Source organism: Podarcis vaucheri, assembly GCF_965113315.1.
Source record: "Podarcis vaucheri genome assembly, chromosome: 11".
Taxonomy (NCBI): domain Eukaryota; kingdom Metazoa; phylum Chordata; class Lepidosauria; order Squamata; family Lacertidae; genus Podarcis; species Podarcis vaucheri.
The window spans coordinates 58973200-59043935 of NC_138749.1; the positions used below are offsets into that span (position 1 = coordinate 58973200).

Here is a 70736-nt window from a genome sequence, read left to right on the forward strand (position 1 = left end):
GACGGAGGGGCAGTTTCCTCCACTGCTTTATATCACAAAACATTATGTTTCAGAGAGCCAGTATCTCTAGCTCCTATTGAAATCTGTCTTCATCCTCATACAGCCTCGTTCCATACATGTGGGGTGACTAGATACCAAAGAGGACAGCTCTTTTGCTCTTCTACTTTTCCATTTTAAACGCAGGCCTTACTTAAAGTGTAACCTTTGTTGTTGTTTTTTTAAATGATATTTATTGAGACAGAAGAATTTTTTTAAAAAATACACAAAAAGACAACATTACAAAAAAGAAAAAAAGAAAAATATAAGAAAAAAACAAAAATAAAACCATCCTTTTCAAATTCTCCAATTTCCATTACCTTCTTTCCACGACCTCCTCCTCCTCCCATCTCTTGTATCTTGATTAATAATTGTCACAGCAAATCCTTTTCAAAGTTCGTAATATTCTATCATTACTTTACCTTACTCTATTATCATCCTATCTTATAAAAATCCTTGATGCTTAAAACTTAAATCCATGATTCATAATATTTAATCATTACATTACCTTACTCTATTCTCGTTTTATCTTATGAAAATAATCTTAGAGGTTAAAACTTAAATCTTTTTTACCAACTTCTCATAGCCATTACCTTTTACCATACAGTATTCTTTAAACATTTTTAAACAAAGTGTAACCTTTGAGGGTAACCTTTGATATAAAGTGTATCCTTTTGATATAAAGAGTAACCTTTGATATAAGCAAAGGAGTGCCCTTAATAGTTCTGTGCCTTAACAGCTGTGAAGAAGAGGGAATTCACTTATATACGCCTACTGAAATTCCCTCCCTGACAGGAGTCTTGTCCTCTTTCCTTCCTTCCTGTTTCCACCCAATCTACTCTTAAGCATTCCAATGGAAATCAAACACCAATAAGTGTTGTGCCTCAGGACTTTTCATCGCTCAGGGTAGTGTTCTGAACACATCAGCATCAAATGTAAGTTATGTGAGCAAGAGAGCAAATATAGTGTTGGAATCTAACATTCCTTAAATATTTCCAGTATTCTGCTGCTGGTTCAGAAAACTTTCCTAGCAAAAATTGATTGATTATAACCAGGGCTTTTTCCCAGCTGGAACTCACTGGAACTCAGTTCTGGCAGCTCTGGTGGATACCTTTGTCATTATATGAGAACAAGGGAAGCCTTTGTGGGGAGTTCCGGTACCTCTTTTCTAGGAAAAATAGCACTGATAGCCACTACAGAGAGTGAAGAAGCAGAGAGTCAAAGTTAATCTAGGTCTGTATTTCTAGTATTGAAGGGAACAGCTAAAGGCAATGGTTTCTCTTTTAGTTCAGCTATAGCCTGGCTAATTTTTTAAAATATTAAGTGCATGATTTAATAAATAATCAACAATCAACTAAATCTGCATATATTTGCAAATGAATGAATGAGTTATAAGCACAGCATAGTAGATATCATTTTAGAAGGGGCATTACCTACGGTGTGACAGAAAGAAAATCCGCTTTCTAAGTTGGCCACACACACCTACAATTTTTATGTTATATTAAACAATACAGTACATTTTTAAAATCTCATGTTTGATGCATTGGAAATCATAATTTTAGTCAGTTATAAATGGCCATACTTCCACTTAGGTGTCTCCCTTCTATGTGTTTGCATGTGGTGGCAAAATCCCACCTTTTGGCATTTCAATCATAAAGTCTAATTTGTGTACCCACACCCCCCATCTGTGAGGCTTAAATAGCTTTAAAGTTGTGGTATTTACAAGCATGAGGCTTAAAGCACCTCTCCCTCTCTTTCATGTTAATACTGTATAATTGTTCAGAAGAGAAGGGGGGAGAATGCAAATGAGCATTCAACATAGATTTTACCTTCAAGAACCCATCAAAAACTGTTTTAATCTCAGGCAGGACAATATAGCTAGCAGCACTGTGCACAGGTTTACAGCCTTGGATAATAGTGTACTAGTCAGTATCTCAAGCCTTCTCACACATGCTCTGACAGCAGACCTAAAGGAAAAGCCAGCTATAAACACACCTTGAGTAGTGATTATGTTTTGGAAGCAATTTTGACAATTATTTCCAAGGTGACATGGTCACATCTAAGTCCTTTTAATCAGTCCATAGATGAGGTTAAGAGTCATTCATATATGCTAGTTTGGCCTAGTTTCTGCTTGGGTGTGGTGCTATGTCGCAAAGACCTTTATTTTGAAGAGATTACTGTGCTACTTCTACTTTAATATGTAGATGAAGAGGCTGTAAATCATTTTTTAAAAAAATCAGAAGGCCATCAGGCAATCCTATTAAAAACAGCAACAACTAGTAAAGCTGGAATACTGGACTTCGTCTTCTCTATGGTCCTTCTATACATGCCATGTTTGTAGTTTTTGCCATTTGTTGAACACAACCAAGCAACATTACTGAAGCTCATGCCTTCCTTCCACGGGAATTACAGTTCCCCCTGAACATAAATCACAACGATGAGTGATGATGAAATACAATTTCATCCCATCCAGAAAATTTAGAATTCTGTGACTTGCCATCACACGACTGGCACAGCACCTACTGATTATTCTCCCCTTCCCACCCCTTTAGCCAACTGTGGCCAGTATTCAACAATATTTCAACAATATTTAAAGCACAGATACATTTCCTGCGCAAGTTGACAATAAATGTGGAGCAAAGAGCAAAGCCATGTGCCCTGCCACCCTCATACCCACCTACCCCTGATGCCCTGGTATTCGAAGTAACAGCTGTAAAGCGAAGATATACATAGCTGTCAACTTTCAGATTTGAAAATAAGGGATCAGCAGCCTCACCTGTCCCGGGGACAGTCTATGGGATAGGAGCGGAAAGCAGCGGGAAACGGCGCTGGAATAAGGGAATTTCCCGCAAAAAAAAGGGAAGGTTGACAGCTATGCACACATATTCTGCTGAAAGTATGGATACTAAGGCAGGGAATGGTTTAAATATGTGTATGTGCCCGATAGCATGAGATGCCATTAAATAAGCAGGGAGGATGAATGCCTTCTACCCATCAAGAGAGTCATCCAGAGAAACCCACAAGGAAAGGCCGAGCAGGAAGAAATCTGTCCGCCCCCCTCGTCCTTCTGTATCTTTTTCTACTACCACCTTATTTGTGCACCAGGCAGCTTTGTGAGGGCTTGTAACCCCCTCAAAAAGCAGAAATCTATTCAACGAATAATAATACAGTGGTGCCCCGCAAGACGAATGCCTCGCAAGACGGAAAACTCGCTAGACGAAAGAGTTTTCCGTTTTGGAGGTGCTTCGCAAAACGAATCTCCTATGGGCTTGCTTCGCAAGACGACAATGTCTTGCGAGTTCCTGCGGGTTTCCCCCCCTTTTTTCTAAGCCGCTAAACCGTTTATCAGCTGATCCGATAAGCCGCTAAAAGCCGCTAATAGCGCTAATAGGCTAATCCGTCAATGGGCTTGCTTTGCAAGACAAAAAAAACGCTAGACAAAGAGAATCACAGAACGGATTCTTTTCGTCTTGCGAGGCACCAGTGTATGCGGTTTTTTAAATTTTCATGTTGTAAGCCGCCTTGAGGGACACGGGTGGGCAAGGACTTGCCGATCAGAAGGTGGGCGGTTCGAATCCCCGCGACGGGGTGAGCTCCTGTTGCTCTGTCCCTGCTCCTGCCAACCTAGCAGGTCGAAAGCACATCAAAGTGCAAGTAGATAAATAGGTACCGCTCTGGCGGGAAGGTAAACGGCATTTCCGTGCGCTGCTCTGGTTCGCCAGAAGCGGCTTAGTCATGCTGGACACATGACCCAAAGCTGTACGCTAATGATCAGGGGTCCCTTTACCTTTAAGCCGCCTTGAGCATGCTTTTGGAAAGGTGGCATACAAATAAAATTACGTAGAATAATTCACAATAATTTTTATTATTTATACCCCGCCCCTGTGGCTAGGGCTGTACGTATGTGGTGTGTGGGTGTTTGTGTTTTGTCAGCGCGCCTTCGTGCCTTCTCCGCCGTCCTCCTCCGACGGCGAGGCTCCCCTCGACCAGCCGCGAAGGCCGGGAGAGGAGTCTCCCCTGCCTCTCGTGTCATGGCGCCCGCAGGCCGTGAGGTAAACACCGCGCGCCGGATGGCGCGAAGGCGGCGCGACGGGCGCTGCTGAGGGGCGGGGCAGAGGGAGGAGGAGGAGCTGGAGGGCGGAAGGACGAGGAACGAGGAGCGGCGGAGGAGGAGGAGGGGGGGGGGAAGGATCTCGGACGGTTTCGTGCGACGGGGGCTGCTGCTGCTGCTGCTGCGGGCGGCTTCCGCCTCGGTACAATGGAGCGGCGATAAGGCGGCGGCCGGGGCAGCGCGGGCGAGGAGGCGAAAGCGAGGAGGCTGCGGCCCGAAGGGCGGTTAGATCGGTTACCGAGTAAGTTCATCCTCATACCCGACCGGCCGCCGCCGCCTCTTTCTCTCCCCCCCCCCACCCGCAGTGAGGCACGGACTGGCTCCCGGGTGGGGACGGCGGAGCGCGCACCCGCCGCCGGTAGTTTCCCGGGGGTGCGAGGGAGACGGGCGGTCTGAGGGGAAGAAGGGGAAGGGGGGTCTTTGTGGGCCTGAAGGGCTCTTCCCCTCCCCCCCCCCAAGTGGCCCCAGTCACCTCAGCCTGGGCCAGGGGAAGGGAGCCCACGGCGACACCCACCCCCATCACCCCCGCCCGGTGCCTGAGGCGTTTTTCCCGTGTGGTGTTGTTTCACGGACTTAAAATCTGGCCGCAGAGAAAAAATAAAATAAAATCGATTGGGCTGTGTAGTCAAGGCTTTAATTGGAGAATAATACTCAAATGTGATCACCGCTCGCCTTAAGGAGACGTTGGGGAGGATGAAACTCCCGAGACCGGCCATCCATCCTTAAAGGGGCTCAGGGAGGTTTGCAGAAATCGGTTTGTTCACTGGAAAGGTAGCTCTTTTTCCTAAGAGATTTTACATCTGTTTGCGATAGGGACTGAAATGTTACCTGCACACACAATTTTTATAAAGTAATGTAGGCCTCAATGTACATTTGATTAAGTAATAGGCTTTATCTTCGTTCTGTCCTGCTGAAGCATTCATATGTGAAAGACAAAGCAGGGAAGTTTCAGAGGTGCTCTTTAGCCTTCTGTGTTAAAAAGCTCTGCCTATTGGCTTCTGCCTTAGTAATTACATATTTACTGAGCTACATGTATTTGATGGGTCCAGGGAACAACTCCCTTGTGAGAGGTGACTGTCGGAGTTTATTGTTGGTTGGACTCTTTCAAATATAACATGTGCTGTTCTTGCTGCTTGGCAGCTGTAACCACCAGCACTTTTAAAGGAAAAAGTGGATGGACTCAAGGTGAGGATGAAGAAGAAATATGGAAATTACAGTGGTGCCCCGCAAGACGAAAAACACGCTAGACGAAAGGGTTTTCCGTTTTTCGATGCGCTTCGCAAGACGAATTTCCCTATGGGCTTGCTTCGCAAGACGAAAACGTCTTGCAAGTCTTGCGATTTTTTTCGCTCCCCCCCCCTTTCTAAGCCGCTAATAGCCTTTTAGCCGCTAAGCCTTTAATAGCCGCTAAACCGCTAATAGCACTAAGCCGCTAATAGGGTTGCTTCGCAAGACGAAAAAACCACTAGACGAAGAGACTCGCGGAACGGATTATTTTCATCTTGCGAGGCACCACTGTATGTTTCCCTGACACTGTGCCTTTTTGTGTGACAATTAAAATAGTGGTCAGCTCCTACCCCAGACATGATTAGAAAACAGAAGGGTTGAGGATATCCTTATGATATTCTCTCATCTTCATGGAGATGTTAATGTACATAAAAAGAAGCTGAATGACCTATGGAAAGAGCTAGTGTCAGCCTTATAATGAAGTCCACAAAAGGACCTAGCCTGTAATTTTTGTTTTTCTGTTGTATTGGTCTCTAAAGAGGCTAGTAACTTATATTTCCATACTGGCCGTGGAGGGGAAGCCCCCTCATCTGCAGCCAAAATGGAAACACCGACAAGTAGGGTCTCAGCAGGCTAGTTTTTCCTGTCAAACACACTTGTGGAAGAGGAACAGAGTGATCTGTCACCTCACTGCTAGCCCTCTGTGTTTCCATGCTGGATGTGGAGGGATACATTTTTGTTCCTTTGCAGCTAGTACAGCAATCATCTCAGTTGGTAGATGGGCAGCAAGCAACCCAACCCTCCTTCACTAGCTTGCTCACTTGCAAGAGCCAGCAAGAAGCCCTGGCAACAAGGAAGTTTGTCACAAATACTTCTTGCCCAGGGATGAGTCAGACCCACACTGTGTATTCAAAACACTTAGACAGTCATGACTTCTCCCAGATAATCCTGGGGACTGTAGTGCTGAAAATTATTAGGAGTGCCCTCGCAGAGCTACAATTCCCAACAAACTACCTTTCCCAGGATTCTTTGGTGAAGCCATGACTTATGGTGCAATAGGATTGCTTTAAGGGTATCGTGTGGCTGTGACCTATGGTCCCTTCCCGTGTAAGGTTGTGGTGTGATGGTTTTGCACAAAGATTCACTGTCGTGTTCAAAGCAGCTAACTTGATATACCAGTTTAAGATGAAAGAGAAGTCCTGCTTTTTAAGGAAAATAACCTTGGCTTTTATGTGCACACTTATTGTAAGTTGCATGCACATTAAATTGCTTAGCAGGTGATAGTTTTCTTAAGAATGCATGGAGATAAAGTGCCCTCACTCTCAAGAATGATAGAACAGGCTGGACTTTAAATAAATCTCTTACAGTTTTGCTGCATGTATCGAGTTAATGCTTATGTCTGGTTGCTGCCTGCTTTTATTTTCACTTAATTCTCTTTCTATGTGGCATTTTATACAGTACACTTTGAATTCATGTTCCAAAGGTGCTATCTGTTGTTCTGTTAATTTTGGCTGCTTTCTGTAATCCTGTCAGACAGAGGGGTGGGGAATTTTGACAGCTATGGATGTATGTAATTCTCACAGCTACAAGCCATGCACACTCATCATAGGATGAGTTAAGACTGATGCCACTCCTTTTCTGCAACTTCTGCCTCTGTTAATACAAGAGCAAGAGGCAAGTCCTGTAATTTGAAGTTCAAAGTGCTAGCGCTGTGTAGTTGCCTCATCAGCTTCTTATTTGCTGTACTAGTCTTTGGAGTTCAGTGCTCTTTGTTGGGTGTAGCATATGTTTTCTAGGTCATTAGCAGAATGATAGAGGTTGAGGAATGTTGGTTGTGTACCCACCCACACCTTTCAGAGGAGCTCTTAAAGGCAATAGTCTTGCTGGAGCTGCTAATCCGCTGCAGTTTGTATAAATCTGCATATATTACAGTATTAGTTTGACTACCTTGGATGGTCACAATACTTGGCATAAACTTTATTCTGTGACACATTTCTCTTCTCTCTCATATTTCATGTTATATTTCAAAATCTGATAATTGGTTTGTGTAGGGGTAATATATTTTTGTTCTACCTCCACAGTCAGAGGCAGTATGACTCTGAATACTGGTTTTCTGGGAATCACAGCTGGGGAGAGTGCTCTTGTGCTCAAGTTCTCCCTTGCATGCTTTCTATAGACATTGGGGTGCCTACCGTGAGAACAGAGTGCCGGACTAGGTGGGCCTTTGGCCTGGGCTTCTCTTATGTGGGATAGCTCAGTTGGTAAAGCTTGAGACTCTTAATCTCAGGGTTGTGCCCCCCATTGAATAAAAGATTCCAGCATTGATCAGGGTTGGATGACTCTTTTAGTCCCTTCCAACTCTACAATTCTATGAATCTACGTTTACTAATACAGTGGACACTTGGGTTGTGAACGTGATCTGTGGGGATGCATGTTCGCAACCTGCAGCTTTCGCAACCCGCGTTTGCGTATGCGCGGCCACCGAAACCAGGAAGTAACCTGTTCCAGTACTAACAGGTTTCGGCGGTCCGCAACCAGAAAAAGTGCAACCTGAAGCGGCTGTAACCCAAGGTATGACTGTAAAAGCTTGGCTGGGTGAGAGAGAGTAGTTTGCCCAAGGTGCCCCAGTAAGCTCAGTGCAAATTTGACCCTAAGTCTCCCACATAGTCATAGTCACACTCACCCCTGCCCTCTTCATGGCATCCTACCTGTCCCGTTTTGAACATGTATTTCTTTCCCCATCCCACAGGGAAAGAGCGAACAGCTAATATGATGGGAGATGCCGCAAAACCGTGCTTTGCCAGACGTAATAAGGAGCGGGGGATTTTAAATGAGGAGGATTTCCAGAAGTGTGCTTTACGTCACGATTACCAAGCAATGGATGATTATGGAAATGGACACGGCAACAAGATGGACATAGGGATTGAGAAAAGAAAGGGAGCACTGGGTCACTATGGAACAAGTCCCCGAAAGGGAGCACACGGTGTTTCAAATCACCCAAATTCTTCTAAAAACACTGTTCACAATCAAGGGATGAGGATAAATGAAGCCTCAAAAGACCAAATTAAAAAGTGGGTGTCTGACAACCATCATGCTAATTTAGACAGTTGGAGAGAATACAGATCTACACCCCGGGTTCCTGTGGTTAACAGGACAAGGAAGGATTATTCTCATGAGTGCGAGAGCCAAGGAAACAGAAATGGAAGGAAGCAGCTCCAGAGAGACTTAACAAGTGACGATTTATCAGATAGGAAAGGAAATTCTGGTAATATAAACACCTTTAGATCATTTTCTTGTATTTTAAAATGTGTTCAAATATTTTGGGGTGACTGTAGTCTTAAGAATTGTCTTTAGGTATCTTCTAACCTTAGAAAATATAAAATCTACAATATTTCAAGATAGTGCTTTATTGCTAAGTTATGGCACAGTACCTGCTAGTCTAAAAAACAACCAAAGAATGACTGGGTTGATATCAATCCTATATCTTGCTTTAGCTATTGTGGGGTTTTCTTCGTAGCAATCATAGTTGTATCCTGTGTGAGGTAAGTGGCTAAAAGCTGTGTTGTTATCTGCCTTCCTAGTAACTATGAAACCTTCAAGAAAAGGTTGGGGGGAAATATTTCAGATTCATAAACAGTCATCCCAATATTTTAAGAATGGCATCTAAAATTTTAAACAGCAAAACATTAGGCCCTTAAATTTACGCAGTATTGCACAAATGCCCATGTGGCAGAATCAGTACTTGGGGACAAAATCTAATGGGCAGCTGTGTTGCACAATCCTTACTGAAATGGTGATGGTCATGCCCAGCTTACACAAGAGAACTTTGGGGTGTATTGTACCCTATATGGATTGAGTAAAACAAGCGTCTGAGATTTTTCCATCTTCTGCCACCTGCTGTAGCCAAATCAAATGTGCACTGGTGCCAGGGGCATATGGCTACTTCCAAAGCCCTGAGTGGGTGCGCTTAAGGGATAAAAATGTGCTTTTAAGTAAAAGCTTAAGGCATTGGTGGGAACCCTGCTTCCCTTCTGTTGCTGTTGGACCATGTCTTCCATCAGCTGCGTCTAGCATGGGCCTTGTAGTTCAACATCTGGAGGGCCACAGATTCCCCATCCCTATCGTAAAAACACTTGATTTCCTTTACTTCCACCTGCATTCATGGCTGTAAGTTAATGTAGCATGAGAACAGGATGCTTAGGATAATGCTGTTTTCTGTTTGGTGACACAAATATTAAGAGACACAAGCTTAAATTCAAAAAATTCACAGTTGGGTAATACCTTTAGTAGGATCAGCCAGAATGTTACAAAATAATAACAAGGTTTTGAGTTCTGCAGAACTCTTCAACAAGTAAGATATAAAGGAGTTGGTGGGGGAGGACAAACAACACACGCACACACACGCAAAAAGTAGGCCAGATGCTGTAGCCATAAGATGATTTTGTAGACTCCTTTCCAAGACGGTGGCTGAATAATTTTTTGCTAGATGCTACATAGATCAGGTTACACACCTAGGATTTTGGAATAACGAAGCATTGGCCGCCTCCCATTTTTTTAAACAAAAAGCCTAGCTTTTACCAAGATTAGACCCACACCTTAAGCAAAACATACAGGTGCCTGGTTGGGTGGAGAATTTTAAGGTGATCTCAATTTTTTATTGCAATTCAAATGACCAGGAGCTGTTTGGGAAACTTAGGAAAGAAAAACAAACCACTTTTAGATTGTTTGAGATATAAAGTAATATGGAAATGATTTAAGTAAAGAAAAAAATATCATATCAAGTTACCGTATTTTTTGCACCATAACACTTACTTTTTTCCTCCTAAAAAGTAAGGGGAAATATCTGTGCGTGTTATGGAGGGAATCTCTATGGGTGGCATGCCTACGGATTTTCCTCCTCTAAAAACTACGTGCGTGTTATGGTCGGGTGCGTGTTATAGAGCGAAAAATACGGTAACTCTTTTTCACCATTTTTTGACAGTGCTTATCTGCTATTGGGATTCAGTAGACCCCTTTAAAGTTGTATCTGAAAGTAAAGGTTATGGGTAATTTGACAACTATGTTTTACTTCAAGTAGTCCCACTGAAATTGAAGGATCTAATTTAGTTATGGCCATTAATTTCAGTGGGTCTACTCTGAGTAAAATTTAGTTCAATACTACCCTGAGATGGATTTCAACACTATTCTTCTTTAACAAAACAGGATGTGGTATCACATTTCAAAAGCGAAGACATAAACAAACTGTTGGTTCCTGCCTAAATGTTAATGAAAGGGAAAGCAAAATGATGCCTGTCTGAAATTCTGGACTCCTAGTAAATAATGGAAGTAATCCAGTCTACCTGATAGCCTAATAAGGAGGCCTGTCCTCCCTGCCTCCAAAGAATTTAGATGACAACCATTTTAGGTGCATCCAATTGATGTGCTATCACCAACATTTGGGTCCTTTTGGACCTGGAAAACAGCAGAACGAGGTGGTGGCCAGGTATGGAACCCCCATGCGAAATGATCACCACCTATATTACAAAAAAGAAATCAGTGCTGTGAGTCTGCACTATGTTAAGATAAAAGCCAATTTGGAGCAGAATTAACTTTTTGTGTGTGTGTTAAAATTGGCTCCTGGGGTCCAACTCCTGGGGTCCTTTATAAGTTTTGTGTGTGTATAGGACCGTACATACATTTTGTTCTCTCTCTCTCTCTCTGTATATATATATAGAGAGAGAGATGATATATATGATATCCACATACAAACATAAAAATCTATTACAGTGCTCTTGAAGTAGTATAAGCACATAAAAATGGAATTTTTGATATAGGCAAAATGCTAAGGTTTTCCTACCCTATTTTGAGAAGTTGCTTGGGGATGGGGTGGGCTCTCAATGAGCTTAGGCATTGATAGTTTCACTTTCCCATTTGTCCAGAAAGGTAAATTGGACCCATAAGTAAGTTAAACTTTTTATAAACTGAAAAACGGGTGGAATTAAACAACACAGGGCAACTGCCCCCATAATTGTTGAGGAGTACAAAGAGAGTGAAGTGGTTCACATGGCAAAAAAAAGGTTTGCAAATACAGTAAGCCCAGCAGCTTGCAAACATTTAACTTGTATGCATTCAGCTTTATGTGCTTGGCAAATAATTAAAAAAAAATAATTAAAAAGGGGTCGGGGGGAGGGGGAAACTGGCAGTCCCACCCATATGCAACTTTGGCTTTAAGTGCAAGTAACCCCTGTGGGAGGGACGCGGGTGGTGCTGTGGATTAAACCACAGATCCTAGGGCTTGCTGATCAGAAGGTCGGCAGTTTGAATCCCCACGACGGGCTGAGCTCCCGTTGCTCAGTCCCTGCTCCTGCCAGCCTAGCAGTTCGAAAGCACGTCAAAGTGCAAGTAGATAAATAGGTACTGCTCCAGCGGGAAGGTAAATGGCATTTCCGTGCGTGCTCTGGTTCGCCAGAAGCGTTTTAGTCATGCTGGCCACATGACGCGGAAGCTGTACACCGACTCCCTTGGTGAATAAAGTGAGATGAGCTCCGCAACCCCAAAGTCAGTCACGACTGGACCTAATGGTCAGGGGTCCCTTTACCTTTACCTTTACTAACCCCTGTGTACGTTGAGGGCTTACTGTATTTCAAACAGTTTCTGGGGTCCACAGCAACCCTAAAGGCATTAGAGTCCAAATAAAAAATCCGCTCCAATATGTTTCATCATTTTGTTGGTTCTGTTCACCTGTCAGTTATCTTAACATGGTTTGCCTTCTTATCACGTACTTCCACTTCTTTAATACGTACATTAAAAAGGTTTCCAAAACAGCATTTGTAGGAAGATAAAAATCAGTGATACTTTAAGACTGCAACCCTATGCACAGTAACAGCAAAGTTTTATACATGGCTAGTCAGAGGGCAAAGGGATTTTCTCCCAGGTAAGTGAGCAAAGGATAGAGTTGCAAGTGAAGTCTTCCTGGGTACAATGGGGGCACTGGATTGTACTGCACATCTTTTCATATTCTAGGTGCCTTATGTTATGTTGTGCCTTCCCTTGTTGGGTTGCAAACTCGAGAGTTTTTGCATCGCAACTGTAGATTCTATCTGAAGCTTGAATGGTTTCTCAACGATGGTTTGTTTAGGTGCGGAAATGCACTAAGGTCACAGTCGTTATTTGTGCCGTGCACTTACAGCAACTTTGTTCTAATAACTGTTCAAAAGAATCAAAGAAACATAGGAAGCCAAGAAGATCAAGACGGATAAGAAAAGAAGAAAATGATCAAGAGGAAGATATGGATGGGCCGGTTATAGATGAGTCTTTGCTGACAGCAAAAGAATTGCTAGGGCTTCAACAGGCTGAAGAACGACTTAAGCGAGACTTCATTTACAGGCTGAGGAAGGTAGCTATTTCTGCAATATATATATTCTTGTTTTGGGGTGAAATGTGCAAATATTGGTACTGAAGAATACCAGTTAGGAATATGCTTGGCAAATGAGAAGAGCAACAATGGTGGGAAAGAACTTGGGAAAGCAAGGAACATGTTTAACCACAGATTACTTTTATGTATTTGAAAATGCTTACAAGGGGATAGTGCTGCTTGTTCATTATGATGAGCAGCAATAATTTGGATGAACACCTGTAATTTATTACTTGGGTTTAATGAATCTTGCATTGGGCAGAGTAGACGTACTGTATTAATATTTGAAGGTTTTTTTAACATTCAGCAAAGTGGTCAATAGGTAGAAAATCTAAAGAGCAGAGACATAGCTGGAATGCTATATAAGTATTCTTATTCTTAGCATTTCTGTGATACACTGATGATGTGATGTAATTCATGTTAAACATCATAAGCCACAGTACTATCCTTAGAGTAAAAAAATGGAAAGGCTTACCCAGATCGTTCTTAAAAGTCACATCTCCGTATGGTTGCAGACACTTTCAGGAGGGTGTGTGTTGAGAGTCCATCCGTTAAGAGGTCTAATTCTCCCCTCTCTTCTCAAGGAAAGAATTCCTTTGAAGTGGTTAACTCTCATATCCATAAAGGTAAAGGTAAAGGTACCCCTGCCCGAACGGGCCAGTCTTGACAGACTGTGGGGTTTGTGCGCCCATCTCACATCTATTGGCCGGGGGCCAGCGCTGTCCGGGGACACTTCCGGGTCACGTGGCCAGCGTGACATCGCTGCTCTGGCGAGCCAGAGCCGCACACGGAACGCCGTTTACCTTCCCGCCGTTTACCTTTACCTTCATATCCATAGTCTCTTGTAAAAATTCCAATCACACAACAAAATCATTAACATAACTTAAATGTTGAGCTGATCCAGGAATATGAAATGTCTGGGTAATTTTTATTAATAAAATTCTCACTTGTCATCACAGATATTGAAGTAATCAATGTGCAGCTCAGATTTAGGCCCAAGGAATGAATATGTAAAAATCATTTCAAATCTGAATCAAAGGCACATTATTGGACCTTAAGCAATTTTTAGAGTCAGGGAGCTGCCTGATTTAATAGGTAGTACATAGATGTTTCAATATGAGTATCATGCCTGTGCAGGAAAGACCATGCTGTTAAGTGAACTGGAAATAAGGTCCGTTCAGCATGAATGGAGATACATATCATAGCTTTCCTATAGGACTGAAATGCTACTGCTCAGTGCTATTCAAATGATCCTAGATGTTTTCTGACAAATGGTTTGACTCTGAGTCCAGGTGATTCGTCTTGACAGGAACATTGTGAAATGATATATTTGTAGAAGCTTTGATTTGTTTTAGTCTATTTTATTGTGGTTTAAACTTTTTGTATACAGTCGTACCTCGGAAGTCGAACAGAATCTGTTTCGTAAGTCTGCTTGACTTCCGAAACATTTGACTTCCAAAGTGTGGCTTCTGATTGGCTGCAGCAAGCTCCTGCAGCCAATCGGAAGCTGCAGAAGCCCCGTCGGATGTTTGGCTTCTGAAAGAACGTTCAAAAACTGGAACACTCACTTTCAGTTTTTGATTGTTTGGGAGACAGAATGTTAGACTCCCAAGGCGTTCGAGGTATGACTGTATTTTAAATTTCTGTTGAAATTTTTCTGTAAACCACTTTGAAGTTGTTGTTTTCTACGATCGAGCAGTAAATAAATTTTAGGAAATAAATAAATTAAAATCAATACATTTTAATACATTGTGTTCTCCTTAGCGCCCTCGAAGTTACCCAACAGCCAAATATACTTGCAAATTATGCGATACTTTGATTGAGTCGGTGGCATTTGCTCATAAGCATATAAAAGAAAAGAGACACAAGAAAAACATAAAGGTGAGTGAACGGCCAGTCAGAGCTATAGAAGCATTACAGGGGTTGTGTGTGTGTGTGTGTTGTGCAGATTATTAAGAGAAAGCTCAAAATATCACATGTCAGTATGGTAGCTGATGAGCAGCAGCAGCTAAACATGGGGGCCCCTACATTGCTCTCCCCCAGCAACCTTATTCCAACCTTCCCTGCTTCAGGGCAGGATGTTCTGTGCTTGGGACCTATAACTAGTGGGGAGGGAGCAATAGAGATGACGCAGGGAGGGGTAATAGGTGCATGTTGTGAGCTGCATGTGTGTCCAAGAGGAAGTGGTCTGCAGCCAAAGGAAGTGGCCTGCAGCCCACCAGCTAATGCAGTCCTTGGGCTGAAGCAGGTGAGTCATGCTTGCTCTGAAGGTAAAGGGACCCCTGACCATTCGGTCCAGTCGTGGCCGACTCTGGGGTTGCAGCGCTCATCTCGCTTTATTGGCCGAGGGAGCCGGCGTACAGCTTCCGGGTCATGTGGCCAGCATGACTAAGCCGCTTCTGGCGAACCAGAGCAGGGGATGTGAGATATAGGGGGAAAGGAAACACCAATAGACCCCAAGTTAGGTAAAGGTAAAGGACCCCTGACAATTAAGTCCAGTTGCGAACGACTCTGGGGTTGCGGTGCTCATCTTGCTTTACTGGCTGAGGGAGCTGGCGTTTGTCCGCAGAAAGTTTTTCCGGGTCATGTGGCCAGCATGACTAAGCCGCTTCTGGCGAACCAGAGCAGTGCACGGAAATGCTGTTTACCTTCCCGCCGGAGCGGTACCTATTTATCTACTTGCACTTGGGCGTGCTTTTGAACTGCTAGGTTGGCAGGAGCAGGGACCGAGCAACAGGAGCTCACTCCGTTGCTGGGATTCGAACCGCCAACCTTCTGATCGGCAAGTCCTAGGCTCTGTAGCTTAGACATTTGTGGGAGTCAGAGACCTTCAGGCAGCTGAGGGAGGTTGAAACGGAGGAACAAATGTTGCAGCCAGGGATGTACTTGGGTAAGAGAGCCGAGATCAGAAAGTGGCAAGTTTGTGGGAGCCATTCAAGTTGGGGCAATTGGTTCATGCTTGATCTGGGCATGAGCAGGAAGCCATGGTATGGATTTGAAATCCCCTGCTTAAGATGGCCTGCCTTGCCCGTCTCTTTTTGGCAGTTTTTTTTTACTATCTCATGAATACCTTTCTTTTCTCTAGGCATCTGGCTTTGCCAAGTTGATGCCTGTTACCCTTGCTGTCGTTTTTCTAAACAACGTTGAATTTATGTTGTAAGCTCCTTGGGTTAGCTAGGGACCTTTTTGTTCTGCAAACTGCTATGCACATTACTACCACGATACAAACAGGAGTACATAGTACGTCTTCTTACATTTGTTTTCTCTTGCCCAAGAAATACCTTTCTGTGAGTAAATATTATCTGTGATGTTTTAGCTAGTAAGAGGACATACTTTTGGAAATGCTCTTTGCAGGGACATTAGAATTGGTTCTCCCCCCCCCCAAAAAAAAAAATATGGAGAAATAAAAGTAGATAAACTGTGTACTTTTTACATTATTAAAATGATTCTGAGAGAAAAAAATTATATATTTCTTGCATATTATCTCTAAAGGAAAAGCAAGAACAACAACTGCTGACTGCCCTTCCTCCACCAACGCCTTTGCAGATTGAAGCTATTGGTGTTGCCATTGAGAAAGTAGTGCAAGAGTTTGGTTTAAACAATGAAGACTTGGAACAACGGCTTGGAGTTAAAACTGCCATGGAAAGTGTATTGCATCAGAAATTGCCAGGTAACATTTTATTATAATTGTCTTTAACAAATGGTGATCCAGGTTGTATTTCCATGGTATCTTAGTTACTTGATGCAAAATATAGACCTGGCGCTGTAAAATAGATGAACTGCTGAAGGAGAAGCCAGCAAAGTGGCTAAAAATAAGCAGTGCTTAAAGATCGCTAAATCAGATTCATGTCCTTTAAACATTGATAGAAGATAGGTTAACCAGGAAGGGATGTGGGGAGTTTAAACCCCTGTTGTTCCTGGATCTGCTCTGGTCAAGACTTCTTTGTGGAGAAGAAAGTATTTTCCCCTGTTCTGCATTTCAAATTGAAATTTTCCATTTTCATTCACTATAGATTGTTCTCTAAGACTGTATGGCTCTTCTTGCAGCAGATTTGGTTTCAAAAACTCAGATGTAAATCTAGATATCCAGTTTCCAGCTAATGTAAGTAATCATTTTCTTCAGAAAATATTGTATAAAGGGGATTCTAGCAGCTTTGCTGCCAAATTAAGTTTACATGGTTCATAGCAGCCATAATGGTACTATAAAAATCAACATGCATGCCTACAGCTCTGGGAAAGTTAGAAATTTAAGCAGTTTATAAAAGCAAAGCATAGCAAAGATGCATATACAAAACCTCAAATTACTATTGATGTGAACTAAAGTTTTAATGAGATTCTCTTTTTTAATATGGTTTTTGGTTGGCATCCATCTGTCTCCAGAGACAGTGGAAGAGTGAAACCATTGGAGAGTTACAGCACATGCTGTGGCTGTGAGACCAATATGGGAGAGACATGTTTTGTTGCAGCTGGGGCAAGTGAGGGTGTCCAGTTGTGCTGATGTACCATGGTGTTTCTTCTTTCTGCATATTTCCCAGCGGTCATTCCTCCTCGGATTACAAGTCACTGCTGTGGATACATGCCCTGAATGATTGTCTGGTTATCATAATTTATTTTAATTTTTTGCATCAAAGCCACCTCTTTTTTTTTTAAAGTACCACCGGACAGCTAGTTTTCCCAAGTTAAATGTCATGAAGTACTATACTAATATTTCAAAATAAATAATGACGTCAGTAAATGTTAAAATTTTATAGTTTTTGTTTTGCTGTTCTTTATAGATGTCCCAACCAGATGTTCTCTTACTTGTTCAAGAGAGCCTGAAGAATAGTGGTAAGGCCCATTCATTCATATCTCGACTTAGCCATGTCCTCACCCACATCGGGTGAGAATGTCTCTTCTGTGCAAGTAGCACCAAACCAATATCTTGAGGGTAGGCAGCGGACAGGACTGCCTGTATCTAATGATGGGTGCCATTGGCCCTATTTTCATACAGCAACTAAGAGGAGAGAGTATTAGCACAGTGGTGGAAGATGGGACTAGATAGATGTCTGGATTGGAATGGTTGATTTATAATTCATTCAAAGCAGTTCATCCAAAGCCCAACAAACCATGAGAAAAAGAATGGAGGAATCATATGGATCATAACGGCTCCCCAGAAATTTTGGCTACAAGAGAAAAGTATTGCCAGATGGTTCTTAGAGCTGATGGGGCCTAGGTGTTAGCATGTATCAGGTAGCAGCAAAAGAGGCAACACCTCTATAGTATGCACTTGGCCATACACAACAGCAACCCATCAACTCTTTGTTGCTAAGGCTTCATTCAGGATATGAGGAAAAGGCTAAAAGAGATGGTTTATAAGGGAAGAGTGAAGGAAAACGGAAGTGATCTGATGTTTGGGGTGGCGACTGTGAGAACAGAATTCTGGACCACATGGGCCTGATACACTGGGCTCTTAGGTTCTTATGTCCTTGTACTCTGTCTTGATTTATCTGGAATATTGACTGCTGGTTCCACAGGTTAGAATCAGGAATTGCCACTTCACTCCAAAACCTTCATTAAGATGGTGGACAAAACTCCAGTGTAACTACAGTGGTGCCCCGCAAGACGAATGCCTCGCAAGACGGAAAACTCGCTAGACGAAAGAGTTTTCCGTTTTGGAGGTGCTTCGCAAAACGAATTTCCTATGGGCTTGCTTCGCAAGACGACAATGTCTTGCGAGTTCCTGCTGGGTTTTTCCCCTCCCCCCTTTTTCTAAGCCGCTAAGCCGCTTATCAGCTGATCCGATCAGCAGATAAGCCGCTAATAGCGCTAATCCGCTAACCCGTCAATGGGCTTGCTTCGCAAGACGAAAAAACCGCTAGACGAAGAGAATCACAGAACGGATTCTTTTCGTCTTGCGAGGCACCACTGTATTTTTAAGAACCCCAAATAAAGCAGATTGGCTAACGAATACCAATAATTAAAATAAGGTTTGTAACACGGGCAGTCCTGGGCAATTAATGCTAGTTGGTGCATCATTTTCTGAAACAATCGTTCCTGGTTTTTTATACACCAACAGAGGTGTCAGTTATACAAACTGATCAGTAAGTACAACCTACATACATTTCATTGTGAGTGTAAGCATAGCCTGTAGACTTGTCTCGCCAGTCATTTTGTTGGTTCTGTTTGCCTGTCAGTTATCTTAACATGGTTTGCCTTCTTATCACATACTTCCACATCTTTAATAAGTACATTAAAAAGGTCCTAAAGAACCTTCGTTGGCTCCCAGTTTCCAAGCACAATTCAAAGTGTTGATGCTGACCTTTAAATCCCCAAATGGCCTTGGCCCAGTATACCTGAAGGAGCGTCTCCATCCCCATCACTCAGCCCAGACATTGAGGTCCTACTCCAAGGGTCGTCTTCTGGTTCCCTCACTGCAAGAAGTGAAGCTACAAAGAACCAGGCAGAGGGCCTTCTCGGTAGTGGTGCCCTCTCTGTGGAACACTCTCCCTTCAAATGTCAAGGAGATGAAGAATTACACAACTTTAAGAAGACACCCCTTTATTGGGAGGTTTTTAACGCTTGAAGTTTTTAGATAATGCTGTAAGCTTCCCAGAGTGCCTGGGGAAATCCAGCCAGATGGGTGGGGTATAATTAATACAATTATTATTATGATTACTGTTAGCAGTTACTCCAGAGCCTTTGCTTTACGGGTGTTTTTTTCAAGCTCAGCCACCTAATCAGCACCATGTGGACCAAGCTTCATGTCTGGATAAAGATATTCATTTGCCTGTTTCCATTATGCTTATAAAAACAGCTAGCTGGTGGCCCTTTTTAATACCTTGGTAATTAATAGAAGCTGAATGAAGAAAAAATATATGTGTAAATTGAAACTTAGATAAGTACCTTAATCTTCAAATGTATGATTTAATATGGCAGCGATACTACTGTGCCCAACAATTTCTGTTTACTTACTCCAAAGAAAGAAAGAACAGATGCATTTCCATCTCTCATTTTAAGGGCCTGAACCACTGGTCAAGCTGTGAAGGATCAGGCCCATGGGTTTGTGTGGCTTAAGCGGACCAGTTGTTGTTGCTGCTGCTGACTAGTTTTATTTATTACTATCATTAGAGGGTTTCTTCTGGTCTTTAATCTTTGCAGTCTAAGAATGGGTTCAGATGACCATCTGAAGCTCCATTCACATGGGCAAATGTTTTGCCCACTGACAGCTGAACCCTGTATGTATTGAAGAGGTATTTATCAGGAGAACCAGCACATTATAGCATCAAAGGGATGGCTGTAGTTGTCACATGAAAACTGCATACATGTGAATGTAAAAGACCAGCAAGGGAGTAGATTTTCCTCTGCTGTTCTGTGTGTGAGACAGTTTTTACAACTTCTTTTTCTTCAGTACCATGATTAATGTGGCTTTCTTTTTCCCCTTCTTAGAATCTTTTGTTGATGTTGATGCAGATTTCCATGCTAGAGTGCCTGTGGTGGTGTGCAAAGAAAAACAAAGGTCTCTGATAGCAAATTTGTGTGTGTGTATAGTATTGAACAATGTAAACCCACACATCTCTGTTGGCTTCTGTATTAAATCATTCCAAATATATTGATTCCCATAGTAATGTGAGCAAACAAATTAGAATCTAACAGTAAGGACTGCTGCTTCCACTCTCACCAGTGCCCAAAGAATCACTTCAGCTCTGCACCCTTGCCTTCAAAGGGCAAAAGAAACAAAACAAAAAGAAGCAATTTCCACATGTGATGCAAGCATAAAGCCTTATCCCAGCTGTAGTTTCTTGTAAATAAGTTTAGGGTTAGGGTCTTACTAAGATCATATCAAGCTAAGTCATGCTCACAGTAGGCTCGTGACTTAAGTTACTTAGGTCTATTGACTTTGATGAGACTACTCTGAATATGACTAATGTTGGATATCTCCTCAAGGCTTCAGTCCTGTTCCTGCTTACCTGGTAGTAAGCCCCATTGAACTCAGAACTTCTCAGTAGACATATTTGTGCTATGAGAAACATCAAGAACAGCTGGCACAACTTTAATATTAAAAAGGGGAAAGGACTACACTCTGGTATTTTTTCTAACCATTTACATAGCACCACTTACTTAAAGCTGTTACAGTTTATTAATACGTTAATAAGAGCCATAGCATAATTAAATGGTTTACATTTACATAGTGCTTGTTTACCAACTGAAGTAAGTAAATCATCTATTAAAAAGTAGGCTAATGTAGTTTTTAAGAGTCATTAAAGTGCTATTCCAAAGCATAATTGTCTGTTAGAAGGCTAATGCAAGTAATGACTGCAATTAAGCGTAATCCACATCACATCAAGTGAGTTTTATGCAGTCATAATGTATATATTTATTATAGCTTCAGTACAGACATTTAAGCAGAAATTCTTCTAGCTACTTCCTTGATAGGATGACAATCCATTAGCCTGTCTTTCTTCAAACCCTGCTAATGAGGATTCACCATAGTATACAAATGAGCTTTCATACAACAATAAAGCAACCATAAATTAGGATCCAATAATTCCCAAGTATGTCAACTGTGATTGTTATATATGGCCCCTGTTATTGCATGTTAATCCAACCGCCTGATTCAAGTCTAAATAGAAAAATCTCACTCTACAAGCAGGTATCTCATTTGTGAATTAAAAAACATCATGGCGGCTGTGATTTAAGTCTTTATTACACATCAGATAGAACCACCCATTCAGTGACTGCCACTGAAAATACCAGTTTCACGGCTGTTCCACTTTCTCACCTCCTGAATAGCATTTAGTAGAAGAGCATGTGATGCACCAACATTGTAGTCACGATGTCATAACTTGCTTATTTCTGCCACATTTCTGGGAGAAATAAGGAAATGCTGTTTTCTGCGGTATCCACTCATTTTCAATTCTACCCTTAGTTTGCTTTTCCTAGGGAGTGAAAATATGGTTTTTACATCTCTGTCTTTTATCATTTTAGTGGCCTTGTTTGCAGAGTAAGTGCTGGGAATGAAAATGCTTGGCTGACAACAAATCACTTGGCTAAACTAGGAAAACTAGAACCTCCTCTCGTGTCCCTGGTAATTGCCTTTAGACACTGGGCCAAGGTAAGTCTGGCTTTGTAGCAAAGCACAAATACTTACATTGTTTGCCATGATCAGGGTTCAAAAATCCTATTGTTCTAGGCGCATTTTGCGACAGGGAATTTTATTAGCTCGGGCAGTTTCTGAGTTCTGGGCGCAATACTGCACCTAAGATTTCAGATTAAAACTGGAGAGTGGAAGGAAAGGAGGGCCTTTTTCTGCCTCCCCATTTCCAGCTACTCTCTGAAGACTGCTGAAGAGACCCTCTTAAGAATATTAGCGGGGGGGGGGCAGGGAAAGGACCTAGACCATGTGAACAATGAACATAATATTTTAGCTGCAGTTTGTTCATTTTCAGCTTTGTATTCTTGTTATTAAAAAGCACACCTAGACATTCCGTTGTTGTGCCCATAACCTTGGTTTAAAGTGCCATGTAGCTCCTAGCTTTCATATCTCAGTTTCTAACACTGGCCATGATTAAGGTTGTGTGTACAATGTGTACTCTGTCCTTTAATTTTTTAAAAAAACTTTATTCTGTATATATAATTAATTTAACGCTTTGGATCTAGCTGAGCCTTTCTGCATTCATGATTGAATGTTGCATGCCAGCTATAATAATAATAATAATAATAATAATAATAATAATAAACTTCTTATTTATATCCCGCCCATCTGGCTGGGTTTCCCCAGCCACTCTATCTGAAATAATGTGTTTCTTAAACATGGGGGGAAAGTTAGCTTTAAACAATCACAGCTAAATTTTCCAACACCTGAACTCTGTTTAGTAGCATTTGAATATTGGATTAGGAAACATACTTCTTTCTGAAGAATTTGTGTGGCCTCCAACTTGCTATAACTCTGAAACAGTAGTCATAGCAAGTGATTGGCAAATGGTAGAAACCTGAGGCAGCCCCTTCAAGTTTAGCTATTTTATATATAGCTTGGTGCTTCACGTGATACCTCTCCTGATTGTAAGAGATTTTTGGCCCAAATCAGACAAGACCCTGGAGGTAAGACTTGTTCCACCTATGTATCTATATCCAACCAAGCACAGAAGTATTCATAAGGTATGGCATAGTTGGAACAGATAGCTTCTGTTGTAATCCTGGCTATGTGTGATCATAAATATTCATGGGCAGAGTCAAAGTCGGCACACTTATTTTTGTCCACTAAAATCCATTGCCCAAACTTTCAAAGCCATGTTTCCTACCTCCTTTAAAAAAAATGAAAACTCAAATCAGGGATCCGAGACCTGTACCCAGTACTGAAGTCCACTGAAGTACAGACATTATGTTTCCTGATATCATAATCACAGTTAGGTGATTGGAAGTGCTCTTTGAGCTCACACACCTTCCTCTGCACCTCCTCTGATGCGGAAATTCTCCCATTCTGTTCATTTTCAGAGCTGATAATGGTGGGGTGTTAATAGCTACAGTGGTGCCTCGCAAGACGAAAAGAATCCGTTCTGTGATTCTCTTCGTCTAGCGGTTTTTTTGTCTTGCGAAGCAAGCCCATTGATGGATTAGCGCTATTAGAGGCTTTTAGCGGCTTATCGGATCAGCTGATAAGCAGCTTAGCAGCTTAGAAAAAGGGGGGGAAGGAAAAAAACCCGCAGGAACTTGCAAGACATTGTCGTCTTGTGAAGCAAGCCCATAGGAAATTCGTTTTGCGAAGCACCTACAAAACAGAAAACTCTTTCGTCTAGCGAGTTTTCCGTCTTGCGAGGCATTCGTCTTGCGGGGCACCACTGTACAATGATGCTTGGCTAGCCATGGATAGAAGTGGGTTTGCAAACAGTTTTATCTGAGTGAAAGTTCCTTCTCTATCTTTGCTCTAAACATGAAAGCCGGGTGGGGGAATTCACATACCGAAAGTGGGGGACGTAGAAGGATGTGAGCCTGCAGGGTGCTTGTGATCTCCATACTATAGCAGCATTACCTTAACAGCAGGCCACATCTAATAGGATTCTGAAGCTTGCTCGCAGTGCTCTTCAATGAATGTTTTCTTTTCCTTTTCCTTCCTTATAGCTCTGTTGTGCAGATCGTCCTGAAGAGGGTGGCTTACCACCTTATGTCTTTGCTTTAATGGTCATTTTCTTTCTGCAACAGAGGAAAGAACCCTTTCTTCCTGTATATTTAGGATCATGGGTAAGCGTGCCTTGCATAAAGGTTTCTTAAACTTCTATATAAAGTATTGAAGAGAGAGAAAGAATGCATTTCAAACAGTAGCAGCATCTAGACAATCCTCTGAGTTCCACAAGCTCAAATGTTTCCTCTTGCTTTCCTCATGTGCACAGCTTTAATACACCCCAAACTGACGAAATCATGGTTTGCAATTCACATATGATCTGGCAGATATTATATGAGGTTTCGAAAGGTTTTGGAGAAACTTCTTTATCAAAGACTAGCATAACTAGCAGTTATGATGTAAGTTTTTTTAAAAAACCCTCTTCCAAATTGTTAAGTGGAAGAGAGTGAACAGTGAGGTCCCGCAAGGACCTGCATTGATACTTAAATTAATAAATTACCTGGAGTCTGTCTGTCTGAACAGTGAGGTTAGCAGATGACATCACAGTATTCAAGTTGATGAAATCCCAAGTTCATCTGGTTCAGAATATGGTGATGGAGTTATTAACAGGGATTGTGATGATGACCATATCTTCCAAGCACAGTTCAAAGTGCTGATGTTGAACTTTAACACCCTCAGCTATTTGGATCCAGAGTCTCTGAAGAGTCGACCCGTTCACCTGTGCAAGATTTTACCAGTGTGCAAGATTTTAGCCAGTGTGGTGTAGTGGTTAAGAGTGGTAGATTTGTAATCTGGGGAACCGGGTTCGCTTCCTCGCTCCTCCACCTTCAGCTGCTGGCTGACCTTGGGCTAGTCACGCTTCTCTGAAGTCTCTCAGCCTCACTCACCTCACAGAGTGTTCATTGTGGGGGAGGAAGGGAAAGGAGAATGTGAGGCTGCTTTGAGACTCCTTCGGGTAGTGATAAAGCGGGATATCAAATCCAAACTCTTCTTCTTCTTCTCCTGCTATAACAATAGTTTTGGTTTGGCTCCTGTTTTTATATGTTTAGATTATTTATTGTATTTATATTGATGATCTTGACAAGCTACCTCGAGTGCAATTTTAGGAAGGTGAGGGTGTGTGTGTGGTGTTTTTTTAAAAAAACAAAAACAAGAAAGGCAGACATAAAGCAAAAAATTAAGGTAGCAGTATTGGCTCATAACAAAAAATCCAAGTCATCTATAAGCTATGTGACTAGCAAAAGTAATGTCAGAGGAGATAACATTGTATGTGCAAAGCGATGAGGAACTGGAAGAAAAAATTATAGTCTTTTTTGAAGCTTGGTGGGGTCTTAGTGGACAGTGATTGTTCAGGGGGGGATAATCCTAGACTCACGGGAAGCTTGCTGAGAGGAATTTGACTTCTAATCAAATTCAAATATCTCTAACACGGTCAATGACCAACAAGTTGACTTCTAATCATTTTCTCTTCCCCTGTTGCTAGATTGGAGGGTTTTCATTGAACAAACTAGTGAACTTCAATCTAAAAGAAGTTGAAGATGACATTGTGGTCTGGGAGCACAATCCTGCTGTTGAGGATCCTGGTTCTTCAAAGGAAACTTCTCCTAAGCGGGGAAAGGTATCAAGACTGGAATTTAAGTTTTAAACCCTTCACACACTTTTATTTTTAAAAAGTAGCAGCAATCTAGAATTAAACAAGAAACTATTCTGCAGTTTTTTATATTGCCTCAAACACTTTTTTTATACATATGTCTGTTGAAGGTACTGTCTGATGATTTTGAAGAATTATGTCAAAATATTTGGTAGATCCTGTCTAACGAAGCTTGTGCTCTGATAATCTGATGTTTGAAGTCAAGTGCAGTGGTACCTCTGGTTGCGAATGGGATCCGTTCCGGAGCCCTGTTCGCAACATGAGCAGAACGCAACATGCACGGGTCGCAATTCGCCACTTCTGCACATGCACGTGACGTCATTTTGCGCGTCTGCGCGAGCAGCGAAACCCGGAAGTAACCCTTTCCGGTACTTCCGGGTTGCCACGGGACACAACCTGAAAACGCGCAACCTGAAGCAAACATAACAAGAGGTATGACTGTACTTCCAGCTTTTAATAATGTCAGATAGAAATTCTGTTGTCTGTCTTTGGGTTCCTAAAATACTTTGGTATTATCTAATCCCATGATTTTTTTGCACATCTTGCTGATCTGAGTACGGGGTTGCACTATACAGCTGCAGATTTATTAGCCCTTGTCTAGGGGCTGCTGCCTCCGCCCATTTTGCTTTACAGCTCAGGCAAAAGAAGCACCACCTCACAGCTTGCCTATCCCTGTGCTCTCCTGCTGCCACTGGTGGTGGGTGAAGGGGAGCAAGTCTCCCCCTCATCTCCCCGTGCTGTTCTGCTGCCTCCCAGAGAAGGAAGTCTGCTGTTTTTAAATGCAAACTTCCTTTCCTTGGTGACAGTGGCGGGGAGGGAGAGACGAAGAGGAGAAAGGCTTTCTTTCCCTTCACTCCCCAGTGTGGGAAGGCCTTCCCAGGCCACCTGCTCGCTCCCCTGGTGGGCTGATTTGGGGTGCAGGCTTACTTGGTCCCAGCAGGACAGTGGATGAATGCAAATGCAGTACAGGGGAATATATGGTAAATTCCGGATTACAGCTCTTTTTCTCCTACAGTGGACTCTCTGGATGCAAATTTAATTCATTCCAGCGGTCCGTGCACACCCCCGAAAATCCATAACCAAAGGCACCGCTTTTGCGCATGTGCGCAACACGATAGAGCGCTTCTGTGCATGTGTGTGGCGTGCAGAGTGCTCGCATGCGCAAGCGGCGAAAGCCGGAAAAATACTTCCAGGTTTGCCGCTTTCGCAACCCGAAGATTACGTATCCAGAGAGGTACGTAACCCGAGGGTCCACTGCACTTGAACTTAAATCTTCAAATCTAGGCCAAAGTGTGATACTGCCTTTTTTTTAGCTTTGGAGCGCAGATGCCAGGCAAATCAGATAATCCAGCCTTTGTTTTCATTGGCAGGTTCCTTTAGTGTTTGATTCGGATCATCAATGTTTAGTCCCAGTTGGACAGCTCTGGGTTGAACTGCTTCGTTTCTACGCCCTGGAGTTTAATTTGGCTGACTTAGTCATTAGCATACGCCTCAAAGAAAAAGTGTCTCGTGAATCGAAGGACTGGCCTAAAAAGCGGATTGCTGTGGAAGGTATTTGAAAGTAGTTCGTTTGCAGGAAGGTCCAATTTGTATTACCTGTTGAAGAAATGTGTATTGTTTGGCATTTAAAGCAGACTATCCTTTCCCCCCCTTTTGACCTTCTTCTTAAGCAGGTACCACTCAAATCATTCAATCTTAGAACTGTAGAGTGTGAAGGGACCCTGGGGCCATCTAGTCCAATGCAGGAATCTCAACTAAATCATATATGATAGGTAGCCATCCAACCTCTGCTTAAAAACCTCCAATCAGGTCTTACTGTCAGTATTAGATACAGCTGAGAAAACTCGGACTAAGTTTTGTTTTGTTGTTTTCTCTATTTGTGTTCATTACGACTGTCTAAGGACTCTTGGTTTTGGCCGTGGCGCATGGGACAACAGTTCCACTGAGCATGCCTTTACATTGGTCTCCATTACTACTGGTTCTTTATGGCAAGCCATCTCTGTGCACCTGCTGGCCATGAGTTGGAAGGGACCTCTGGAGCCATCTAGTCCAATCCAGTGCAACACACGCAGGCTGCTTCGGGGGGCGGGGAGCCGTGTGATAAGGTTGCGAATATAAGCCACACTTTAATTTTTCATGGCCCGAATTTAGAAAAAAATTGTGGCTTATATTCGGGCCAATGCAGTAAGCAGTTTTATCCAAGCATCAGTTGGAGGTAAAGATTAGGTGGTTTACGCCCCGCCCCACCTCACCTCAAGCAGCTGTGTAAAGTACCATATTTTTTGCTCTATAAGACTCACTTTTTCCCTCCTAAAAAGTAAGGGAAAATATGTGTGTGCGTCTTATGGAGAGAATGCAGGCTGCACAGCTATCCCAGAAGCCAGAACAGCAAGAGGGATTGCTGCTTTCACTGCGCAGCGATCCCTCTTGCTGTTCTGGCTTCTGAGATTCAGATACTTTTTTTCTTGTTTTCCTCCTCCAAAAACTTGGTGCGTCTTATAGAGCGAAAAATGTGGTAGCTCCTAGAGAGAATCATTTGCTGCAAAATATTTCTGATAAACATCTATTTCATGAAAATAGTTTTCTTATTTTCCATCCCTGTGGAGACCCTCAGGGTGGCTTACAGTTTCAAGTATAAAACAATAAAACCATCAAAAGCAGAATAAACTCAAGTAATAACCACATTCCATGAACAGTAACAGTAAGGTAAAGGGTAAAGGGACCCCTGACCATTAGGTCCAGTCGTGGCCGACTCTGGGGTTGTGGCGCTCATCTTGCTTTACTGGCCGAGGGAGCCAGCATACAGCTCATTGTCATGTGGCCATCATGACTAAGCCACTTCTGGCGAACCAGAGCAGCGCACGGAAACGCTGTTTACCTTCCCGCCAGAGCGGTACCTTTTTATCTACTTGCACTTTGACGTGCTTTCAAACTGCTAGGTTGGCAGGAGCAGGGACTGAGCAACGGGAGCTCACCCCGTTGCGGGGATTCAAACCGCCAACCTTCTGATAGGCAAGTCCTAGGCTCTGTGGTTTAACCCACAGCGCCACCTGCGTCCCTTTGAACAGAAACAGTAGCACCCCCCAAAACCAGGGCAGTTGGACTCAACAAGCATGCTCACCTAAATGAAAATGTTTTGACCTATTGTCAATGAGGCATTGAGCGGAATTTCACAGTCCGGGCATAATGACCCACATCATCTGGTGGGCAGGTTTTATTATATTGAGACTCTCAACTCCTATCAGCCCCAGTCAGAGTAGCCAGTGGTCAGGACTGGTGGCCGCTGTATTCTCAATGGGATCTTAGAGGGCTAAAGGTTAGCCACTCCTGCTTTCTGTAGCTTGCTGTTGGCTAAAAAGCTTCATTGCTTTCTCTTAAGTTCAATGATTGAAGTAAATCCTGTGGGTTTTTAATAGCCATCTGCTTAAGTGGCTTTAAGTGTGTTTTATTCATGCCTCAGATGTGATAGATAAATCTGTGAAGTGGGTGTCTGCTATGGAGAGAGGCTTCCCAGAGATGCTCACTTGATGCCTCCTTTATGATCTTTTGAGTGCCAAGAAGAAATCTTATTATTCACCTAGACCTTGGGGGGTGGGGATGATAATATTAAGACCTACTTTAACACCTTCAGTAAGATATAGTTGACTTTGACTCTTGTTTCCCCCAGATCCTTACTCTGTGAAGAGGAATGTGGCAAGAACCCTTAATAGTCAACTGGTTTATGAATACATTCTTCACTGCTTACGGGCAACTTACAAGTATTTTGCCTTGCCCCATAAACAAAGTACAAAAAACAACCAAAAGAGACCTGCTGAATCCTTGGCACTCTCAGAGCCGGAGAAGAGCGCTCTGAAACCTGGCATCCCTGACATACAAAATGCACATGACGAGGCAGAGAAATCGCCAATGGACAGCTGTGTAACTGCTAGCATGAAAAGTTCTTATTTTCCTCAGGAACCTGCGCTGGATCCTTCTCAGGTGTTTGGTGCTGAAAGCTTTGTGGAAGAGCAGTTGGCAGACGATATAGAGCATTTAGGTGTTTCCCATGAGGACTCAGACTGCATAATTGAGGAATTTATTTCGGGCGACAATGAGGAATATAAACCGAGCTGTGAGGAGACAGAGAGTGGAAATGAAGAGGAAGAAGAAGATGGGCCCGAACGGGATAGAAAATGGCAGGGACGTTTGGGTATCAATCAAGGTTTGGATGAAGACAGTGAAAGTGGAGATCTTGCCGTTCCAGCTGGCGAGCATGATGTTGAAACTGACAGCATTTCTGATATGGAGAATTTTCAGAATACAGTAGCTGCTCTTGACGGGTTTGGTTCAGAATGCGGCGGTGGACTAGACGATAAGGTTGACATGGATGCAGAGAGCACAGAAGGAACTGATGAACTGGATGATTCCCTGATCAAACTGGAACCAGCAACTCAGGAGCAAGTATTTGAAATGGATAATTCGGAGGAGGAGGAAGTGGAAGAAGAGGAGGAAGAAGAAGAGGAAGAGGAGGAGGAAGTTCACAGTATCATAAACCAGAGAGAACTTGGGAATGTTATCAATACTGAAGATGAGCTGGATAACACGTACACTGGATCTGGCATTGAAGAGCCTCTGTCGGAAGAGGACGAATTGTTTATTTCTGTCAAATATGAAGACAGTGAGTTCAGAAAGAAAGCAGATGAACCTCCAAGGACAGAATTGGATAAAGAAGATAATGTTGAAAAAGAAGCGTCTTTGGAAAGCAACATGCTCATAGACCAATGTGGCAAATCTGACTTCTTCTATGAGTTTAATAAATACTCTTTCACAAAAGGCAAGGTAATAACAGCTAAATTGTAAAATACTATTTATGCTGCAGTTCCGTCATTCCATTGCATGTTAATCTGTAGAGGTAGGACTAATCCACGTTAGAGGCTGTGTGTTTGGTCCCACAAATGTCATTTAATTCCAGTCATAAATCAGGACTAGAGGAACAAGTTTTCTATTTGTTTTTTTAATGAAAAAAATTACATTGATGCATTATAATTTCTACAATCCATAATCAAGCTGACTGTTATTTTGAGTTTCTGCCACATGTCAAAATATTCACAGGTTTGAGCAAATAGCATGGCAGGCTTTAAACACGGTCAGTATGACATGACAGTTGGAAGTTGCAGTCAGACATGTATGATAAGCTGTTACTGATGTACAGAGAGTGTCATTGACCATAGTCTGGCCATTCCTGATAACAGATATATTCATTATCTCCCCATTTATACTTTAAGCTAGGTGATGTTTGCTGTCTCCTACCAGGCCTTGTTCCCACTTATCATTTAGCAAGCTTGAGAGTGTAGTTTAGCTCAGAGAAGAAAAAAGTTTTAAGGATGTCTTCCTTTCTCTTTGATACAGTCACCTACAGTTGTGTGTAGCCTATGTAAGCGAGAAGGTCATCTAAAGAGGGACTGCCCAGAAGACTTCAAAAAAATTGAGCTAGACCCTTTGCCACCATTAACACCCAAGTTCTTAAATACTTTGGATCAAGTGTGCATCCAGTGTTATAGTAAGTTGACTGAACTTCATTTTGGTTAAAAGTTTTTGGAAATTAATACTTGTACAAAATAAACAGGGTCAAGTAATTTTCCTTAGTATTTCCCAAAATCGGGCTATTTTCCCCTCAACAATCTTCTACCATGTTAGAGTTGGGGAGTGTGTTTGCAGATCGCTGGAGAAAATGATTTCTGGAGGTAGGGTTGTAAGATGAGAGCAGAAGAAAGTTGGAAGTAGTTGGAAGAATTAAGTGCCTCTGCCTACCTGCAATTTTCTCTGCTGCCAATCATGCCATCCCTCACTGTTTTGCAGCTATTTGGCAATTTCCAAACCAGGTCCACTGCTGAGGCTGTACACTAATGCGTATTGCTTAAAACACTTTAAAAATATACATTCATTGGGAAGTTGTATATTACCTAGCATTTAATATAAAATGTAAAGTATATGTCATTGTTCTTACATCACTGCTTACCACAATATCAGATACAGTCTAATCGCAAAGTTTTTGTCCAAAAATGTAGATTTATATGTTGTAATTGGTTCTGTTACTTTAGGCTAACAGCATTGGGTATTGCATTATAGATTTCATATTGATGCCTCAAGTTAACTAGATATACCGTCAGTCAATTAACGTGTAGCATAATATTATTATTATAAAAGAAATTGTCTTTCTAGTTCATCTACTTGCTATCATAATTCTGATTCTAAATGAATATATGCTGTCTCTTCAACAGAGGACTTTGCTCCAAACATTATAGAAGACCAGGCTCGTGAATATATACGGCAAAATCTTGAAAATTTCATCAGACAAGAGTTTCCAGGTGTTCTTTGTGATTATATTTATTTTCAAAGTATTAAAGTAATTTTTATGATGTCCTTAGGTCACTAATCTCAATCCAGTTACTACAGAATGTGTTACCTAGCAAAAAATTTAAGGATATGCTTTATATTTATTACAGCTTGTTTTCTTTATTCTTGGCCTAATTGTCCAATATTTATTACTAACGAATGCTAATGTGCTCAAATAATTCTCTGAAATACATCCTCCTTTACAGGCACTAAATTAAACTTATTTGGCTCTTCAAAGAATGGATTTGGCTTCAAGCAAAGTGATCTCGATATTTGTATGACAGTTGATGGTCTGGAGACAGCTGAGGTAGCCTTTTTAACATGAGCAACACGACAAGTACAAATAAGTGTGTTTATGGGTGATACTCAGTGGGACAGTGGTCTGTTCCCCCTTCCTCTTGTTCCACTTCCCCTCCTCCTGAGGGATCTCCAAACCTCCAGTTTCCAGTTTGCAGTGCAGGGGGCAGAAGAAGGGGAGATTCCATTGTGCCAGCAAAAGTTCATTCCTCTGGAAGACATAGGCTGATCTCCTAAGCATCTTTCTCAGGTTTCCCCCCCTAAGCTGATAGTGTTCCAAGTGCACACACAGACATGTCTAGTTAATCATAATCTATTCGGTGCAAGAAAATAAGAGAGGCTGGTAAATGAGCAGGTTCACTCTTTTAGATTCCAGATGGATTTCAGATAAAGCCACTTTCTTTTCCTTTACATCAAAGTGAATATTCAGTAATCACTTACAATGCTCAAATAAAAAAATTGTCCAGGAGCACCTTAGAGACCAACACTTCTTCATGCACACAAAAGCTTATACCAAGAACAAACTTAGTTGGTCTCTAAGGTGCTAAAAGGGACGCGGGTGGCACTGTGAGTTAAACCACAGAGCCTAGGACTTGCTGATCAGAAGGTTGGCTGAGCTCCCGTTGCTTGGTCTCAGCTCCTGCCAACCTAGCAGTTCGTCAAAGTGCAAGTAGATAAATAAGTACCACTCCGGCAGGAAGGTAAACGGCGTTTCCGTGTGCTGCTCTGGTTCGCCAGAAGCGGCTTAGTCATGCTGGCCACATGACCCGGAAGCTGTATGCTGGCTCCCTCGGCCAATAAAGCGAGATGAGCTCCGCAACCCCAGAGTCGGTCACGACTGGACCTAATGGTCAGGGGCCCCTTTACTTTTAAGGTGCTATTGGACAATTTTTTTATATGTTATATATTTATATATTTTGACTGTGTCAGACCAACACGGCTACCTACCTGAATCTATCACTTACAATGCTGTTGTTGCATTGATACCAGCATAAAACCACCGACATAGCTCCTAAAATATTAGTGACACCTTGATCATGGTGACTGTTTATTTCTGGGGTTTTAAAAAAATTGCACAGCTTTCACTGGCAACTGCTTCAGATGTGTGAAGTGGGAAGGAGAATAAACAAAGTCACAACAATTTGCACTTGAAAACAGTCTATTCGTTATGTAAATCTGGTGTAGTTGGGTACAGCAACCTATTGCACGCAAAGGCAAAAGAAAGAGACACCTGTGTCTTGCGGGCAACCTGTACACGTTAGTGCTGTTGCTTTTTCACGATGGCCAGTCTTTTCCCGATAGCCTTGGTCTGTCTCTTGCAGGAAGCAGAAAAAAGTGTCTTTACTTTTCTCCCCCTCCCTCCTAGCCTTAACAAGAAACTAGAATTATGAAAGGTTTCATTGGGTAGCCCCTTGTGAAATTTTACCTGTATAGCCAGACGAAAAGTTGACCAGGGCTGTGAGATATTGAGTGCAACAGCAAGTTTATGTTTGCCGTTTTCTAAATTGGAGGTGCTAAAAGCCGTATGGATTGATCTGTTACACAGTCAGGTTCATGATAGAAGAAAAGTGCAATATGAATGAGAGGGCCTTTAAAAGAAACCACACATTGGGTTACCTCCAGTGAAGTTGTCCTGTAAGCAAAGGAGTTCTACTCACCACATTGGGAGTGATCTTTCTCTTGCTCTCCTCTCCCTGTGAATCGCTCCCAAATCCATTATATGGGTTCTACCAGGCCTCTGAAGGGATGGGGGAGCATATGTGGTAAGGAAGTCCCATTTTGCAGATGTAAATTTTTATTTCGTTTTTTAAAATTAATTTTAATTAGGTTTTGCCTCTTACAAAAATCTAAAAGAAAAAAACATTCCAACAAATAGAACAAAAACATTTTGCAGGTGTAATTTCCTGTTCCAGTGGGGCAACTTCACTAGGTCTGCGGGTTGTAGCCATTGATCTGCCTATTGTAATGCTGGCAATTGTAATATTGGGGAGCATTTTTTTTCCTTAAGCTTTGTCGTACTGCTGTGTTTTTAAAGCTTTAAAAAAGGATTATGATGTATTCTTTTTTATCACAGGGACTTGACTGTATAAGAATTATTGAAGAACTTGCAAGAGTGCTCAAGAAACATTCAGGTAACTGTTGCTGAAAATGTGGTTGGTTTGTATGTTGTTGTTTTCAAAACATGCACACAGGAACATGAATTGTGTGAGGGTGTTTGTGAATTTCAGATTCTGCCGATGCAAAACACTCACGAAAGGAGTTTAAATTTAGGATCAGGCCTTTGTTGCACTTTAGCCACAAGAGCTTTCTAGTATGTCTGAAAACCATAAAGCCGCTTGCATTGACTTCTCTTTGCATATCATTCATGTGATAAATGAATGGAGAAATTTAGCTTAGTTATTGGTGGACTGGCCATCTTCCCTGATTTAGCATGCATTCATTTGATTTTTGGTACAGAATCCTAACAATCAAATTTTAATTTCCCCCCCAAACCCTCCTGGATGCACAATACTTGATAATATTGGTCTGTCTGCAATAATAGTGATACATTCTTAAAGTCTGTTAGCCCACATATCTGCGACTCTGTCTGCCCTTAGCCATTGGCCCACAATCAAAATGAAAATATGCAAGTTAGTTGCCATAAAGTGTGCAAATCTGTTCTTGCAATGACCTAAAATGGTGGTGATGGAATAAACCTAACAAAAAAAATAGCACAATAGCCTTTGTCTGCATAAAATGATGAAGATATAAAATTTAGGAGGAATAACAATAATGAAGCCAGGTCTTCTTGTAGCCAGGCTGCTAGCACTTCATAGATATTTCTAAAGCTAAAACAAATACACTAGACAGATCTGTGTGGTTTCATGTTGTTCTCTTTTGGAAGCGTGTCATTGTCAGCTTGGTCATAGTTAATTAGGGCTGCCATACGTCCGGAATCCACCAGACATAGGCGAGATTTATCCGCCGAAAATGGCCTCTGGGTGGAATTGTCAAAACTGGACAAAGTGTATAGGAAAACCCAGGCATGTTGTAGCCCATAGCTTTAAAACTTTTGGGGCACGTTATAAGGCATTCGTAGAGTGTGCTAGCCAGGGCTTTGAGGCCTTGCCATCACTTTTCCTGAAATGACTGTGCTCCGTAATACACTCAGCACTCCCCTGTGGGTGTAAATTGCAGAAAAAGATCAATAGTAGTGTGCAAGTTGTCTGTCTTCTGTTACTGTTCTTCACATTGAGGAATCCCTGATAAGCTTCCATGGAACCCTAGGCTTCCTAAGTATGTCTTGGAACATGGTTGAAAACCACTGCCAAAAATGAGATGTGTTCAGTTCATAATAATAATAATAATTTATTATTTATACCCCGCCCATCTGGCTGGGTCTCCCCAGCCACTCTGGGCGGCTTCCACAGAAACCAAAAAACACTAAAATATCATACATTAAAAGCTTCCCTGAATAGGGCCGCCTTAAGATGTTTTCTGAATGTCAGGTAGTTTTCCATCACCTTGACATCCGATGGGAGGGCATTCCACAGGGCGGGCGCCACCACCGAAAAGGCCCTCTGCCTGGTTCCCTGTAGCTTCGCTTCTCGCAATGAGGGAACCGCCAGAAGGCCCTCGGCGCTGGACCTCAGTGTCCGGGCAGAACGATGGGGGTGGAGACGCTCCTTCAGGTATACTGGGCCGAAGCCGTTTAGGGCTTTAAAGGTCAACACCAACACTTTGAATTGTGCTCGGAAACGTACTGGGAGCCAATGTAGGTCTTTCAAGACCGGTGTTATGTGGTCTCGGCGGCCGCCCCCAGTCACCAGTCTAGCTGCCGCATTCTGGATTAGTTGTAGTTTCCGAGTCACCTTCAAAGGTAGCCCCACGTAGAGCGCATTGCAGTAGTCCAAGCGGGAGATTCAGTTCAGTGAGATATATTCCTGAATAACTCTGTATAGGGTTGTGGCCTAAGTATCATTGTGTACTTAACAATGCTGAATTTCAGCCAACATCATTCCTATGGAGTTCAACTGCTATAAATCTTCATTTTTGTACTTCCATAGGTCTAAGAAATATATTACCGATAACAACTGCTAAAGTGCCAATTGTCAAGTTCTTTCACGTACGAAGTGGTCTTGAAGTAGACATCAGCTTGTATAATACATTGGTAAGAACATCTCCTAGTTGAAATTCAAGCACTTCTTCAAATAGCCACTGGAGATATAGCAAATGGGATATGGGGCTACTGTTATGGAGGAAAACAGCTTTCCAAATTACATTGATGAGTTCTTCCATATTCGTGTTGAACAGAAATGGGGTTCATGTGGACAACTGATCAACAGAGTTTGGGAAATCAAAAAAATAAATAAGTCAAGGTAGTCACTTCACTTGTAGAAATGGCTGATATTAAAATCTGTCCAAACATGCACTGTGATTTTGAGCATATTTTTGTTGAAATTCTGTGTTTTATTCACTTGGTATTTTTAAAACAAGGTTGTTTAATTTTTAGATAGCAAGTAAAAAAAAATTGTGGTTGTGGTGTCCATGCACATTCCAATTGCATGCTTCTGAAATAATGCTGTTTCTGTTGACTGAGCTATTTCAGAGAGCTTTCCAAGGCATACAGTTGCTCTCCTCCTTCACCAGTCCATCTCAAAATTCTAATCTCATTTCTTTCTAGGCTCTGCATAACACAAGACTCTTGTCCTCTTATGCAGCTATTGATCCAAGAGTAAAATATCTCTGCTATACAATGAAAGTCTTCACAAAGGTACATCAATGTTCTAGTTAACTGGGGGAGAAAAAGTGACACCCGTTAAGTTTTTCCACTAATTTCTACTCCACCCCTCTTTTCAGATGTGTGATATTGGTGATGCATCTAGAGGCAGCCTGTCTTCTTATGCCTATACTCTAATGGTGCTCTACTTCCTTCAGCAGAGAAACCCTCCTGTCATTCCTGTTCTTCAAGAGGTACACACTTTAAGCCTGTGTGTGTGCGCGCACAACATTATGCATAGGGACTTCGCCTTTCCCTCCTTCTTGTGGCTGGGTAAAGGGACCCCTGACCATTAGGTCCAGTCATGGCCGACTCTGGGGTTGCGGCGCTCATCTCGCTCATCTCTCAACTCACCGAGGGAGCTGGTGTACATGTGGCCAGCATGACTAAGCTGCTTCTGGCGAACCAGAGCAGTGCACGGAAACGCCGTTTACCTTCCCGCCAGAGTGGTACCTATTTATCTACTTGCACTTTGACGTGCTTTCAAACTGCTAGGTTGGCAGGAGCAGGGACTGAGCAACGGGAGCTCACCCCATTGCGGGGATTCGAACCGCCAACCTTCTGATCGGCAAGTCCTAGGCTCTGTGGTTTAACCCACAGCGCCACCCACGTCCCTTTCTTGTAGCCCCTACAGACACTCAAAAACTGCTCTGCACTGCCGGGAGACTCTCTGGAACAGATTTTGGGAATGCAGTGGGGGCTGGGGAAGAGAGGAGAGCAAAGTCCTGTTGCAGGACTGGAATTTTGCTTGCACAGCATTGGATTCTACCCTGTTACGCTTGCACACTCACTTGAAAACATCTCAAAAGCACTAAGCTCCTGCCCTGATAGTCTTAATATTTATTTTCTTAGATTTACCAAGAGCCAAAGAAACCTGAAATTCTAGTTGATGGCTGGAATGTCTACTTCTTTGACAAAACAGATGAACTGGTGAGTCTGGCTAATACAAAAACAACTCTGCTATGTAATCTTAAGTAAAGTTACACTGCTAACCTTTTTAATGAGGTCAAACTGACCATGGGAAATTGGGGGGGGGGGATAAGTAAGTTTGCTCAGACTTAACGAAGTATGTTACCTTGTGTTTCATGATCCCAGTTGTAACTTTTTATAAACTGCAGAGGACGTTGTGACGCTGTTGGTCATTTTTACCTTAATTGTAGGGCATGAGAAAAGGGCAGTACTGTGCTCATAAGATCCTAAAGATCTAGTGGCCTCTTAAAATGATGTCTAAGCTATTCACTAATATTTATGTCAGCAGCTACTCAGATCAGAACCAGTTCTGTTTATTTTCTTCATTCATTGCATTTATCTACTTCCTTTTTGCCAAGATAAAAAGAAAACATTACGAGAGCCTACACAGTGAAATGTAGAATGTGTTGGTGACAAGGAAAAAAATATAGATATAAAAGGAGTTTGGGACAAGTCTTATTTGGTGAGAGAACTCTAGCAGAGAGTTCAAATCAAAAATATTCAACCAAGTGTGGAAATATAGTCTGTTAGACCTTTGAAATATGCCCTTCTAAGTTCCTTCCAAAGATTCCCTCTTTCCCTCGCATAGAAAAAGAGCACATGTTTGGTAAGATAAAAATGGTTCACTTCTAAACTGTCCAGAGGTCAGATTCATGTTGCATAGGCAGTAAAACTTTGTTTAGTTCCAAACTGGTGAAAGTTCCTAAATTATTGGTACAGAAACTTAAAAGAGGCTTGTTAGAGCCATGTGGCTGGAGGCAGCAGCTCAGAACACTTTGCACACTGGCGTTCACATGTAGGCTAGAGGGAAACAAAGGCATGATTATTAGTAATTCCTGAGGTGAGCTAAGCCTGGCAAGGACAGCTTACTCTATGGTCTTAACCCCTTCATTAATTAGACTTAAACGTGTTGATTATATGAGGCAGATTATCCCACAGAACGTTGTTGATTTACTTAAGTATTAGTTTATGTGTGTGCAAAAATATCACTTCAAAGGCTTTTGGGGAGTTAATAAAAGTAAGACCCTAAAAAACCCCTTACAAATCTGAATTGTGGTGTATATATTTAGCAGTTGGAAGCTTCCTTACATGAACCATCGAAATTGTTTCATTCTTATCACACCTGTTTGCAGAATTCATGTTGAAAATGCTTGCCAATCAAGTACATGGGGTCATTTTAACCCATCATTTATTTGGTAGCTCATGATTGGCAAAATATTTGCAGCCAGATCCGAGGATCTCAGCAGACGTAAGATTTGCTAGCAGTTCTCAGTTAGGAACCCTCCAATTTACAGTGGTACCCCGCATGACGAACGCCTCGGGAGACGAAAAACTCGCAAAACGAAAGGTTTTTTCGTTTTCGAGTTGACTCGCAAGACGAATTTCCCTATGGGCTTGCTTCGCAAAACGAAGCTTGCCCCGGGGACAGCGGGTCTTCTCTTTTGAAGCAAGGGGCGGCGGGGAGAAGCGATCTTCTCCCCGCAGCCCCAGGTCCGGGGACAGCCGGAAGCGCTTCCCGCTGCCCCCGGACCTCTTTTGAAGCAAGGGGCGGCGGGGAGATCGCTTCTCCCCACCGCCCCTTGCTTCAAAAGAGGTCCGGGGACAGCGGGAAGCGCAGCGCTTCTTCCCCGCTGCCCCCGGACCTCTTTTGAAGCAAGGGGCTGCGGGGAGATCGCTTCTCCCGGTGCTCCGAAGCCGGGCGGGGGGGAGGGAACACCTGCCCCCACCGCCTGGCTTCGAAACGCTGCTCCGAAGCCGGGCGGGGGGGCGGGAACACCTTCTGAAGGCGGGCGGGGGGTGAAAGTCTTTGCTCCCCCCTGCCTGCCTGTCCCGGAGGGCTTTTGAAGGCAGGCGGGGGGGAGCAAAGACTTTCGCCCCCCGCCCAGCTTCAGAAGAGGTCCAGGACCTCTTCTGAAGGTGGGCAGGGGGCAAAAGTCTTTGTCCCCCCTGCCTGCCTTCCCAGGGGCTTTTAAATCGCCCCGGACAGCGGAGAAGTCCTCCGCTGTCCCGGGGCGATTTTAAAATGCCGCCCGCCAGTATTTTAAGATCGCCCGGACAGCGGAGAAGTCCTCCGCTGTCCCGGGGTTTTTTAAAATGCTGGGGGTGGGAAGAAAAGCCCTTGCCCCCCCCCAGCCTTCAGAAGAGGTCCGGGGACAGACTGTCCCCGGACCTGGTCTGAAGGCGGTTTCCCTAGGAACGCATTAATTTATTTTCAATGCATTCCTATGGGAAACCGTGCATCGCAAGACGAAAAACTCGCAAGACGAAGAGACTTGCGGAACGAATTAATTTCGTCTTGCGAGGCACCACTGTACTTAAATTAGTAGAAGACTTGTATCCATCCTTTCAATCCAATGATTCTCAATGTGGCTTACGATATATTGTAATAATTTACATAAACACAAATTCAATACCTTGACAGCCCAGTAGCCCACTGGATAGAGCTAGGCCATGGGTAGGCAAACTAAGGCCCGGGGGCCAAATCTGGCCCAATCGCCTTCTAAACCCGGTCCGGGAATCAGTGTGTTTTTACATGAGTAGAATGTGTCCTTTTATTTAAAATGCATCTCTGGGTTATTTGTGGGGCATAGGATTTTTTTCATTTCCACCCCCATCCCCATCCCCCCAAAAATAGTCCGCCCCCCCCCCAAGGTCTGAGGGACAGTAGACTGGCCCCCTGCTGAAAAAGTTTGCTGACCCCCGGGCTTCTCTTTAGCCTGGCAGACCCAGGGTAACTGGCAAATTGACCCTTTCTACAAGTGGGAACAATTCACACATCTAGGCAAAGAGTGACAAGAGATCAGTAAATTGCATGCTATTGTCTACACCTGAAAAAGATATATACATATATATATTTCACTTCCAGCCTACAGTTTGGCCAGACTTTGGTAAAAACAAAGAATCCATTGGTGAATTATGGCTAGGACTTCTCCGTTTCTATACTGAAGAATTTGATTTTAAAGAGCACGTTATCTGCATCCGAAGAAAAAGTTTGCTTACAACATTCAAGAAGCAGTGGACTTCAAAATACATAGTTATTGAAGGTATTCCTCTAAATTATAAGACCTTTATTCATCATTTAACAAATATATTTGAACAACAGGGCCACGTTTGGTGAAATGCTTAATTTCTGTTGGGGGAGTAATACAGTTAAAGGTCTGTCACAGTATAGGCAGCAAACTGAATCATAGAATCATAGAGTTGGAAAGACCAAAAGGGCCATCGAGTCCAACCCCCTGCCAAGCAGGAAACACCATCAGAGCACTCCTGACACATGGTTGTCAAGCCTCTGCTTAAAGACCTCCAAAGAGGAGGAAGGAATTTGCATTTTAGCAACCTGATTTGAAAAGCATTGTACTGGCAAATTAGTTTTAAAAATATACCGCGAGCTGTTGTATGAACACAGCATCATGAGCTGTGATGCCACAGTTATTGGATGCTGACTGTAGACTAGCAATGCCTTGGCACAACTGCCACTTTGCTCAACTGAATATGGGAGGGGGGACCTAGGACCCTTACCAGCAGGTGTGGGAAGAGACAGCAGACACCACAGGTCTGTTGCTTCAGCACTGAGCCCCACCTGGCATGAGCACAGATGAGATCACTGATTCGCCCAGAACATTGCTGTCCACTTGCCAGTAATGCACCTGCACAGTATGCTTCCTGATGCCTTCTGAGAAGGGTACCACGTTCCCTTTTCTTCTTTGACACTCATCTGTGGAAGCGTCTAGTCCATGAAAAAGCTGCCCCATACATTGAGATTAAGGAGGCTAGGCATTATAGGGATGCAGGTGGTACTGTGGTCTAAGCCACTGAGCCTCTTGGGCTTGCCGATCAGAAGGTTGGCGGTTTGAATCCGCACAACGGGGTGAGCTCCTGTTGCTCTGTCCCAGCTCCTGTTCGAAAGCACACCTGTACAAGTAGATAAATGGATACCAGTGGCGGGACAGTAAATGGTGTTTGCGTGCGCTCTGGTGTTCACGGTGTTCCATTGCACCAGAAGCGGTTTAATCCTGCTGGCCACATGACCCAGAAAGCTGTCTGTGGACAAATGCCAGCTCCCTCGGCCTGAAAGCGAGATGAGTGCTGCACCCCCATAGTTGTCTTTGAGTGGACTTAACCATCAAAGGGTCCTTTACCTTTACCTTTAGGCTAGGCATAGTGTTAAACAATGGAATGTGAGATATAGGGGGAAGGAAACACCAATAGACCCCAAGTTAGGTAAAGGTAAAGGACCCCTGACAGTTAAGTCCAGTTGCAAACGACACTGGGGTTGCGGCGCTCATCTCGCTTTACTGGCTGAGGGAGCCGACGTTTGTCCGCAGACAGCTTCCAGGTCATGTGGCCAACATGACTAACCCACTTCTGGCAAAGCCAGAGCAGTGCACGGAAACACCATTTACTTTCCTGCCGGAGTGGTACCTATTTATCTACTTGCACTTTGACGTGCTTTTGAAGTGCTAGGTTGGCGGGACTGAGAATAGGAGCTCACCCCGTCACGGGGATTCAAACCGCCGACCTTCCGATGGGCAAGCCGAAGAGTCTCAGTGGTTTAGACCACAGCGCCACCTGCATCCCTAGACCCCAAAGTGGTCTGATGGAGGTGTTTTGTAGTATGCCATTATTGGACTCTGAACTTCTCCCTTCTGTGTCTTATGAGGTGTCATGGGCCATGCTAGGCACGTGATATTGGCCATCAAAGGGCAGCCTTTTATCACTCCAGCTTTCTTGCATATCTTGTTGCCTTGATTTGCATTTGCTCTAGCTTTCCCTTGAATAGACATAGAATATTATTGGCTAGCTGTCAGGGAGCTCATGCTGGTAATCCCCAAGTGACTAGTTCTGTTTGGCCGTGCAGCGTTATCTATATAATCCCTGCCTCTCTATTCTTAATAAACTAGTAAATACAAGGATCGGGCACGCTTTACTGGTGGTTCTTTTTCTGCCTGCTCCCTCTGACTGTGAATTACTATACAGGTGTCTCCCCACTTGCGTGCGATCAGCATGCACGCTCCCACTGACACATGCACTGTTTTCGGCACCGCAAGGTGGTATGATGGGGGTGGAACGGGGGAATCTCCACTCGCCCTGCTTGGTGGCCGCAAACAGAACCCCCGAGTGAGCAGGGGTCCCCTGTACTACAGTTTTTTCTCTATATACATTTTTTTGCAATAAAATGATTGGCTTAGTTTTTCAGTTTGAACAACTATTGCTTTATCTTGTTGAAGGTTTTTCATCTTCTTGTCGTCAAAACCTTAGATCACTCTTCAGTGTTTTCCCTTTCTTTGTACATGACGAAGGGGAAGAAATCTGTTTTATAAATGTGGCTCAGCGTTAAAAATGTAACCAGCATTCCCATTAGTTTTTTTGTTCTTTGGATTCTGTTTGTTCACAAGCTATTTTAATATGAGTTTTGTTAAAGCCTGCAACACTCTTCTTGCAGATCCTTTCGACCTGAATCACAATCTTGGAGCTGGTTTGTCAAGAAAAAGTAAGTGATTGCCATAAATTATGTTGTACAGAGATATACTTTTATCTGATTCTGTTTCCATTTAATTGATCATTGTTTTTGTTTTGATTACTCTAGTGACAAACTTTATAATGAAGGCTTTTATAAATGGTAGGAGGGTGTTTGGCACCCCGGTAAGAGGATTTCCTAAAGAATACTCTTCAAAAATGGTGAGTGTGTTAGAAATCTAACAACATTTTATTAAGATGTTCTATGCTGTATTGTACTGCATTACAATTTGAATTATATAGATAAGAAATAAAATTATCTACAAAAATAAAGTTTAAAATCATTATAAATATTTAATATGGACACCCTTCAAACCACCGGAATTCAGCTTGTGAGCCACACTTTAGGAACCCTGCCTTAGATGTTTCACTAGTCCTTGCTGTAATTTTAAAACACAGCAATATGCAACCGGTAGTGTTTGCTTATTTTGCATTAGTCAGAAAAAAAATGCCCATTTCATTTCAATGCTAACATTTTGTATTTTTGTTAGGAGTATTTTTTTGACCCAGAGGTGCTGACAGAAGGCGAACTGGCCCCAAATGATCGATGTTGCAGAATTTGTGGTAAAATTGGGCATTTCATGAAAGACTGTCCCATGCGGAGAAAGTAAGTACATTTTGTCTTCCTGAAGGATAATATGCCTCTAATTGTGCATTTTTTTTTACTGACAGCAGTGCAGACATGTTCCCCATTTCCTAACCATTGTTAGCAGATTGGAAATATTATGAGTGCGCTGGGGAACGTTGGGTGTGAAACCCCTTGGTGTAGTAATACTTAGCACATATAAATGCTTTAGTGTGACATTTAGCAAGCCTTAAGGGGATTTTAGTACATTTTTTCATATTCAGGCTGCCTTAAGATAAATTTTACTGTGATTCATGCATTCTTAGACCCAGAAGACGGCATGAGAGTGAAGATCTTAAAAACCAAAGATACACAGAAAACAAGGAAAAAAGAAGTAAAGAGGAAAAAGAGACCCCTGTTAAAATTGCAGAAAGAGATGTCCTGCTAAAAGATGGGAGATTGCAGATATGTACACCTAACAAAAACAAATTGGGTAGGGGAGCAATGGAAACTGCAAAAGAGAAGACACCCAAGCAGCCAGCAGAGAAATGGAAGCGACAGGAAGACAGAGAAAAGCGTTGCTTTATTTGTGGAAGGGAAGGACACATTAAAAAAGAATGCCCTCAGCACAAAGGAGCTGCAGGTAATAATAATAGTGTTCATGGTACTAAAAATATGTTTTAAGGTCAACTGGGAATTTTAATGACACTTGTTGCCTCCTTTCTTTTCTTTTCTCTTTTCTTTGCAGACGAGGGCAACCAATATGATGGTTTTTAAAAAAAAATTTCAAGAAACAGGATATAAGCTTAAGCGTAACATTATCAAAACAATTAGTTTCCCCTCCTCCCACAACGGATGAATGCAGTAAATTGTCCCATAAAACTTTTCTAAAGTTGTGGTTCTGAAATACTTTTCAGTAGAGAGAGTAAATGTTTTCAGATGTTTTGTTTGATTCCTAGGAGTGGCTGGTTGCTTTTTAACCATTTCCCTTTATGCCATTTCCTTGTTGAAAAGCTCCCCCACCGAAGCTGTTTCTCTCCCCCCCACCTTAGGAAGAGAGAGAGTAAAAGCAGCCTAAGATATGTGATATTTTCAATGGGAGCAAGGGGCAAGGAAGCCCCTACTTCAAATAGCAGCCTTGGTGGTTGTCAGGGGGTGGGGGAATTTATTTTTATTTTAAAAAAAAATCAGAACTGCCCTGAAGGGAGAAAAAAATATTTTGAAAGTTGACCTTTGGCATGCTTTTTACTGTTCCAATTAATAGGTGGATTTTTCCAAAGCAGATTTTTCTTGTAAGATAAATTTTAATCTCAGTAGATTTTAACTTTCCTAGGTCCCTTGAAGTTGGAAAGTCCATGTGGGTCCCCTTTATCCAGTGCTGTTAAGCACTCTGGTCGATTGAATCAGGTAAACAGTTACCACGTGTGATTGATTTATTTTTTAAGTGAAAAATTAACTTTTGGCCGCATAGCACAATTCTTATTTTAAATGTTATGCTGCTATTACATCTTGCAATAACTATCTTCAAATGGTCACTCCTGGCTTTTTTTTTTTTTTTAAGGGACTGCTTTTACAAGAAGAAAAAAAGAAACAGAAAGGAAGAATATTCTTGAGTCCCCAGTCAGGTTTGTGAACTAGACTTGGCCTATGCATAGCACTCTGCAAGCATGACAATCAGCTGGTCGTTTGGTGTACTGGAGCATTCTTCACAGGACTTCACAAGTCCCTTGCATAGCACTCCACCAGTCACATCTTTACCTGTGGGGCTACTTTTAAAGGTGACCCGGAAACTGCAATTAATGCAGGATGCGGCAGCTAGACTGGTGACTGGGAGTGGCCGCCAGGACCATATAACACTGGTCCTGAGAGATCTGCATTTGCTCCTAGTACGTTTCCGAGCACAATTCAAAGTGTTGGTGCTGACCTTTAAAGCCCTAAACGGCCTTGGTCCAGTATACCTGAAGGAGCGTCTCCACACCCATCATTTAGCCCAGACACTGAGGTCCAGCTCCGAAGGCTTTCTGGCGGTTCCCTCACTTCAAGAAGTGAGGTTACAGGGAACCAGGCAGAGGGCCGTTTCGGTAGTGGTGCCCGCTCTGTGGAACGCCCTCCCATCAGATGTCAAGGAAATAAGCAGCTCTCTTATCTTTAAAATACATCTGAATGCAGCCCTATTTAGGGAAGTTTTTAATATTTAATGCTGTATTGTTTGTAACACTCGATTGGGAGCTGCCCAGAGTGGCTGGGGAGACTCAGCCAGATGGGCGGGATATAAATCATAAATTATTATTATTATTATTATATACCAGTCCCACTCTTGGTGTCATGTTGTATCAGCTGTGGGATAGGTGGGTGTGGCTTGGCAAAAATAGCCCTGCAGGCCAAATGGGGAAGTCTGGTGGGTCAGAGGTTCCCCACCCTGGTCTAGAAGAACCAACAGAGTGATCAAGACAGCACTAGTAAATAACAACACCAGGCCTTAAACCAGTTGAAACAGATCCAGACAAAGTCTTATCCCAGAATGCCTGCATTTGCATGGCCATCACCACTCAAGCACTTCAACAAAGAATGGGATACTTGGAGCTTTCCAATAGCTGCTGCAATATTTGACATCTACAGAGGCTTTGTATGAAGCGCTAGATTGGAAACTTCAAGAGAAACAAATTTAGTGACAGAATGTATGGGCAGAAATAACAGACCAAAGAAAGGAATACAGAAGTGGAGGCATGCTGTTGCCACTGGATAAATATACCTTGAGATCATGACAGACACGCTTAGAGAAAACAAAGAAGGTGCTTTAGTGTAGATGTGTAACAGGAGGTTACAGTCAAAGACATGGTTGGTAGCTTGGAATAGACTTGGAAGTGTCCAAGTGCCCCGTTTTTCTTGGCTCTGCTGAGTTCGCATCATTGTAAACTAAAAACATACGTTACTAAAAAGTTAACTAGTTTGGTTTCTACCTATTTACTCATTTTTGTGGTCTTTCTCCCCATATACAGGCAGCCTTTCCAGTAAATATATGACTCAGGGAAAAGCTTCACAGAAGAGGCCTCATCAAGATTCATGAGGGATTGAAGCAATCTTACGTTGCAATACAGACCGTCCATTTCCTTAAATGTTTATTTTCTTTATAGCCTCCAGGTTCACAAAACAGCAGCACAAACAGTCTTCAACATAAGTTTAAAGAAAACACATTTTATTTTAATTAAATTGCTAAAGATAAAAAGCAATGGATTTTAATGTTTGTTCATACCATGAATCCCAGCTCTTAATAGATGAGCATTTTAATAGAAAACCATGTTTTTGTATTTACTAGGTAAAACATGTAGATCAGGGAGGTTCCTAACTGAAACCACTTCTAAGAGTTTCTACATTCAATCAGAATGTTTTGAGTGCACTTAAATGATGTGCAAGCCAAATATAGTGTCTCCTTTAAAATATTATATTTGAAGGATTAAAGGGGTATTTATTAATTATGATCATTTACTGATTCCTTGCGTAAAAGTGTTTTGAAATGTTTCTGGATTGCTACTGCTGTATTTGCAAATATTTTAATCTGTGGGGAGCTAACACATGGACGTAAGCAAACTTTTATGTAAAATCTCTGTAGAAAAGCGGTGCCATTGAATGAATTCTTCCCTTTGTTGTTTTATGGTTTGATATGCTGCTGTGCTTCTGTACGGAGAGACTGAGAGGCTGGTTCTGTTTGCTGCTGCTGTAATATTTTCCCATTGTCTGCAACACAAAAAAAACACAAAACTCCTATAAGGAAACAAGAGGTATATTTGGCAGTTAAAATGAATCCACTTCTGCTTTATTGAAAAGTGAAGAAGATCCATGAAGTAGACAAGGGTTTGCTTTTTTATTGTCATCAAGGCTTAATGTCAGGTTTTCTGGATATGGTACAACATACCCTTTCCAGGAAAAATATACAGCAAAAAATTAGGCCACTGTTATTTATGACCTTGAAATAAACCAACCAAGTGAAAACTTTAAAGTTCCTTTTTTGTATTGTATGAATCATAAAGAAGATTTAGTCTTATTTATTACTCATCCTTTCAATGTATCCTTCCAAGGCAGGTTGCACAAAACATTAGACTTCACATTTTTTTAAAAAGAGAGAACAATGTCCTTGTATAACAAGTCATCCGGATTGTTCCTACAGAGCAGTTGGTGGTTAGAATGGCCTTGTGGTTGGGAGGGAAAAGTCCAGTAAGAGTAGCTTGCTTCCCTCTTGCACTGTTACAGGTATTCCAGTTGAAGCTAATAATTTTTCAGAGTTGGTTTGGGTTTTCAAAGGATGTAAAACGTTCAGTAATCGGCTTCACTGACAATCTCTGATCTGGAGAAGATTGGTCAATGCAAATCAGGTAGACAGAAATCAGAAATTACTCACCCTTGGAATATCACTTTCAGTGGGATGGACATCCCTATCAGCATGCGTCCAAGTGTCTGCTGTTTAAAGTACTACAGCACAGGTAGACAATTTCTGCATTTGGTTGTACTTCAGGCTTTTTCTCACAATTCCTGACACTGTACATTTAAGTAAGCATCTGAGCAGTTGACCTGCTATGCGGAGCTTGTTATACAATTTGCATACGTTTAGTAAGTTTAGTCACTGTGCTGTATGTCAAAATCTCTCTGGCCAACTGGTGGAAGTATAAAAATTACTGTGAAGCATTCCTAATCACACGTCCCCAATATCTTTAGATCATAGTAGAACTTGGTTCTGTTTAATAGGTTTTCACGCCACCTTTGACAGATGCCCTTAAAGTAGTACTTACAAAAGTGAAACCTTGTTCATATAAACTCCTTTATGACCCAGCAAAAACTGGCTTTCTTCTGGAATCTGTGGTTCAAGGATAGATGTAGAATAAAGGATGTCTGTTAACAGCAGTCTGCCCCAGCCTGGTGTCTTTTAAATATTTTAGATCATAACTCCTGTTAGCTCCAGTCAGCATAGGTGGTGATCAGAAAGAATGGGAGCTTTAGCCCCAAACAAGGCACTAGGTTCAGAGAGGCCAAGTTCCAGAACCCAGAAAGGATCCCGCTCCACCTACATCAGGAATAGTTTAGCAGGTATTGCAACCGGGGTCAAATAACTTTTTTGCATATCCTTGTCTTGGATGGATTATGCAAACTAATAGAGGGACTGCTTTCCGGAAAGCTGCGGGAACTAAAAACAACAGTGGACCTGAGGAAATGGGAGCCAGTCTGCCAAAACTTTATGATGCTGACTTCATGATACTCTAATTGGCAGTGGGATGCGGGTGGCTCTGTAGTCCAAACCACTGAGCCGCTTGGGTTTGCTGATCAGAAGGTTGACGGTTTGAATCACCGCGACGGAGTGAAGCTCCTGTTGCTTTGTCTCAGCTTCTGCCAACCTAGCAGTTTGAAAGCACACCAGTGCAAGTAGATAAATAGGTACCGCTGCGGCAGGAAGGTAAACGGCATTTCTGTGCGCTCTGGCACTCATCACGGTCCTCCGTGCGCCAGTAGCAGCTTAGTCCTGCTGGTCACATGGCCCAGAAAACTGACTGTGGACAAACACTGGCTCCCTCCGCCTGAAAGCGAGATGAGCGCCGCAACTCCTCAGTCGCCTTTGACTGGACTTGACCGTCCAGGGTCCTTTACCATTTACTGCAATTGGTCAAAAGGCCTCTCAGTTAATTTATTCAACAATCCTATTGAACGAGACGCCAAATTACGTCTTTAAGAGTGCAGCTCATTCTACCAAGTTACAGGGAACCAGGCAGAGGGCCTTTTCGGTAGTGGCACCCACCCTGTGGAACGACCTCCCACCAGATGTCAAAGAGAAAAATAACTACCAAACTTTTAGAAGACATCTGACGGCAGCCCTGTTTAGGGAAGCTTTTAATGTTTAATGTTGTTGTTTAGTCGTTTAGTCGTGTCCGACACTTCGTGACCCCCTGGACCAGAGCACGCCAGGCACTCCTGTTCCACTGCCTCCCGCAGTTTGGTCAAACTCATGCTGGTAGCTTTGAGAACACTGTCCAACCATCTTGTCCTCTGTCGTCCCCTTCTCCTTGTGCCCTCCATCTTTCTCAACATCAGGGTCTTTTCCAGGGAGTCTTCTCTTCTCATGAGGTGGCCAAAGTCTTGGAGCCTCAGCTTCAGGATCTGTCCTTCCAGGGAGCACTCAGGGCTGATTTCCTTAAGAATGGAGAGGTTTGTTCTTTTTGCAGTCCATGGGACTCTCAAGAGTTTCCTCCAGCACCATAATTCAAAAATTAATGTTTAATAGTCAAAATAAAATAATTCCTTCCAGTAGCACCTTAAAGACCAACTAAGTTAGTTCTTGGTATGAGCTTTCGTGTGCATGCACACTTCTTCAGATACACAGATGTTTAATAGGTTATTGTATTTTAGTGTTTTGTTGGAAACCCTGCCAGATTGGCGGGCTATAAATAATAAATTATTATTATTATTATTATTATTATTATTATTATACCTTTGCTCAAAGGCTAGTCTCACTGCATTGAATGGGATTTACTCCCAAGTAAAGTGTACCAAAGATTGAAGCACCCCAAAATGAAAGAATGCAACCCGGGTTTCTGACGGACCTCAATGCGCGTGGGGGGAGTTTTAAATAAGACAAAGCAAATATTTTGTTTTTGCTATTGTTATTGCGCCAACTACGTCCCCCTGAGTATTACACCTCCGCGCAGAGAACTAATCCCGGCGCCCCTCGGCCTCGTATCCCTCCGCAGCGGGCCAGCCGCTCTCTCTCCTCAAGGGCCGTAATCGAATTCTTCCCGCCTCTCCCGCTCCTCCTCTCTCCGCTGATTGGTCAGCCATCCTGAGAAGGACGTGGGGGGAGGAGAGAGAGCGCGCGAGACACCTCCTTCACGGCGGACTTCCCACTGGCCCGCTGCGTACCCAATAGGAGCGCGCCGTCCTTAAGCTCCCGCCCCCTCCAGTGACGCCACCCGCGCGCCGTGACGTCGAGCTGCGCGTCGCTCCGTGCGCCGTGTCCATGGACAACCTCGGAGGACGGGGCTGACAGGGCGGAGCGGGAGAGATGGCCTCTTCCATGGTCAGAGCCACCGTTCGGGCCGTGAGCAAGAGGAAGATTCAGGCCACTAGAGCCGCCCTCACACTGGTCAGTCCTTGAGGGGGGGGGAGGCGGGTGCGCGCGCACTTCACCTTTCGCTTGGGGGCGGGGCTTCTCGACCCTCCGCTGGCCGGTAAACAAGAGGACTGCGCAAGCGCAGTTGCGGCGTGTTCCAGGGGCTGGGGGAGGGGAAGATCACGAACTGGGGGTGGCAGGCGGAAGTTCGCAGGGTGAAGCGTTTCCCCTCCTTGCCTGTGTTGGGAGATGCCATTCGCCACAGGAGGGAAAGAGATCTTGCTCTGCTCCTGCAGGTTATCTCTGTGTGTGTAAAATAGAATTTTTATTCGTTTACAGTACAGTCCAATAATAGCCTCATAATAACAATGCCAAATTATAATACAGTTACTAATACCAATCATTCAGGTACCAAATTATATAATTTAGGCGCCCCCCCCCATGCAGTCTCGTTGGTTCCCAAGCCTTTGCCTTAAAGGAATTTACTTGGGAAAGTCCTGTTTCCGCTAAGGTGGACCACATAATCATAATAATAGTAGTAGTAGTAGTAGTAGTAGTAGTAGTATCAATTTATTTATATAGTGGTACCTCGGGTTACTAGGGGACGCGGGTGGCGCTGTGGGCTAAAGCCTCAGCGCCTAGGGCTTGCCGATCGAAAGGTCGGCGGTTCGAATCCCCGTGGCGGGGTGCGCTCCCGCTGCTCGGTCCCAGCGCCTGCCAACCTAGCAGTTCGAAAGCACCCCCGGGTGCAAGTAGATAAATAGGTACCGCTTACCAGCGGGAAGGTAAACGGCGTTCCGTGTGCGGCTCTGGCTCGCCAGAGCAGCGTTGTCACGCTGGCCACGTGACCCGGAAGTGTCTCCGGACAGCGCTGGCCCCCGGCCAATAGATGTGAGATGGGCGCACAAACCCCAGAGTCTGTCAAGACTGGCCCGTTCGGGCAGGGGTACCTTTACCTTTACCTTTACCTCGGGTTACAGACGCTTCAGGTTACAGACTACTAACCCAGAAATAGTACCTCGGGTTAAGAACTTTGCTTCAGGATGAGAACAGAAATCACATGGAGGCAGCAGGAGTCCCCATTAGCTAAAGTGGTGCTTCAGGAACCGTTTCAGGTTAAGAACGGACCTCCAGAATGAATTAAGTTCTTAACCTGAGATATCACTGTACTCTGCCCATCTGGCTGGGTTTCCTCAGCCACTCTGCCAACAGAATGTTCAAAACACAATAAAACATCAAATATTAAAAGCTTCCCTAATCAAAGCACATAGGGCTCTTCAGACAAGTTCCAGCCACTGAATATGTTACATGCAACCATTGAAAATGTAGCATAGTCATCCTCTGTGTCTGATCATTGGAATCTCTCTTTCTTTTTACAAAGTGGGGGAAGAATATGAGAAAGGATTTTTTTTTCATAGGCCAAACGCAGTATGAGTAGCATAACATGTTTTTTCTTCCTTCCTTCATAAACCCTCTTTTCGTATTCTGGACAACTTCTTTGAGGAGTTCATGCAGGGGAGCAGGCTGGCACCTGCTAGGTTCATTCCTTGGCCTCTTTGTGCCTGACCCTTCTCTCCCCCTGCCAACTTAAACAGATTGGTTGGGTAGTCAGCAACCATAGTCAGTAAGGCAAGAACAAATGTGGCTTGTTTTGTCACCTGAATTGGGTATAACACTATGCCCAAGATCGTGGTTTGTTCTTCCTGTTTGGTAGCAGGAAGGAGCAAAGTAGTCAAGATCAGTAAGCTGTTAACTATGATTAGCATATACAGGTTGAGCGGTTGATGTCATGGACTGGCTGGACATCAAGGAATGGTGAGAGGCGCCAGCTAGAGAGCCCCCAAGGAATGATGGCTCAGAGCCTGGGGATTGGTGGTAGGATGACAGTGAGTGGTCAGAGTGAGAAGACTTGAGAGGAGGATGTCAGCCTGGATAAGCTCAGTTGGTTAGAGGTGTCAGAAGAGGGAACAGGGTTTAGTGAGCAGGGAGAGTCTGTGGCAGAGAGAAGCAGAAGTGGAAGCAGGAGAGGATGGAGGCCAAGAGGCAGAGATGAGTCAGGCTGGTGAAGAATCCAGGGTGTCTCCTCCTGCTGCTGTGACAGGCTGCCCTCCTCCCCTGGTCTCCCGGGACCAAAGGAGGAACAGAGACAGGTGCAATGGCGAAGTTTCAGATTGCTTGGGAAGGACCCAGGAGAGGAGGAGATTTAGGTAGTTGTGGGAAGGCTGGGATCGTTAGCCTCTGCAACTGCCTCTCAGGGGCAAGACCTACCAAATAATTGCTGTGCTCATTAAGCCTAGCACTTTTGAACTGACCTTGTTTCTTCTAATGAAGAGTTAGCTTCGCTTACTTGGGGTGATTTATTCCTGACAGTTGATTCCTTTTTTATACTTCACTGAAGTTTATTCTTTTCTTAGAAATTTGCATTGGTTTCTGTGCTGCAGTGTTTGTGACAATTAAGGGTAATCAGAGTAGAATCTGTCCCAGAAAGTCACCTTATTTATGTAATTGAAGATGTTTAGAACTAGTGGCATTACTTAAGTTCATGGTTACTTGGTTTGGATTACAAATTTATCCAACTCTTAATGCTCATTCTAATTTCATACAAAGCAACATCTCTCCAGAAAGTTGTTCTTGTGCTCTGTTTATTATCCGAGCTGATGTGTCTCCCTCTGTGCACTTTGTGTGTTACAGCAGCATCATAGTAGTCTCCAGGACACCTGATATCTATCTTAAGGATTTGGGGAAACTATTTTTCTCAGGTGCCTGGGAAGTTGCCTTGCAGCATCCAGGGATTGAGGTATCCCAGTTGCCATCAAATTAGGGAAATGGAAAGGAAAGGAGACATTGGGCTGGACTCAAAGATGGGGGGTGGATTGAGACCATGTTATGCCGTTGGAAGTGTGGCAACCAAATTTTGGGATTGTGCTTGATAAAATTTAGAGTTGCTGAGGAGTTCTATTGTTTGCTGAGCCCAGTTTTGAAGTAAACCAAGTGAAGTTCACAGATCTCTAGTTACAACCTGATCCTAAAATATCAAGAAATCAAATAGTTGCTGTTCGTTGCTAGTATGAGCTGTTGATTGTGGGGATATGAGAATTTGTACTGAATCTAGGCTCTGAAAGTGGTGGGGGAAAACAGGTTTTGATTTAAGATAACAAGATGCAGCTGAGTATTCATCTAATCCAAAGCTATTCCTAAAAACCTTTCAGACCCCATCTGCTGTGCAGAAGATAAAACAACTGCTTAAAGACAAACCTGACCATGTAAGTAGAGATGGAGAGTATGCCTGACATTACTCATCTGTTTAATATTTGTTTACATGTGCTGCTGTTTGTTATAGTTCTAGCAGATACCCTGTGAATTAATACATTGTAAAATAGAGTGAATGGTGGACTCTGTATTTTAAATTTGAAAATATACTAATCTTGCAACTGCATGTTCAACAGTGGAGAAAAGCAATGCTGTTCCTGGTGAAAATTGTTTTAGAGTGTTGCATGTTGATAGTGATGAAACTTCACTGTTGTTTTTCACATGTATTTAAAAATATAGTGAAACGTGCTGAGCTTCTTGATATCATGTGAGAATGTCTGGAATAACATGTGATTCATTCATTATTAAGTCCATTGTCCCAGTCCTTAAAAAGTTAGTGCTGTTGGGATGTATCCAGTTGTGTCCCACTGCTGCTAGAAGGCTCCTAGATCCAGCAAAAGCTTCCATTTGAAAGCAGGAAATGTGTGGATTGCATGCTTGCTTGCTTGCAGATTCCATTGGAGAAGGGCTGAGGCTCAGTGGAAGAGAATCCATTTTATAAGCAGGTTCCATGTTCAATCCCTGGCATCTTCAGTTAAGGCTGGGAGAGAATTCTGCCTGGAGATCTGCAGTCATTCAGAATAGACAACATTGAGCCAGATAGACCATGGTCTGACTCTGTATGTTCCTATAACCCCCTGCACCATCTCTTATGCTGTTTCAAAGGGTATTTCAAACGTCTGCAGAAGATTTTGGGGTAAAGGAAAGGTAGAATTGGCAAAAAATATCACCACTTCCCTTTTACACTTAGGTTTTTTTATCCAGGAGATGCTTGTCTATCAGCAGGTGGATACAGTTTGATGCAACTTATGAAATCTACCAAGCTTGAATCATGCACAAATTGTTGATGTCACTGAAACTTAATTACCTTTTCCTGATTGGGAGACCAGAGAATGTCAGGCCTTCGTTTCTATGTAGACATGAAATTTTAGTAGATTAATTGACTGTTGCCTTGTAGGCTTGCTATATTAACATTCTGTACCATTTAAAAAAACATTTTTTATATTTTATAATTCTACTTTGTGCAGCAGTGTAAATGTACTAATCATATTAGCTGAGGTTATGCATGTTGAAAACAATTTCTATTTCTGCTGATGCTATGAAATTATTAGATTAATTAAAAATGCTTTCTTACTGGTTTTTTAAACTTATGTTTCAGGTAGGCGTTAAAGTTGGTGTCCGTACAAGAGGCTGTAATGGACTTTCTTATACACTAGAATACACAAAATCAAAGGGGGACTCTGATGAGGAAGTAGTACAGGATGGTAAGTGTGTTTGGGTATCCCAGAGATAACTGCAAGTCCTTTTTTACTCCTCCTTTAAAATATTGTTAATGCCATTTAATCTCAGTTGTGCATGTTTCTCACTAAACTTGGTGTCTGTAAATTAAAAAGTAACCCTAATTCACTTCATTGACAAATTGACTTTCTCTCAAATAAACTTGGTGCTGTCGCCAGTCAGACTTGATTTCTGTAACTAGCCATTAAAGGTCTAATATTTGAATGTGCTTCTTATGTGGTAAGTTTCACATACTGGAGCAGCACTTCTAAGTTTATGCTTTGAATCACAGCTTTGAATGGACAAAAATGGTCCATCAGAATTGAGACCGCCAAGACATTTTAAAGAGATTGAAAATAAATCACTAATAGATGGCATCAGCTCAAGCGGACTAGAATTATGTAGTACAACAGGCGGACTAGAATTATGTAGTACAACAGGCCTGAGGTGTTTGTAGTTTGTCTCTGGGTGAAATAATGTGTCTTGATGCATGCTAGGACAAGGATTAGCTGTTCACAAATATTTTGCATGGGGGTGGGATCCAGAATTTGCTCTCTTTCAAATCTCATAATTGTTTCTTCTTCTTTTTGTCAAGGTGTTAGAGTGTTTATTGAAAAGAAAGCACAACTCACACTTCTAGGAACTGAAATGGACTATATAGAAGACAAACTGTCCAGTGAATTTGTTTTCAATAACCCAAATATCAAAGGAACGTGTGGTTGTGGAGAAAGCTTTAACATTTAATACATCAGGACTGTTAACTTTTAAGACCACAAAACTGCTTTCTGAAGTAATCACTCAATGTGTGTGTTTTCACATCTTTAGGCTTTGTAATATACAGCTGCCTTTACAGGAGAATAAAAGTACTGTGTTTTGAAAGTGTAATCTGTGTGTTAAATTCTAGCCCTTGCATATTTTGGGTTTAAGAGTGTGGAGAGGAATTGGTCTGCAGAAGCTCAGAACGCTTAGGTTTGCTGTAAGATACCTCTTCAAATTTCAATCTGCAAAAAGTTCCTGTCAGTTCTTTGCAAGATTGAAAAATATTGTATTAAGGCCATATGGCTACTTTTTAAATCTTGGATTGGAAGGAATTCCAGTACTGTAGGCCTAACATTAATGTATGATTTAAGGCAAAAATAATCCTACCATGTACTAGAATTTTACAAAGTATTTTTTAGTACTTTCTCTTCAAACGTTAAGTGTGAATTTTGAGGGGCATATGATCTAATAGAGTTGAGGTGAGTCAAAATGCAATCCTAACAACATCTACTTTGAAGTAAGTCCTCTTGAATTCAATGGGACTTACTCCCAAGTAAGTAGGGTTAGGATTGCAATCTAATCTGCATTTCAGACATCATACACATGCAGATATTCTGCCCCCTCTTCTCTCCCACCATCCTATTGTTATTCTAAGAGGCATTAATAATTTTTGGTTGCCACTAGGAAAGTCACTAATATTTTAAGGAACAATGTAGTCACTGTGATTTTAAAGAAGGTCATGCAGAATATTTGATGTTGCTTGTTTTAATCAGTTTAAAAATATTCTGAGGCTCATTCTAAAACCACTCCCTACATTTCCTAAGTCTAGATATTTTATTTTATTTTTATGTTCCTGTCAAGCAGCAGAAGACACTATTTTTTCTGGGTGATGTGATTTTGTTACCCTAACAGCTTGTGGTCTGAGTTAATTTTAAGAAGTCTTCAAATTTCAACCTAAATAAGAACAAAACTTCTTACTTGTAAAACCATCTTTGAATGTTGATAACGACTCTTCAAGTAGGGAGGGAGGTGTAATTTCTTTTTTTAAAAAAAAACCTACTGTTTTTATTTTAATGAGATTTATTATGTTTCATATTAAGAATGATTTTTTTAAAAAAACACAACAAGCCTGTTTATATCATCTTCCAGCTAACATACTGTTGCACATAAGAAGGTGGCGGTTGTTTTATTAGTTTGAGAAAACTCAGAGCCATTTTTTCACCCCAGTATTTCATAAGGCTTTGTATAACTAATGTTCTAACGCTGGCAGTTATCTTATATAGACAGGCATTCATGCTATGCTTGATGTGAGAGGGATATGCAGTGTGGGGAGGATGGTACATGTGTTTCAGTGCAAGATTACTAGTGCAATAACCTTATCAACTGCCACAGTTCTGTCCATTCAGGCCTTGGCGTTTAAGTTAAGACTTAACTGTCCAGGGGTCCTTTACCTTTTTTACCAAATGTGCAACTTTAAAAAATGCTTGAACGAGGGAAAGACGGTTCTGTGCAACTTTGGCATGTTGGCGCGCTAGAACTCATGTGCTTCTTACGAAGCAATATGCTGGAAGATTCAGGACTCAAAAGAAATTTTTCCAAACTGAGGTTTGGGGTTTGTTTCCTCCCAAACAAACTTAGCGATCATGGTTGGTTTTAAGGGAACAAACATGAGGCTGGGTTTGGGTGACAAGAAGTTAGACTCTGGCTTGTTTCATTTGGTGTGTCAGTAACAGGAATGAAGAATAAGCACTACATAGAGTGTGTACCAGTGTGAAACTCATTTACATTAAACCACGGCTTAATGTACTGTGCAAAGCAGGCCAGTGACTAAGAGCATGTCTGAGACTATTAGAACCTTTGCTTAGGACTGCTGCATTTCTACCCTGTGGAAGTTTTGGGCTAGTGCAATCAAAAATTCCATATGGAGAACAGCCCCAGTATTTGACTGCTTCTTAATGAATGAAGAGGACACTGAATGTAGACAGTACTGTGTAAAAATGGTATTGCTGTATTCTTACATCTTAATATTTTTAGAAATGTTGTATATTCTGTGTTTTATGAAAGTGTGCACTTCAGTACTATGAAAGTACAATGTATTTAAATGCCTAATGCACAAATTGGAAGTAAATTTTTGTTAGCTGTAGCTTAAGAGATTGTAACTATTAATCATCTATCACGTGTGCAATAATGTAATGTTGACATGTAATAAATATTACCTTTTGCTAAACATGGAAAACACGTTTTGTAGTTTCTACATCAAATCCTAAATGATTTTTTTAGATTTCTGCTTTGTTTTAAGGATCTTTACCCTACACTTCAACCAAAGCAAGGCTCCTCCCAACAGGGCTTACAAATATCTGTAAGACAATCTCTGCCTTCCATTTTATAATCTAAAAGCAACACTCAAGGAAAATGGGTTGGTAGGGAGGAGGAAAAAAGGAAACCCAATCACTAGTTCTTAGTTACAAAGTTCTTGTAACCAGCTCCACCTGGTACACAGGCTGAGACCCTACCTGCCCGCGGACTGTCTCGCCAGAGTGGTGCATGCTCTAGTTATCTCCCGCTTGGACTACTGCAATGCACTCTACATGGGGCTACCGTTGAAGGTGACCCAGAAACTACAACTAATCCAGAATGCGGCAGCTAGACTGGTGACTGGGGCTGGCCACCAAGACCACGGAACACTGGTCTTGAAAGACCTACATTGGCTCCCAGTATGTTTCCGAGCACAATTCAGAGTGTTGGTGTTGACCTTTAAAGCCCTCTAAATGGCCTCGGCCCAGTATACCTGAAGAAGCGTCTCCACCCCCATTGTTCTGCTTGGACGCTGAGGTCCAGCACCGAGGGCCTTCTGGCGGTTCCCTCATTGCGAGAAGCAAAGCTACAGGGAACCAAGCAGAGGGCCTTTTCGGTGGTGGCGCCCCCCCTGTGGAACGCCCTCCCATCAGATGTCAAAGAGATAAACAACTACCTGACATTCAAAAGACATCTTAAGGCACCCTTAAGTTCAGGGAAGCTTTTAATGTGTGACATCTTAGTGTATTTTTGGTCTTTGTGGAAGCCGCACAGAGTGGCTGGGGTACAAATAATAAATTGCTATTATATTATTAATGAGTCAGAATGGAAGAAGTTAAAAGGAGTGGAAGAGCCAAAAGTTGCTGATCTCTCAGCTGAGCCAACGGTGAGATCCTGCATTCCCATCTCCCACTGCTTTGTTCTCATGGTTGCTGTGTGTATAGAGATTTAGGGGTTTCTAGGGATTTAATAAAGACATTGCACCAATCTCAAGGCACACGTCCCACAAGCCTGGCTTCTAATAAAGGCCCGTTACTTAATTCCAACGCCGAGCAAGTAAGGCACCCTCAAAGCTAAATAAACATCAAAACTTTGGGGCCGGGTTGTATTTTGGCATCTAAAACTTCTGACTCGGATCAGGGCCCGATTTAGGTTTGATGAGGCCTTCAGCTACTGGAGGTAATGGGACCCTTTATGTGTCCAGGTGTCCTTTGTCAACAACAAATTGTCGCTGTTTTTTGTGTTGACTATATGCTATATGGTAATTTATGGACCTAATAGGTACCGAAAACCATTTGCACATAACAAAATATGTGTTTTATCAAAGTATTTGATACAGAAATGAGCAAACCAGGGATATTTTAGGGAGCAGGCTATCAGGCAGGGCCCAAGACTTACATCATAGGAGCCTACACAACACAAACACTGTTGCTGTGTGTAGGTTTTATTTTATTTGTTTTTTATCTTATATTTTGGAAATGCACATTCAGTGGTTTTTTTTCCTTTACATTTTTCGGGGGACCCCATGAGAGTGGGACCCTAAGCTATAGCTTGTTTAGCTTACACGTAAATCCGGCGCTGCTCAGGATCCCGCGCAGCACGTAGCGAAGGTTGGCCTTAATAATAATAATAATAATAATAATAATAATAAATTTATTTATACCCCACCCTTCCCTGTTCAGAAAACCGGTCTCGGGGCGGCTAACAAATTTAAAACACTTAATTGATGCAACAAAAAACAGCATAAAATACCATATAAAACGTGAATAACAATAAATTGAGAATTCAAAAATCAATTTAGGGGGGAAATCCATCCAATAAACATTAGATGATCACCAGGGCTAGCTGGCTAAATTAGTCCTATTTGGGCCAGGGAGGAGACCAGGGGAGAATTAGCTGTGGGATCCAGAGAGGGTAATCTTCATAAAAAGGGGAGGGGGAGGGAAGGAAGGGATCAGGCTAAGTTCAAATTAAAGGCCAGGGGGAATAGCTCTGATTTACTGGCCCTTAAGGGAATCCCAAGGTCCCTCGCAGCGCAACGATTTTGCCCGTCCGGCTGCGGCTCCCCGGGTCTGCCTCCTGCCGGGCTCCGCGCCTCTCGCATTCGGCGGACGGGACTCACTCGGCGCGCCGGGGGCACCGTTTGGAGAAGGGGCAATGCTCGGATCGGTTCCCTCCAGCCCTGATCCGGCCCCCGAAAAAATGCAACGGCAGGTGCCTCCTTGAAATCAGCAGCAGCAGCCCCGGCCCGATTCCCTTCCCCGCGCCCGGGCGTCATTCCCCCGTGCCGCCCGCCCCCCCGGCAGGGAAAGCTGTGGCGTGATAATGGAGGTCACTATGAAAACCTCTCCCCGCGCCGACGGCTGCCGGCCTCGCAGCGCTTGCTGGCCCGCGGCTGCTCTTCTGGGCAGCACGATCTGCTTCCGATCGGGTTCCCTTCGATCCAGTAGATCGGCGCCCTTCTGCAGCGCCGACTCGCCCCGTCGGTTCTTCCAGCCGCGACTCCGCCCCGTCACCCAGTCCAAGGATTCAAGGCTTTTTTTTTTTTTGGCGCTGGAGGCAGCGTCCTTTGCTCCCCCCGCCGTCTCCTAGCAACCCCAAATGCACCTGCCCTGAAATCTTCTGAGTCCAGGTGTTGCTGGAAGTTGCTTTCTGCATCCATCCCGTGAGTAACGATGCTGGCACGTGTGAAGGATAAAGAAGGCTCCTAGCGCAGGCTTCCAGACGGGGTGGGAGGGTTCACACTGTCGCCTATGTAACCAGGGTGAGCCCCCCCCCCTCAAGTAAATAAAAATAACTGAAATTGTAGAAATATTGTGACAGATTTTACTGAGCACTTGTAAAGGTAAAGATAAAGGGACCCCTGACCATTAGGTCCAGTCGTGACCGACTCTGGGGTTGCGGCGCTCATCTCACTTTATTGGCCAAGGGAGCCGGCGTACAGCTTCTGGGTCATGTGGCCAGCATGACTAAGCCGCTTCTGGCGAACCAGAGCAGCGCACAGAAACGCCGTTTACCTTCCCGCCAGAACGGTACCTATTTATCTACTTGCACTCTGATGTGCTTTCGTACTGCTAGGTTGGCAGGAGCAGGGACTGAGCAACGGGAGCTCACCCCGTCACGGGGATTCGAACTGCTGACCTTCTGATCAGCAAGTCCTAGGCTCTGTGGTTTAACCCACAGCGCCACCCGCGTCCCCTGCTGAGCACTTGAGGTCAACAGAAATTTAAAACAACTGTGATTGAGACATTTCATTCCCAAACTGCTAGACCAGTGGTTTTCAGTCAGTGTGCCGTGGCACCCTGGGGTGCCTTGAATGATGGTCAGGGGTGCCGCAGGCAACACTGGTCTCTGTCCCTCCTTCCTTCCTTCCTTCCCTCCTCCTCGGATGCCCTCTCCTGTCTCTGCCTCCCAAAGGCTTGCACAGCTGTTTGTTGCAGCAGCCCTGCTGGCTATAAGCTCCACAAGAGAATGGTGCCTCTGGGAAGCCCCTCTCTTTGGGGCAGGGTTGGGGGGCAGTTCAGAGACCAGGGGCGGCAGCAGTGACTGCCCAGAGGACTCCCAAGGAGAGGGGAGAGGAAAGGAGGCTGAGGGAACAAGCCACAAGGGAGGGGGTTTGTTCTGCAGGCAAGGGGGGACATAACTGGGCTCCTGAGCCCCACAGGCAGTGCTTTTTTCTGTGGGGACGCAGGGATACGCATACCCTTAAACATTTTGTGAATCTTTGTACTTTTGTCCATTTACAGTGGTACCTCGGGTTACCAGTAAGTACTTAATTCGTTCCGGAGGTTCGTTCTTAACCTGAAACTGTTCTTAACCGGAGGTACCACTTTAGCTAATGGGGCCTCCTGCTGCTGCCGCTGAGCAATTTCTGTTCGCATCCTGAAGCAAAGTTCTTAACCCAAGGTACTATTTCTGGGTTAACAGAGTCTGTAACCCGAAGCATCTGTAACCTGAAGCGTCTGTAACCCAAGGTACCACTGTACTGTATTTATTTTCCCCGATTTGAACTATAAAATTGTGATTTTCTTGAGTCAAAATGAGACTACCCCTAAACATTTTTTTAGGAAAAAAGAGCACTGCCCACAGGTGTGCCACAGAAATAATGTAGTTGGCTAAGGGAGCTGTGGACTCAAAAAGGTTGAAAACCTCTGTGCTAGACAGAGCCAAACAGAGGGTGATGACTGGCGGTGTCGCCAATTGCAGAGGGGGGGGATTCAGTTGCATAGAGGCAAATTCAGATTACAGAAATAAGGTTGGTTAAGAATGTAAAAAGAGCTCGCTGGATCATGCCAGAGGCCCCTCTAGTCCAGTGTCCTGTTTTCACAGAGGCCAACCAGTTGCAGAGCATAGCCTTTGTGGCTAGTAGTCATTGATAGCATAATAATAATAATAATAATAATAATAATAATAATAATAATAATAATAATTTATTTATACCCCGCCCATCTGGCCGGGCTTCCTCAACCACTCTGGGCGGCTTCCAACAAAACATTAAAATATAATAGTCTGTCAAACATTAAAAGGTTCCTTAAACAGGGCTGCCTTCAGATGTCTTCTAAAAGTCTGGTAGTTGTTTTTCTCTTTGACATCTGGTGGGAGGGCGTTCCACAGGGCGGGTGCCACTACTTAGAAGCCCCCCTGCCTGGTTCCTATAACTTGGCTTCTCGCAGCGAGGGAACCACCAGAAGGCCCTCCATTAATTTGCCTCCTGTGGGACATGTTCCATAGCTCAATTGGGCACTGCATGAAGTACAGGACTTTCTTTACCTGTCCTGAATCTTCTGGCAGCTTCACTTGATGTCCAGGAGTTCTGGTGTTATGAGAGACGGAGGTGGGGGGAAATATCCATCCACTTTCCCTGCAAGGCATGCCTTTGTAGACGTCTATCATGCCACCTCTTATCGGTATGTAAACTAAAACATCCAAAATGCTGCAATCTTTCCTTACAGGGGAGTTACTCCACATCCATGATCATTTTTTATTGCACTTAAAAGCAAAATAAAATTGCACATTTATTTGATATTAAAGCAAATCATAACAATACATTTCACAACGCAGAGTACTAACCACAATACGAAACAAAATCAAAAGTTGCACTACGGCTTTGTCCAATGCCATAATACCACAGAACAAACAGCCACTCCAATTCTCATTCTGCCATCACTGTCATGTTGGCTCCAATCGGCACCCAGCTACCAATGTGGTTTACTAGACATTTTCAATCATGTCCACAGAAAACTCTGTGACGATGATGGCATTAAATTACCTTGTTCTTCTTCAATAAAAGAGTAAAAGGAGACCGAGTTGTGTCAAACTATCTTTTTCCATTATAGTTTTGATTGCCCTTATTTGTACCTTTCCCAAGTCTGCAAAATCCTGGATTTGAAACTCTTTGCCACAAACTTGCTTACCCAAAAGCAGTAAGGAAAGTGATGGGAAAATTCAGTGGGAAGTGGGATAACGAGTGGCGTAGCGTGGGGGATGCAGGGGGGGCCGGCCGCACCGGGTGCAACATCTGGGGGTTAGGGTTAGGGGGCGCAAATCCACGGGTTAGGGGGTGCAAATCCATGGGTTAGGGGGCGCAAATTACTTGCCTTGCCCCGGGTGCTGACAACCCACGCTACGCCACTGGGGATAACACTTACTGTGAAACGGACACAAGGTCATCTTGCCTCCTCACACACAAATCAGAGGGAATGCTCAGCAAATAAGTCCTCTGGAGGCAACCAAAATTTCCTGTGCATTCACGCTGACATTTTCGCTCAAAATTTCGATAGAGGTTGTCACCTGCTTTATTGAACACCTGTCATCCTGATGTTTTTGCAGAGGTTATGTGACATTGCCAGCTAATGATCCTAGTGCAATTTCCCCTCACTTTTCCTATCAGTTTTGTAATTTTGATGGGATACATGGTCTACTAGAACAGGTGGGATAGCAACACAATTTTGTGTGAATAAGCAGACCATCTGGAAGTGCCTTTGCGCACATATTGGAAAGCGGATTATGGGTACATTTCACAGAAGGGGCTCCTATGCTAGGACACTTCCAAACAGGTGGGATTCAGTCACATACTGGCAGATTCGGGTTGTGTGATTGAAGTTGACCTGGAACTCTTGAACGACAAATACTCTACCTTCCCCAAAAAGAATCAGACATTTAGCAATGAGGGCAGTTATGAGAAAATGCACTGGAAAGAATGGGATAACACTTGCTTGACACAATATTATATAAGCTCCCCACAAAGGGAAGGGTGCGCAAAATATAGCCAATGTCTTCCAGCCTTACTGCAAGCTTTGAGCAAATGTATCAGGAGAAATGGAAGCAACTTTCCATCTCTTGCATTAAAAGCAACAAAAGAGTTTTCTGGCACCTTGAAGACTTGCAAATGTATTCTGGCATGGGTTTTCATGGGTCAACAGATGCATGAAGCATAATCCTGAATTAGTAAGCAGCCAGGGCCAGCCCCAAACCTTTTGCTGCCTGAGACAGCGAATGATGCCCTGCCCAAGTCATGCTACCCTAAGATGTATAGTACCCAAGGCATGCCAAGTTATTTTGGCATCCGCGAAGCCTGTCAGTATTTATTTATATATTCAATTATATTTTTTCTATTTGCCCCTCTAGCTGTGGTTTTGGGGGGGGGGGGTTGGCAATTCACAACATGATAAATCCAGTCAAAGTGTCATGTTCAAGAAAACCCACCATTGCGTTTCAAACAATATGAAGCAGCAACTAGAAATTTCCTCTGGCCTTGCAACAACATTAAACTTCAAAAAGTCCAAGCTGCATATCCCTCTTTGTCTTTTTCTCCCCAGAACAGAGTTGTTTTGCATTGTCAGTAAAGTGCAGCCATGATGAGTCAAGCTGAGGATAGCGAGGGAATAGACGATGGGGAGAAGAATGAATTATTTCCCTTCAGCTACGAAGTGAGTGATTCATAATGAAAAAGCCAAAGAGAATTCTGCAGTCGCTTCCACTTTATCCATCTTTTTATTTATCTATAGCTTTCCTTTCTGTTTTTTTAATCTTTTATCAGAGTCGGCAGGGAAATACACAAAACACTTAACTGGGAAACAAATGAAAACCACAGCATGTATATACTAAATTCAAAAAAGAGATTGTAACTTTAATGGCTAAGAGACAGAATTATTTCTGATTTGTTGAAAGAGAGGTTTAATACACACATATGTGATAAAATTGGCAACATCTCCATTGTGGGCTTTCCTTAGGAAATCTGTTATTCATCAGTTCTATTTATCAGTCACCAAGGAAGGGTAGTTCTCTGGGTGACTTAAAATGATAAAGCAAATCTAAAAAATAACAAATTCTAGATCAAACTTAATTCTAAATGGCACCATTTTTAGAGCGAAACCTGTCATATTTCACAATTGGAGAGACTAAAATGAATGGCTTGGGAGCACCTGCCCCTGTACTATCCTGATTGTGACCTGCTAAGGAAGCACTTCTGATAATAACATCAACACATGAGGTCAGAGAACCCATTACTCACCAAAGGGCCTTCTTGGTGATGGCCCCTTGGTTGTTCAACACCCTCCTGCCCCCAAGGTTTGGCAGGCACCAATGCTGTCTCTCTTGGGGTGCCAGCGTCTTCCACTCGTTTTGAATATGTGCGCAAATGGCCTGCACAGCAAGATGGTGATCAGTGTGTTGCTCTGTGTTTTATTTTTCCATTAGAACTGATTTCACTCTCCCCTCCCCCCTCCCGGTTTTAACTGCATCTTATATTTTATTGCATTCTATATTATTACTGGAATGAGATCATCTATGGTGAAGAGAGGGATCTAAATCTCAGAAATAATAACGAAATAAATAGCTAAAATTGTAGCAAACACCCATTAATGCAAGAGCCAAACAATACACAATACACGGGAAAAAGCCAACCATTAATTCTGAGAGTTTCATATTGCCGCATAGAAGCTGTCACGGTCTTAAATCTGCTTTTAGCTTATTTTGCTTTTAATTACATTTTTAATGTTTTAAATAGTTAATTCCAACTGTTGTTGTTTTTTACTGATAGTTTTATTGTTTATTCTTTGTGCAAAACACTTTGAGGTTTTATTACAATCAAGCTGTATATAAACTTTGTCAAAATAAATACTTGGGTGTAATCCAAGTTAGCTAACCTCTCTATGCTATATACTAAATTAAAAAGTGAAAGTGGGAATCCTTATCTTAGGCCTTTTCTAAGGGCGATAGTTTCTGATTTCTGCCTCCCAGAGCTCAATTGTTTTCTTTTTCAGCAAAGTGCAGCTGAAATGAGTCCAGATGATGAGCCAGCCAAGAGCAGCTGCAATGTGAGTGATTCACAATGAAAAAGCAACAGACCGTTCTGCAGTTTCTCTCTCTCATAATTTTCCTTTAAAAAGAAGATTTATAAAAGCAGAAAAAGGAATTGCCAGTGGGATCAGTGGTCAGGGATGATGGGAGTTGTAGTTCAACAGCATCCATGGAGAGTTATAATTTCCTCCCCTGATCTGGTGCTGTTCAGATGATCGAACAAGCCGGTTGTCACAAGCTTTCTAACATAAAATGAAATTTCCAGAACAGGTTTCTCTGGAATAATTCCTCTCTAAAAGAGCATGCTTTTTTCCTCTCTAGAATAGTATCTGTGGCAACTGTGCTTGGCACAGGTAAAGGTAAAGGGACCCCTGACCATTAGGTCCAGTCGTGACCAACTCTGGGGTTGCGACACTCATCTCACTTTATTGGCTGAGGGAGCCGGCGTACAGCTTGACTAAGCCGCATGTGGCCAGCATGACTAAGCCGCTTCTGGCGAACCAAAGCAGCGCACGGAAATGCCATTTACCTTCCCGCTTTGACATGCTTTCGAACTGCTAGGTTGGCAGGAGCTGTGACCGAGCAACGGGAGCTCACCCTGTGACGGGGATTCGAACCGCCGACCTTCTGATCGGCAAGCCCTAGGCTCAGTGGTTTAGACCACAGCGCCACCCGCACAGGTACAACAATCTTAACACTGCTGTTTCCACCTTCATGCATTTCCAGTTCAGAGCCAGGATGGTAGGAAAGCAAATATATTAGAAACTACTTTTAAAGTTTGCTACTGATGTATGGGAAGCCAAGTTTAAAAGCATAAGCTGCATTGCATGTTGTTGTTTAGTCATTTAGTCGTGTCCGACTCTTCGTGACCCCATGGACCAGAGCACGCCAGGCGCTCCTGTTCCACTGCCTCCCGCAGTTTGGTCAAACTCATGCTGATAGCTTCGAGAACACTGTCCAACCATCTTGTCCTCTGTCGTCCCCTTCTCCTTGTGCCCTCCATCTTTCCCAACATCAGGGTCTTTTCCAGGGAGTCTTCTCTTCTCATGAGGTGGCCAAAGTATGGGAGCCTCAGCTTCAGGATCTGTCTTTCCAGTGAGCACTCAGGGCTGATTTCCTTCAGAATGGATAGGTTTGTTCTTCTTGCAGTCCATGGGACTCTCAAGAGTCTCCTCCAGCACCATAATTCAAAAGCATCAATTCTTCGGCGATCAGCCTTCTTTATGGTCCAGCTCTCACTTCCATACCTCACTACTGGGAAAACCAGAGCTTTAACGCTGCATGGCATAGGACTGGGAAATACTAAAAGCCTTTGAACCCTTTCCTGCACCACACACATACACAACAAGGAGGTATCAGCCAACTCAAAACCACCCAAATTTTTACTTGGGGGGGGATCTAGGATGAAGGAGGGGGGAACCCCAAAGCAGCCCAATGAAAACTCATTTCATTGTTTTGGCAGGAGGTTTCATGGTTCACACCGAGGAGGTATTTTTAAATATCTCCAGAAATGGAAGCAAAGGATACCCATAGAAATCAATGGGGGAGCCCCAATTGTTCATCATGTCAGGAACAGACACCAGTGTACACAAACACAAAACCACCACCTCCTCTCCAAAAATGGAGAGGGAAACCCAACAGGCCCATGAGGACTGAGCACGCTCAGTGGGCGTGGATTGCTGTTGAGGGGTGGAAAATTGGGAAGGGGGAATAAAGGGAGCTGCTGGGACCTTGAACAAAAACACTCCGCACTGTAGCAAGCCCTTGTTTGTTGTTTCCTTTTTTCCTTTCCTTACATTAAAACCATTGAAAGAAGGGATAAGCCGAACCCTAATTGCTCCCCACCTGGAATACCTTAATTCAGGGATGGATTGCTCTTCAGATGATGCTGAACTACAACTCCCATGAGCCCCATGAGTGGGTGGGAGCCTTGCTCTATATCTCCCCCAGGTCAGATGTATGGTTGGTGACCATAGTGGGCGGAGACTTTTTAACAGTAGCACCAGGAGGGTGGAACTCTCATCCCTTTCTTTAGGTTCCAACAAAAGGTAGAGCATTCTCCCGGAGAGCTTCCGAGGCTCACTGAGAGAATCCTGTTGCTGCTGTTTCTCGATTTGTTGCATTGTGTATTGCTGTGCTTTTTCAGTTTTATTGATTTTTGTCTTCATTCAAGCACTGGCGTTAACTGGCTTGTAGAATCCATAGATCAAAAGGTAGGGTAGAAATGTTTTAATCTATGACTACATGCCTCTGGCCATTGCTTGATATAAGGGCATCGTGTCTTTTTTTGGTGCAGGTGTCGGAAGTGATAACGACCTCTGAAAGCGTTAAACAAGGGCATGGAAAGCGTGTCGATAGGCTGCCTTTTATGGACTCGCATGCGTCTCTTTTCCATGCCATCCGTTCAATCACAAAATCTATTAGACAGTTTGGAGAGCATGAAGGTGGCATAACCTTGAAGGTCACGAAACGTCGTCACATGGACCTTGGCGCATCTCAGGAAGAGGTTGTTATAAAGGAAGATCTTGATTTGGCTCAAGATTCACAGGATTCTGATAAAGACTCATTGAATCCTGACTTGCTGAGTCCTGTTATGGTTACAGATTCACAGGATCGCGATTTGGCTGAAGACTCAAAACATCTTGTCTCACAGGAATCTGACTTGGCTAAAGATTCACAAGATCTTGACGTACGGGATTCTAAATCGACTAAGGACTCACAGGATTCTGAGTCGACTAAGGACTCACAGGATCTTGATGCACGTGATTCTGAGTTGATTAAGGACTCACAGGATTCTGATTTGGGTAAAGACTCACAGGATCGTGATTTGACCAAAGACTCACATGGTCCTGAGTTGGCACAGGACTCCTGGGATCCTTACACATGGGTTCTTGAGTTGGGACAGGACTCCTGGGATCCTGACTCCTGGAATCCTGGTTTGGCTAAAGGCTCATGGGATGTTGACTACTGGGATCCAGATTTGGTTAAAGCTTTTCTGGACTCTGATTCAAGTTCAGCTAAAGACTCACAGGATTCTGATTTGGCTAAAGACTCACAGGATTCTGATTTGGCTAAAGACTCACAGGACTCCAATTCACAGGGTCCTGATTTGACTGAAGACTCACAGGATCCTGATTTGACTAAAGACTCACAAGATCCAGATTCATGGGATCCTGATTCAACTAAAGACTCGCAGGATCTTGATTTGGCAAAAGATTCTCAGGATCCGGATTTGGCAAAAGACTCACGGGATCCTGATTTGGCTAAGGACTCCTCCCGAGAAGCGAAAGATACTTCTGCACCTGTGCCTTCCAGTCCGTCTAAATTAAAAAGCAAAAGCGTTATTTCTAGAACGCAACAGAAACGTTACCTCATAGAACTTCCACCAGCACACCTGCTTCCTTACCTGGTTTTAATCAAGAGGGTCATGTCCTTGCCAATTTCCGCCATTCAAAAGCAGTGTCTTTCAGGGGAGATATTGTGCAGAATACAGTATTTTACACTGAAGCTGCAAAAGAAGAAACTACTGTCTCGGGCTGCGTTAGCAGAACAACCCACTCGTAGGCTACCAATAGTTCGAGGTTAGCAAATTTTATTCAGTTATGTACAGGTAGGAATGAAGGCTCCAGTAAAATGTACAGCCTAGTCAAATGAGTGGGATTAAGTGAAAGTATAGAAAATTAAATAGTTTATGGTTTGCAATGGAAAA

General features: G+C 43.1%; 3 protein-coding genes and 1 long non-coding RNA gene across 4 annotated transcripts in view; all 4 read left to right on the forward strand.

Annotated features, from left to right (window-relative positions):
• The first annotated feature begins 4199 nt into the window (after nucleotides 1-4199).
• Nucleotides 4200-47992, forward strand: TUT7 (terminal uridylyl transferase 7). The gene is made up of 29 exons (XM_082241483.1): nucleotides 4200-4388; nucleotides 8124-8639; nucleotides 12571-12749; nucleotides 14532-14648; nucleotides 16260-16437; nucleotides 16781-16869; nucleotides 17543-17594; nucleotides 20193-20262; nucleotides 21732-21858; nucleotides 23862-23981; nucleotides 25346-25480; nucleotides 26884-27064; nucleotides 29181-30331; nucleotides 30902-31052; nucleotides 31774-31860; nucleotides 32095-32195; nucleotides 34260-34317; nucleotides 36232-36335; nucleotides 36849-36938; nucleotides 37025-37138; nucleotides 37797-37874; nucleotides 40780-40957; nucleotides 43357-43404; nucleotides 43501-43592; nucleotides 43922-44037; nucleotides 44322-44638; nucleotides 45329-45402; nucleotides 45557-45620; nucleotides 46995-47992. Exons 2-29 carry the CDS (start codon nucleotides 8144-8146, stop codon nucleotides 47060-47062), a joined length of 4635 nt encoding a protein of 1544 aa, XP_082097609.1. The 5' UTR covers nucleotides 4200-4388; nucleotides 8124-8143; the 3' UTR covers nucleotides 47063-47992.
• Nucleotides 47993-49552: 1560 nt separating this feature from the next.
• Nucleotides 49553-58667, forward strand: LOC309542770. The gene is made up of 2 exons (XR_014224414.1): nucleotides 49553-49620; nucleotides 57872-58667. It is a non-coding gene; the product is annotated as an uncharacterized lncRNA (long non-coding RNA).
• On the forward strand, nucleotides 50951-56557 carry ISCA1 (iron-sulfur cluster assembly 1). Its single transcript, XM_082241689.1, has 4 exons — nucleotides 50951-51118; nucleotides 54295-54348; nucleotides 55554-55659; nucleotides 56268-56557. The coding sequence occupies exons 1-4, from the start codon at nucleotides 51038-51040 to the stop codon at nucleotides 56414-56416; spliced, it is 390 nt and encodes a 129-aa protein (XP_082097815.1). The 5' UTR covers nucleotides 50951-51037; the 3' UTR covers nucleotides 56417-56557.
• A 2604-nt stretch (nucleotides 58668-61271) lies between the features above and the next one.
• The window catches only part of LOC309542691 (uncharacterized protein), an 11909-nt gene continuing 2444 nt past the window's right edge, over nucleotides 61272-70736 (forward strand). The window contains exons 1-4 of the mRNA XM_082241589.1: nucleotides 61272-61391; nucleotides 65545-65655; nucleotides 66991-67044; nucleotides 69324-70608. Of these exons, the coding sequence (XP_082097715.1) occupies nucleotides 65581-65655; nucleotides 66991-67044; nucleotides 69324-70608 (1414 nt within the window). The 5' untranslated portion in view covers nucleotides 61272-61391; nucleotides 65545-65580. The remainder of the gene's footprint in view (nucleotides 61392-65544; nucleotides 65656-66990; nucleotides 67045-69323; nucleotides 70609-70736) is intronic.

What these genes read in the sequence shown, in the direction of transcription:
- ISCA1 (XM_082241689.1), top strand. Translation starts at nt 51,038, where the DNA reads ATGGCCTCTTCCATGGTCAGAGCCACCGTTCGGGCCGTGAGCAAGAGG. An exon ending in CTAGAGCCGCCCTCACACTG is followed by an intron (nt 51,119 to 54,294) that starts GTCAGTCCTTGA and finishes AAAACCTTTCAG; the next exon opens with ACCCCATCTGCTGTGCAGAA. An exon ending in TGAGGAAGTAGTACAGGATG is followed by an intron (nt 55,660 to 56,267) that starts GTAAGTGTGTTT and finishes CTTTTTGTCAAG; the next exon opens with GTGTTAGAGTGTTTATTGAA.
- TUT7 (XM_082241483.1), top strand. Translation starts at nt 8,144, where the DNA reads ATGATGGGAGATGCCGCAAAACCGTGCTTTGCCAGACGTAATAAGGAG. An exon ending in ATTGCATCAGAAATTGCCAG is followed by an intron (nt 16,438 to 16,780) that starts GTAACATTTTAT and finishes CATTCACTATAG; the next exon opens with ATTGTTCTCTAAGACTGTAT. An exon ending in AAAGCGGATTGCTGTGGAAG is followed by an intron (nt 27,065 to 29,180) that starts GTATTTGAAAGT and finishes TGTTTCCCCCAG; the next exon opens with ATCCTTACTCTGTGAAGAGG.